General features: G+C 41.4%; 4 protein-coding genes across 4 annotated transcripts; 3 read left to right on the forward strand and 1 right to left on the reverse strand.

Moving 5' to 3' along the window:
- Window positions 1-4835: 4835 nt before the first annotated feature.
- LOC139474270 (uncharacterized) lies at window positions 4836-9086 on the forward strand. Its single transcript, XM_071257209.1, has 3 exons — window positions 4836-4977; window positions 5212-5253; window positions 7594-9086. Exons 1-3 carry the CDS (start codon window positions 4836-4838, stop codon window positions 8070-8072), a joined length of 663 nt encoding a protein of 220 aa, XP_071113310.1. The 3' UTR covers window positions 8073-9086.
- A 20707-nt stretch (window positions 9087-29793) lies between these two features.
- LOC139474913 (beta-1,3-galactosyltransferase 5-like) lies at window positions 29794-31400 on the forward strand. The gene has a single exon (XM_071258105.1). It carries the CDS (start codon window positions 29812-29814, stop codon window positions 30883-30885), a length of 1074 nt encoding a protein of 357 aa, XP_071114206.1. The 5' UTR covers window positions 29794-29811; the 3' UTR covers window positions 30886-31400.
- A 6434-nt stretch (window positions 31401-37834) lies between these two features.
- Window positions 37835-52157, reverse strand: LOC139473939 (cleavage stimulation factor subunit 2-like). Its single transcript, XM_071256762.1, has 11 exons — window positions 52047-52157; window positions 50988-51066; window positions 47848-48052; window positions 46741-46848; window positions 45503-45622; window positions 44736-44798; window positions 41731-41770; window positions 40892-40990; window positions 39673-39866; window positions 39204-39365; window positions 37835-38484 (listed from the first exon to the last, which is right to left on the reverse strand). Exons 1-11 carry the CDS (start codon window positions 52114-52116, stop codon window positions 38368-38370), a joined length of 1257 nt encoding a protein of 418 aa, XP_071112863.1. The 5' UTR covers window positions 52117-52157; the 3' UTR covers window positions 37835-38367.
- A 10224-nt stretch (window positions 52158-62381) lies between these two features.
- On the forward strand, window positions 62382-65749 carry LOC139475228 (mitochondrial pyruvate carrier 1-like). Its single transcript, XM_071258474.1, has 3 exons — window positions 62382-62484; window positions 64314-64446; window positions 65641-65749. Exons 1-3 carry the CDS (start codon window positions 62382-62384, stop codon window positions 65747-65749), a joined length of 345 nt encoding a protein of 114 aa, XP_071114575.1.
- The last annotated feature ends 6340 nt before the right edge of the window (window positions 65750-72089 follow it).

Consider the following 72089-nt stretch of genomic DNA (forward strand, 5'->3'; position numbering starts at 1 on the left):
ACCGGTGTGTCTGAATCCAGTCAGTGCAACTGAACGGCCGGCGTGTCTGATTCCAGTCAGTGTAATAGAACGACCGGTGTGTCTGATTCCAGTCAGAGTTATAGAACAGCCGGTGTGTCTGATTCCAGTCAGTGTAATAGAACGGCCGGCGTGTCTGATTCCAGTCAGAGTAATAGAACGGCCGGCGTGTCTGATTCCAGTCAGTGTAATAGAACGACCGGTGTGTCTGATTCCAGTCAGTGTAATAGAACGGCCGGTGTGTATGATTCCAGTCAGTGTAATAGAACGGCTGGTGTGTCTGATTCCAGTCAGTGTAATAGAACGACCGGTGTGTCTGATTCCAGTCAGTGTAATAGAACGACCGGTGTGTCTGATTCCAGTCAGGGTAATAGAACGACCGGTGTGTCTGATTCCAGTCAGTGTAATAGAACGACCGGTGTGTCTGATTCCAGTCAGTGTAATAGAAGGGCCGGTGTGTCTGAATCCAGTCAGTGTAATAGAACGGCCGGTGTGACTGATTCCAGTCAGTGTAATTGAACGGCCGGCATGTCTGATTCCAGTCAGTGCAATTGAACGGCCGGCGTGTCTGATTCCAGTCAGTGTAATAGAACGGCCGGTGTGTCTGATTCCAGTCAGTGTAATAGAGCGACCGGTGTGTCTGATTCCAGTCAGTGTAATTGAACGGCCGGTGTGTCTGATTCCAGTCAGTGTAATAGAACGACCGCGTGTCTGATTCCAGTCAGTGTAATAGAACAGCCGGTGTGTCTGATTCCAGTCAGTGTAATAGAACGACCGGTGTGTCTGATTCCAGTCAGAGTTATAGAACGGCCGGTGTGTCTGATTCCAGTCAGTGTAATAGAACGGCCGGCGTGTCTGATTCCAGTCAGTGCAATTGAACGGCCGGCGTGTCTTATTCCAGTCAGTGTAATAGAACGACCGGCGTGTCTGATTCCAGTCAGTGTAATAGAACGACCGGTGTGTCTGATTCCAGTCAGTGTAATAGAACGGCCGGTGTGTCTGATTCCAGTCAGTGTAATAGAACGGCTGGTGTGTCTGATTCCAGTCAGTGTAATTGAACGGCCGGTGTGTCTGATTCCAGTCAGTGTAATAGAACGACCGGTGTGTCTGAATCCAGTCAGGGTAATAGAACGACCGGTGTGTCTGATTCCAGTCAGTGTAATAGAACGACCGGTGTGTCTGATTCCAGTCAGTGTAATAGAAGGACCGGTGTGTCTGAATCCAGTCAGTGTAATAGAAGGACCGGTGTGACTGATTCCAGTCAGTGTAATAGAAGGACCGGTGTGTCTGAATCCAGTCAGTGTAATAGAACGGCCGGCGTGTCTTATTCCAGTCAGTGTAATAGAACGGCCGGCGTGTCTGAATCCAGTCAGTGTAATTGAACGACATGCGTGTCTGAATCCAGTCAGTGTAATAGAACGGCCGGCATGTCTGATTCCAGTCAGTGTAATAGAACGGCCGGCGTGTCTGATTCCAGTCAGTGTAATAGAACGGCCGGCGTGTCTGATTCCAGTCAGTGTAATAGAACGGCCGGCGTGGTCTGATTCCAGTCAGTGTAATAGAACGGCCGGTGTGTCTGATTCCAGTCAGTGTAATAGAACAGCCGGCGTGTCTGATTCCAGTCAGTGCAATTGAACGGCCGGCGTGTCTTATTCCAGTCAGTGTAATAGAACGGCCGGCGTGTCTGATTCCAGTCAGTGTAATAGAACGACCGGTGTGTCTGATTCCAGTCAGTGTAATAGAACGGCCGGTGTGTCTGATTCCAGTCAGTGTAAGAGAACGGCTGGTGTGTCTGATTCCAGTCAGTGTAATAGAACGACCGGTGTGTCTGATTCCAGTCAGTGTAATAGAACGACCGGTGTGTCTGAATCCAGTCAGGGTAATAGAACGACCGGTGTGTCTGATTCCAGTCAGTGTAATAGAACGACCGGTGTGTCTGATTCCAGTCAGTGTAATAGAAGGACCGGTGTGTCTGAATCCAGTCAGTGTAATAGAACGGCCGGTGTAACTGATTCCAGTCAGTGTAATAGAACGGCCGGCGTGTCTTATTCCAGTCAGTGTAATAGAACGGCCGGCGTGTTTGAATCCAGTCAGTGTAATTGAACGACATGCGTGTCTGAATCCAGTCAGTGTAATAGAACGGCCGGCATGTCTGATTCCAGTCAGTGTAATAGAACGGCCGGCGTGTCTGATTCCAGTCAGTGTAATAGAACGGCCGGCGTGTCTGATTCCAGTCAGTGTAATAGAACGGCCGGCGTGTCTGATTCCAGTCAGTGCAATTGAACGGCCGGCGTGTCTGATTCCAGTCAGTGTAATAGAACGGCCGGTGTGTCTGATTCCAGTCAGTGTAATAGAACGGCCGGCGTTCAATATTATTGCACTTATATAGCGACGTACATGGATATGCGTGTGTGCTTGCGTGGATGACTGCTTGTACTAGTCCGACTAATGCCGATTTTATAGTGCTGGCCCACTGAGATACCATGTCGAAGGTTAACTTTAAAACCCAATTCAGGCACAGTGTACTGACTCCGAGCACTATATGTGAGTTCAAGCTGCCACACTCCTACTCACGCACTGGACTACGTACATCTTGCTTTCTTATCAATAAATCATAATCATAATTGCATCACATATTATGTGCCATATTTTTATTCTAGTACATGTTATTTAAGCAGCTCTCACACTTTGCCGAGCTCTCCCGAGCCTGACCTGGTTAGGACTCGGGGAAAGCTGAGTATCATACGAGTACGCTACGAGTGTGTTACGAGCCCCATAGGAATCAAACAGGAGTCTAATTTCAGTCTATGAAGAGTTGCATACGAGCACAACGATCTCGATACGAGCTGGTATAACTTGTTACTCATAATATTAAATAAGACTATTAAAGTGAATTGATTTATTCGTATTAGTTTTTATTATTTCTGAAATATTATTACGAAAAATAACGGTATCTTAATGTCGATAATAAATAGTCTACATATCTGGTATAAACCGCCAAAACTTAGCACACAGATCAAGGAAGGCGACACCTCAGGCAGCAGTGACTTTGCTTGACCTGAGGATGAACCTTTGCCGACACAATATGTTTTCATCATGATTCAGCTGTCCCTTTTTATTCGTCATGGAACTCCGAGTAGCCCCACCAGTAGCTGTAACAATAAAATACATAGAAAGTCATCGCATGTATAGATGGCAATGTTTTCGACATGTTCTCTCCTTTCACTAGTATGCTTGACTTACCTCTAAGTCCATTAATGCCATATGTATGTCCCAGTATCTGTGTTACAGCCGGGGGGCACGGATGGCCCTGTCGTCTAAGGCGCCGCGATTCGCTGTGCAGAGTTGTGTCCCTTGGGCACGCCAGAAACCTATGATTGTGGGTTCGAATCCCGGTTCGCTCCAATTATGTTTCGAGGTTTGTCAGCACCATACCCGTGCTCGTGGGTTTCACCGAAGCGGTAAACGTCTGAGATCTGCATCACTTCGGGCTTTCCTCCCACATTAAGCTGACTAGCCGCGATATAACTGGAATACTGTTAAAAGCAGCGTTAAACCCAACTCACTCACTCACTGTGTTACAGCCATAGTCGTAACAACAGTATGAGTCTAACAATACTGATGACTAATAATTTACACAATTTGCAGGGGCAGGGTGGGTCTGGTCGTCTCAGACGCCGCAATTGGGCAAGACTATGATTGCTGGTTCGAATCCCGGTTCGCCCCGATTATTGTTCTATGTTTGTCAGCACCATGCCAGTGCTCGTGGGTTTCACCAAAGGGATAAACGTCAGACCCGCATCATTTCGGGCTTTCCTCCCACATTAAGCTGACACGCCGTGATATAACTGGAATATTGTATATTATATTAAACTATCATTCATTTTCTCATCACTTTCAAACAGTGATGACACCAGGCGTTAGCGAAAAGGTGAGCGTATCCTGCCCAACCGCTGGCAACCGTCACAAACACATGCAAAAGCAAGTCACCTAGCTGAAGCAACAAGGGAACATATGGTAAGTCAACATAGGGAATCATTTTTGTTTCCGATGCGTCAAATTTGGAAATGTCTTCCACATACCTACTATAAAACGTTTTGAAAGCTTCATCGAGACCTAGACTGTAGAGTTAATATATAAATATTATGAAATCTGTCAAATGTGCAACACTTTCTGCTAGTCCTTTAAATGTAAATTCATTTCACCTCATGGACGAATAAAATTACTAAACTTAATATACAGTAGAGTACTGTTATAACGAGTATTCGTTATAACCGTAGTTTACTGTATTATCTTATTTGCATGCAGTGCTTGCCTTAGAACAACTGTGTTCCATATGGACTCATATACAGTACACTACGGTTATAACGAACACGCTTATAACGAACTAACGGATATAACGAACTTACTTTTTAGTCCCCTCTATTTGCTGTAGTTATACTGTATATATGCTTATAACGAATTACGGTTATAACGAACTAAAATTAGTAGTCCCTTTGAGTTCGTTATAACCGTAGTTTACTATATGTGCATATCATGGTCCATGTAAGATACAAGTATATATATACTATACATATGTATGTCTTTGTTCATAATTAATTATAAGTTATTATATTCATTATTAGTCAAATCGCTACACTATGATTCAGTGCGGCGTAAAACAGGAAACAGAATGAACTATACATAACCTGTCATACAGTCTTCTAAGTATACGTCTTTTCACTCCTAATCTACCTCCAACCCGTCCAACTTCTTCCCACTCCGCTCGCCAACCAAACAAGCGAGACCCCGTCATGACACACTTAAAGGGTGGAGCGATGTTTACTGAACACAAAAATTCAATACAATCTAAATATAGACTTGTATCAGCGTTTGTTCATGTACATCAGTGTAGGGGACGCAACCGTGCCCTGTCAGATGTGTGCTGCTCGCTGTTGCGAAGAGTTGACATTTCAGCAGGTAAGTTGTAGAAAAAAAGCACCCAATTGACACGAAATAAATCCATTGATGTGACAGATATGTTTGATACCGTGACATTCTCTGACATAACGTAACTTATAGTGTACAGGCTGGGTCACGTACCGTATATAGATATATGCTTAAGGTTAATATAAGTATCACTTGCAAAAACACAAGACTTGTAATAGTATACCAATACCTAGTATCTCTCTCTATATATATATACCGTTTCAGAAACCAAGATGAAGGCGTTCGTGCCCACCCAGGACACAAGCGGTATGGTGTGCTTTGATGCATTGCGTATGATTCATATATTGCATTTATATATGTATAGGGGCCCGTAAGTGATGTTTGAGGTTAGTGTTACCTATTGCTGTGTCGTCCATATGGTTCCTATGTTGCATGTCTTGCTGACATTTAAGACTGTCTGTAGGTACAGAGTAGTTATACGTGGAGATTCGCCGAATGCTGAAGCTGATCTGACCCTGACTCTTTGTTTAAACTGATGGTGGTATTTACAGGGAAACATTACCGTGTCACCACATGTCACGGTATATTCATCCAATCAAAACGTTCCGCGAGGGAAATTTTCATTTTGATTGGAGGATATATTGGTGAAATAGAGATTATTGTTATTGTCATGAAAGTCAATATCGCTGTGAATGTGGTATTGAATACAAGGACCGTTTGCTTAACCCTCCAAGTGCTAGTGTTTTGAAAGCTAAATATTGGATCACTTAAATACGTGCTGCTGACGAAGTGAGTGAGTGAGTTGGGGTTAACGCCGCTTGTAACAGTATTCCAGACATATCACGGCGTGTCAGCTTAATGTGGGAGGAAAGCCCCAAGTGATGCAAGTCACACACGTTTACCACTTCGGTGAAACCGACGAGCATGGGTATGGTGCTGACAAGCTTAGAAACATAATCGGGGCAAACCGGGATTTGGACCCAAAATCATAGGTTTCTGGCGTACCAAGGGACGCAACTCTGCACAGCGAAATGCGGCGCCTAAAACGACTGGGCAACCCGTGCCCCAATCACCCTGTAATTGAAGTCACATCGTATCTGAGAAAACCCTTTTTTAAAAGTTTTTTTTTTTTTTTTTTTAAATATTCTGTTTTCAATTCTGTATATGATGTTACATATTATCACATAAAGTAACATGACACTTAATATAATTCTTATTAGGTGAAGGTTACATAACTATACAGAAGGCAGCAAGATTTAGTTGGTTAGACAGGATACAGGTATACAATATAATTTTAACAAGTGTGAAAATAGCAGGCAGTTTGCCATACTTCAGAGAGAGAAATCAGTTGCACACAAAAACGGGACAGTTTGACATAAAATGGACAAATGTGGCTTATGCACTGTCCAGTAAATATGTTTCTCTGTTGAGGATTTAGCTTCACACTTAGTTGATGATATAGGTCTTCATAAAGTTTTCAAGTGACAATTTATTTTTCTTAATACTTACAACATATTAGGGGTGTCACGATAAATCGAAATATCGATATATTGCTATTGGTAACAAGTTAAAGTCAATAAATCTATTGTTAAATCACCATATTAATAAAATACATGCAATGCTGGTCAAATTTGTTTTTCTTTTGATCATGAGTGGTAATAATTTACACATGGTGATGTGGAAGTTTCTTTTTCTTAAATTATTAGGGTAAAGACAAAACAAATCAGTCAAACTTTACTGTTTATTTGTTGTTATGATTATCACATTCAAAGGAAACTTCAGTTCCAAGGTTTAATTCAACCGTAAAATCCATCTAAAATGAGACACTGAAAACAATCGATATTAAGCGCAATAGTTGCTTGCAATATCGATAGTTATCGCAATAGTGATTTCCAGATCAATAGTCACCCCTAAAACATATATATACATACATACATACACACACACACACACACACACACACGCACGCACGCACGCACGCACGCACGCACGCACGCACGCACACACACACACACACACATATACATATATATATATATATATATATATATATATATATATATATATATACAAAAATGAGGTAAATGTTCACTCGGTGTACATGTAATATATAATAAAATAATAAAGTCCACGTTAGTCCATCATCTTCTTTATATCAGTTTCATATACATAGTACTTTCGCTGTCTCATGACAGCTCTTCAGTGTAACTGACATTGACATAATATTATAATATTATAACATAATAATATAATATTCAGTTACACTGAAGAGCTGTCATGAGACAGCGAAAGTACTATGTATATGAAACTGATATAAAGAAGATGATGGACTAACGTGGACTTTATTATTTTATTATATATATATATATATATATATATATATATATATATATATATATTTTGCATGCCTGTATGATGTGATTTGGCAGAGTTTTACCCCAGTAATAAAGAGCATTTTGTAAATGTAAATTGTTTTTTAAATTTTGCATTCAGAAAGCATTCTACTTTGGCCTAAAACTCTTTAACATGCTTGCAATCCCCATGTACATGAAGTATTCACAAGTGTTGTTCAACTGCATGTCAAAATTTAAAGTATGTCTGTTTATTTTCTGAATGTGTCAGTACATCCTGTACTTGTCTACCTAGATGCCAAGTGTTCTCCCTTGACCAGCATCCCGGCGGCTACAGCCGAGGACATGAAGGAAATAGCGGCCTATGCATCATGGCATGCTGCGAACCACATGAAGCGGTACAGGAGCGACGCCCAGCGAGACGAGGACACTGTCCGGCGCCACTACAGCAGTCTCTGCAACTCCGGCATCTTCAGCCACGACTTCTGCTTCTTTTACGAGCAGATGGCCTGGGCTGCAGCCTGGAGCACAGCCAACGAGAGGATGGGCAAGAAGAGAGATGCTATGTTGTATAAACAGAAATGGTTGGATTATCACATGGAGCTGGCCAAGAGCAGAGAGGTGACCAGTCAGCTTGCGAATGACCTCCGCAGCCTGTGCTGGTCATCGGCCTGGTTCACGGCCAACACGAGGAAGGGGTTCTTCTACAAGAAAGATGCTGCTGAGGATGCCAGGAAGATGCAGGTGTATTATGACAGGATCCGGGCAAACTGAGATCCCGCTGCACAGAGTAACAGACTCGGAAGAATCGTATGGCTTGATAGAAGAAGTGATTTATTTAAAGGCAATATAAATATGTGTTACCAACACGTGTATTTAGTTTACTCATCGTAATCTTGGATACCATGAAGCCATACTGAACCAATCCAAGAAAATTAAAAACAATATCATGTAATACATGAACAATGGACCCTTGCATCATACCAACCAAATATGTTTGCTCATGTTTTGTTTTTATTATGGCATACTCATGCGCAGCAGAACCAGAATGAACCCAACTCTAGTAATTGGGATTAATTGCAAGCTATCGCTTCTTCTCGAAAAACTCTAGATCCGGTATGGACAGAACGTAAGAGTTTATCAGATTGTTGACATGGATGTGATAAGATGGATCCCTTTCAAATTTGAAATGTTTGAATGTTTTAGTAATATTAAAGAATCGGTTATCCTAAACTTTGTTAGTAGGATATATGGCTTCATGGTATCCGCATGTTCCATTTGGCGTAAAAGACCAACGGCGGTGAAAATTATATGAAGTTACTAATGCAGAGAATATACTGCACGCACGCGCGCCCACACACACACACATACCTACCTAAAGATGGTAATTGATATAACCACACGCACGCACCCACGCACTCATGCACGCACACACACGCACAAAGGTCCGTAATTGCAGCCCCGGCAGCGACATACCAAAAGATGGTAAAAGATGGTAAATACACACACACACACACACACACACACACACACACACACACACACACACACACACACACACACACACACACACACACACACACCTGCACGCACGCACGCACGCACGCACGCACACACACAAATCAGGGTAACTGGGTAACGCAATACGTAGTGACAGGCTTTTGTTTGTTATGTCAAGGAGCCAGGGATGCTTTGAGAAAACAAATGTTTCAGATACATATATTGACATATATTTTGCTTCAGGTTCGCTTGGTGTCCTCAAAACAATCGTGAAAAAATAAAACTGCTTGGCTCCTTCAATCAGATAAAAAAGATGTATGTGTTGTTTGTTTAATGCCGCACTCTATCAACTACTGCATGTCTTCAAGCATGAGGTCGGAAATATTTTCTATCCCATTCTGCACAGTATACCCGTCTTACCATGTATTTCATGTCATAGGAACATACAGATGTATACTGAACAAAAGGGTTAGGGAACACTATCTTGTTTTGTTCAGCATATGTGCTACATGCGCTGCACGATACATACAGGTACGTCTCATATTTACTCAAACCATCGGGACCAGATACAATGTATAAGACACAGCGTCGCCTTACTTCGTGGTTTGGAGACTACGCCATAGTTCACCACAGGAGGACATTTCAGTGTAACAGAAGTAAACGTGGGTCCCGATTTCTGGTTTCCCCCGCCCTGATATTGCTGCAATATTGCTGAAAGCGGCGTAAAACTATACTCACTCACTCACATTGTAGGTTCAAAATTTCCATATCCTTGATTATGTAGTATTTTGCATCCCATTCTCTAACGATAAATACCATGAACCCATTCGCTACCATAGCTTATTTTGGGAGGTTTTCAGATGCCACCACAATTGTCAGAACATTATTGCTAGAAGGTGCTATTAGTATAATATTACGGCGAACGGACGGCGCACCTACGATATAAGCTCATTTCAACTTTTAGTTCACATGAGGTCAAATAGACCATATGACGGTGCCAATAAGGAGTGAGTGAGTATGGTTTTACGCCTCTTTTAGCAATATTCCAGCAATATCACGGCGGGGGACACCAGACGTGGGCTTCACACATTGTACCCATGTCGGGATTCGAACCCGGGTCTTCGGCGTGACGAGCGAAGGCTTTAAATACTAGGCTACCCGACATCGCCGTGTCAATATGGATACAATAGGGCTATGTTTAGAATAGAGCCCTAGACAGGTAGGCACATTTTAAATGGATCTAACCTACAAAGTGTCAGCATCATAGGCCGCCTCATGCACAGTGACGTCCTTTTTCTGTCCGACTGGCCAAGTGGACAGTGTGCCCGGAGAGCTGGAGGTCGGGGGTTAGATCCCCAGCGGTGGTTCCAAATGACTTTAGGGGACACGGGTGGCCCAGTCGTCCAAGGCGCCGCGATTCGCCGTGCAGAGTTACGTCCCATGGGCAAGCCAGAAACCTATGATTGTGGGTTCGAATCCCGGTTCGTCCCGATTATGATTCTAGGTTTGTCAGCACTATACCGTTCTCGTGGGTTTCGCCGAAGTGTTAAACGTCTGAGACCTGCATCACTTCGAGCTTTCCTCCCACATGAAGCTGACACGACGCACCTTACTCACTCACTCACACCCCAAACGACTTTAAATGGTGGTACTTTTTGTTGCACTGCCTGGAGCTCGGAATTAAGGGAACAAAACAAGGACTGGTCGTATCGGAGTCTGTATGCTGTGTCTTAGTGGGGTATCAACTGCGGCATGGTATCTCAGTGAGCTAGCACTATATAGAAAACCGGTATTAGTCCGGATTAGCACAAGCAGACACACACGGGCAAGCACGTCGCTATAAATGCTAAAATCTCGAACGCGGCGTTAAGTACCAATTCACCTCAGTGTCCGATTCTGTTTTTGCACCTACCTTCAAAGCCGCCGTCAAAGTACTTACTGACGAATACCATGGTATCTTATATACTCTCTTGTTCTAAGGCCTATAATTACATCAAAGTATTTCGTTTAACTGGACAATATAACCGAACTCTGCAAAGTAAGCGAAAGACAACACAATGAACACTTTAACGATTTAAAAATGTTTTGAAACATTAAGTAGAGAGTCGTAGCTTGATCAACATGGATAAATAACTGGACAACAGTCACTGTTACACAAAACGTGATATTTAATGTAAACCTAATAGCGTAATATGTATAGCAATATATATCAACCTAAGAAAGAAAGAAATTATGTGCTGGACACAAGAACCGCCATTGAAAGAGACTGAAATTGATGTAGTACCACTCTTACACAGACGTTTCATCAGTGGACTAAAGCTAAAGGGGGACAACTCTTGTCTTCTTGTCTTGTTAGATGGCGACCAGCTTCGGCTGTAACTAAGGTTAGACGCGTGTCCAGTTGCCAGATATTGTCACAACTCTGTATCGTTCGAATTAAATAGATTGATAATATCAAAAACGTAAATTTAGATTACGGTCAGCTAACACAATATTGGCTTTATTCTGCCATATTTTTCTTTGCTTTGTGACGTGAGGTTGCACGGAATTCCCGCCCCACGTGGCGAGTCTCTGTTTACGCTAGTTGTTTTATTGACGGGCATTGGGATGATGTTTTTGTTTTATGTTTGTTGTTTAACGTTGCACTCAGCAATATTCCAGCTATATGACGGCTGTCGAGTCTGGACCAAAAAATCCATTGATTGACATCATGCGCATTGGCAATTGGGATACAATGCCATGCATCACCCAAGTCAGCGAGCCTGACCACCCGATCCCGTTAGTCGCCTCTTACCACAAGCATAGTCGCCTTTTATGACTCGCATGGGTTGCTGAAGACCTGTTCTAGCCCGGATCTTCACGGGTATCCTAAACACATTTGAGCAAACATCTACCAATGCAGAATGTGTCCAGAAGTACATAACTATGGTCTCCAAAAGGCTCAAACACCATGGCGTGTGTCAGAATGATTTGAACGCTGTTTCTGATGTGTCAGTGAAACCTATTGTTATATTTTCATCAGACTTGGGCCAACTTGCATCAGCTCGTTACATTCAGAAATGTATTGGTGATGTTGAATTCGTGACAAAACTAGAAAAAGTCTTCTTGTTGATTCACTGGGAATCTGTGGAACAGTTAAAGGAGGTTTTGTCCAAGACAACAATCTGAGACATCCGTGTGATGGGTAGTATTCCGAGGAGTCTTGAGTCTTGAGGGTGTAGTTGACAGAGTTGACTATGATGTAAACATAGGGTGTTTAGTTGATCAACTTAAAGGTCAAAGGGTCATTGATGCTGAGCGTTCACTGCGTGGGAGGGGAAAATAGATTACCACTTCTGTATTGTCGACATTTGCAACCCTCACCTTCCCGAACGGGTCAAAATGTACCTTCAATCATTCCGGGTGCGTCGTATTCTTCCACCAGCTATAGCCCATTTCTGATATTGCTGAAATATTGCTAACAGTGGCGTATAAACCATACTCACCCACCCCACCAGCTATAAGGTGCTACAGTTGTCGACAGTGTGATCACGTTTCATCTCTATGGAAAAAGTAAGACTCCTGTATGTGCAAGGTATAGTGGGGCGCTTGATGAATGTGATGCTGAGGGTGTTTCAAAATGTCAAAACGGTGGAGGTGATCACAGTGCTGCTTGGGGCAGTGGTGTAGCTCTGTGGTTTAAGCGTTTGCTTGTCTCGCCGAAGACCCGGGTTCGATTCCCCACATGGATACAATGTGTGAAGTCCATTTCTGGTGTCCTCAACCGTGATATTGCTGTAATATTACTAAAAGCGGCGTAAAACTCTCTCACTCTTAGTGCTGCTTGTAAAGGCTGTCCAAACTATAAGGAAGCAGCATCTGTCCAATGAATCAGAGTAGAAAAGAACGTGTTCCATGCCGAAGCTGCTCAATTGTCAAGGTCACTTCACCCTGTAATGAATCCGCTGTGACAAAACCTATCTCTCCACCAAGACACAAGTACATGTTCACAGAAGAAGCTCGGAACCATCCTCTGTACCAAATGATGTCACTTGTTCTTGCAACTGCTCTGTTCAAATTTGGATGAGTGAGTGAGTGAGTGAGTTGGGTTTAACGCCGCTTTTAACAGTATTCCGGTTACATCACGGCGTGTCAGCTTAATGTGTCAGGAAAGCAAACACATGTGACGTTTGTGCTTCCAGTTGTTCCAACAGAGATTTTACATTAGGACGATGGCATCGTGTTCGGACAACGCGTCTGTGGTGGCAGACAAGATACGTGTCTACCTTAGGACTGAACCGCCCTTGTAGGAATGGCACAATCCGTAAGTGAGTTAGTTGGGTTTAACGCCGCTTTTAACAGGATTCCATGGCGTGTCAGCTTAAGGCGGGAGGAAAGCCCGAAGTGATGCAGGTCTCAGACGTTTACCACTTCGGTGAAACCCATGAGCACGGTATAGTGCTGACAAACCTAGAATCATAATCGGGGCGGAACGGGATTCGAACCCACAATCATAGGTTTCTGGCCTTCCCAAGGGACGCAACTCTACACGGCGAATCGCGGCGCCTTAGACGACTGGGCCACCCGTGTCCCCTCAAATGTAGATGAATCATGGTCAACTACATCAGCAACTACTGATACTACTCCTTTGTCTCCAACTCACATTGTAGGTAGATCCCTTGAAACTTCCATGACCTTAATGGTCGAGGTCTGTTGTTTGTTGAAGATGTGATGACATTCTAGGTCTGTTTCAAAGACTTGGAGATATGCCATATTTATACCTGTACCAAAACTATGGCGAAACCCTGCACAACTAGCATCGTGTAGAGCCGATACCTTTTCTTATAATTTATGTAAAGTATAGAAAGACTAGTTACGAAACGTATGACTTATTATGTGACGAAAAATTAGCTCTACATCCAGAATTTTATCGGGTTTCGAAAGGTGGTCCATGCACGGATCAGCATGTGAGTGAGTGAGTGAGTTGTGTTTAATGCAGCTTTTCACAGTATTTCAGTTGTATCGTGGCGTGTCAGCTTCATGTGGGAGGAAAGCCCGAAGTGAAGTCTCAGACGTTTACCACTTCGGTGAAACCCACGAGCACGGGTATGGTGCTGACAAACCTAGAAACATAATCGGGGCGAACCGGGATTCGAACCCACCATCATAGGTTTCTGGCGTGGCGCAACTCTGCACAGCAAATCGCGGCGCCTTAGACGACTAGGCCACTAGTGCCCCCAATCAGCATGTGAAACGACAGAAGCTCAGAAGGCAACTTGCAACCAGGGACACATAGTGTATGTACTTATATGTATTGAAACCGCCTCCGTGGTCCAGTGGTAGAGCATCCGCCCGGAGAGCGGAAGGTCCAGGGTTCGATCCCCGGTTGGGTGTCATACCAAAAGACGTTAAAAGATGGTCTTTGTTGTTACCCTGTCTGGCGCTCGGCATTAAGGGGCAGAAACAAGGACTGGTCGTCTTGGAGTCAGTATACTGCTTCCGAGTGGGAACTGCGGCATGGTATCTCAGTGAGCTAGCACTATAAATCGGCATCAGTCCAGACTAGTACAAGCAGCCACACACACACACGTGCATGCACGTCGCTATATAAGTGCAATAATCTTGGACGCGACGTTCAACCCAATATCACCTCACCTCACCTCACCTATATATTGAAATGGCAAACAATATGATATGCGATAGGGGTTGTATTTTCAAATTGAAAAAGCGTTGTATGAAAGGTAACATGTTTAGATTGAAACAGACAAATCTGTCTGAAAGGGTCATTCAGGTGCATATTGGGACAGAACCTTCTGACGTCACATCACAGATAATGGCACTCCACCAGGAGGTGTAGCCCGGTTCTGTATAATGCATTGATCAACGACTTCATCGCTGATATTCCTTTCCGTGTTAACCCTGCACAGCGTGCTGATGATGATTCCTTCTGGGGACGATTTGGTAACCTTCAGTTGGTTACAAAATGATGAGATGGCCTGGTTTTCAGGAAGGGTTTCAAAATATCTCACTCAAAATCAGTAGCAATGATGATCACTCTAAAATTACTTCATAAGTTGGGACCATAGCCAAAATATTCTACCAGAGTTTAAATTCCTGGGGGTATATTTTGTTTAAAGATTTACTTGCCGTTGTAACAGTTTTTTAATCTCTTGAAGTGATATTCAAAAGGAAGCTGATTAAGCTCTTTAAAGCTCCTATCCTGTCGACCGCCTCCATGGTCTAGTGGTAGAGCATCCGCCCGGAGACTTTAAAAGATGGTACTTGTTGTTACCCTGTCTGGCGCTCGGCATTAAAACAAGGACTGGTCGGCTCGGAGTCAGTTTACTGTATCTGAGTGGGGTATTCATGTTAAACTGCGTCATGGTATCTCAGTGAGCTAGCACTATAAATCGGCATCAGTCCGGACTATTACAAGCAGCCACACAAACACACACACGTACATGCAGGTCGCTATATAAGTGCAATAATCTTAGACGTGACGTTGAACCCAATTTCGACCCACATCTTATCCTGTCAAGACTTGACTGTGGCTGCCAAGTCTTCATGTCTACTGCTAAAAGCCACCTCATCAAGCTTGATCGGAAGCAGTCAAGAGCTCTGAGAAACTTCACTGGCGCATTTGTATCAACTCCAGGCTCAGCTCTTCAGGCTGGGTGTTCCGACATGTCCTTGTTCCCCTGCGTCAAAACATACATGTATCACTTAAATACGTGCTGCAGACGAAGTGAGTGAGTTGGGTTTAACGCCTGTTTTAACAGTATTCCAGTTTTGTTCGCGGCGTGTCAGCTTAATGTGGGAGGAAAGCCCGAAGTGATGCAAGTCTCAAAGGTTAACTACTTCGGTGAAACCCACGAGTACTGTATAGTGCTGACAAACCTAGAATCATAATCGGGGCGAACCGGGATTCAAACCCACAATCATAGGTTTCTGGCCTTCCCAAGGGACGCAGCTCTGCACAACGAATCGCGGCGCCTTAGACGATTGTGCCAACCGTGTCCCCTCAAATGTAGCTGAATCATGGTCAACTACATCAGCACCTACTGATACTATTCCTTTGTCTCCAACTCATATTGTAGGTAGATCCCTTCAAATTTCCATGACCTTCATGTTCGAGGTCATAGCTAGTTGTTTGTTGAAGATGTGATGACATTCTAGGCCTATTTCAAAGGCTTGGAGATATGCCATAATTATACCTGTACAAAAACCAGGTGAAACCCTGCACAACTAGTATCGTGTAGAGCCGATACCTTTTTATTTCCCCTGCGTCAAAACATACATGTATCACTTAAATACGTGCTGCAGACGAAGTGAGTGAGTTGGGTTTAAAGCCGCTTTTAACAGTATTCCAGTTCTTTCGCGGCGTGTCAGCTTAATGTGGGAGGAAAGCCCGAAGTGATGCAAGTCTCAGACGTTAACCATTTCGGTGAAACCCACGAGCACGGTATAGTGCTGACAAACCTAGAATCATAATCGGGGCGAACCGGGATTCGAACCCACAATCATATGTTTCTAGCGTGACCAAGGACGCAACTCTGCACAGCAAATTGCGGCGCTTTAGACAACTGGGACACCCGTGGCCCCCTGCAGACGAAGGCTATGGACAGATATCATTCAGTTACTTTTATAAATAATGACTGTGGCGAGCATTTCCTGCGTGACTGGTTTCGTGGCAAGATTCAGTTTGTCTTGAACATTCAGACAATGGCAGCACGACATGGAGTGGATCACTTGAAATCCAGTGGGTTCATCCACACTTTCTAAAACTGATCCTTGGCTTCTTCTCCAGCCAGGATTGTGTTATGAAGTCAATGTAATTGTTGAGAAGAATTAGTCCAAATATAGTGAGGGCAGTTGCTGAAGATTTTATACAAGAATGCTATATGTACATGTAGCTGCCATAATACTTCAGTGTCCCGTGGTGGGAGTCGAACCACGGACATTCTGATCCGAGGTCGGACGCCTTGTCCAAATGACCAAAGAGGTTAACCCGTCAGCAAGCTGATAAGGTAAGGGTGTCATCTGTGGGATGACTTAACGTCCTGCTACATACTCCCCCGTCAACCGAAGGCACGTCCTTGGCCGCGTAGTAGGGTACTGAGACTTATTTTGTTATAAATGTAATATGAACGTGCTTAGCCAATGTAGCGGCCATACAATTTCAAACCACGGACATTCTGATCCGAAGTCGGACGCCTTGTCCACATGCCCAAAGAGGTTAACCCCGTCAGCAAGCTGATAAGGTAAGGGTATCATCTGTGGGATGACTCAAAACCCTGACACACACTTTACACACACTTGTTCCGACACCACCAAAGATCCGTCCATGTTTCGTACTGTTCGGGCTTTTGGATCACTGATTTTACTATCTCCGATGTGGTCATGCTTCATGGTTACATATCGTATTTGCAGCAGAACTTCTGCAATTCTACAACCATTAGCATGGGTGGATAACTTTGACCATGAATCAATTCGATTCGTTGGCAGCCATTAAGTCTATTGGGTCTGGAGCTAAGGGTCCCGATATGGTGTTGCTTTCGAAAGTACGAAACTGGACACGTTTTTTAACCTTCATCGGATAGTGAGGATTGCTGATTTAGTTGATGCATGCCATCTTATACCAGTTGGGTAGATTAATGCTTAGGGTGTCAATCACTGGCATATCTGTTCCACACTCGATTATTTACTGACCGGCGTCGTATAGCGGGAATATTGCTGAGTGCGGTGGTTAACAACAAACAACCATAACACATTTTTTAACACAAATAGGTTTCATTACACTGCCTTAGTATATCACGGTAAGAAGACGCAACCTTACTGCATCAGGTTGAGAAGACACAACCATCCTGCATCACGGTGAAAAGACACAAGCTTACTGCATCACGGTGAGAAGACACAACCTTACTGCATCACGATGAGAAGACACAACCTTACTACATCACGGTGAGAAGACACAACCTTACTGCATCACGGTAAGAAGACACAAGCTTACTTCATCACGATGAGAAGACACAACCTTACTGCATCACGGTGAGAAGACACAAGCTTACTTCATCACAGTGAGAACACACAAGCTTACTTCATCACGGTGAGAAGACACAACCTTACTTCATCACGGTGAGAAGACACAAGCTTACTGCATTACGGTGAGAAGACACAAACTTACTTCATCACGGTGAGAAGACACAACATCACTGCATCACGGTGAGAAGACACAAGCTTACTGCATCACGGTGAGAAGACACAACCTTACTGCATCACGGTGAGAAGACACAACATTACTGCATCACGGTGAGAAGACACAACATTACTGCATCACGGTGAGAAGACACAAGATTACTTCATCACGATGAGAAGACACAAGCTTACTGCATTACGGTGAGAAGACACAACCTTACTTCATCACGGTGAGAAGACACAAGCTTACTTCATCACGGTGAGAAGACACAAGCTTACTGCATCACGGTGAAAAGAAACAACCTTACTGCATCACGGTGAGAAGACACAACCTTACTGCATCACGGTGAGAAGACGCAAGCTTACTGCATCACGGTGAGAAGACACAACCTTACTGCATCACGGTGAGAAGACGCAACCTTACTGCATCAGGTTGAGAAGACACGACATTACTGCATCACGATGAGAAGACACATATATGTATCCCGCTTGGGGAGGGGGGAATAAATTTCTGAGCGGGAGAATAAACCCCTTATACCCCGTCACGAGGAACACAGGCTGCACGTGGATTTGTGAGCGGGACAATAAATCCATTATATCCCGCTTCGAAGCGAAAGCCGCGCGCTTTTTCCGAGTCAATGAAAGTAACGTGACATAACACATGTTAACCTCAGCTCATTCGAACAGCTGTTTTCTATCAATTTTGAATTTGTTTTAATTCTTTGATAATGGCAGATAAGGACTTACGGTAAGATAAATTCGTTGTAGCAGTACCACACGGTGTGCATTATACGTTGCAGTAGGATCACTCGGAGTACATGGGGTGTTTTATACAGCTAGTTGGAGGCTACTGGTATAAAACCTAACGAGGAACGCATAAAACCCCATGTACTCCGAGTGATCCTGCTTCAACGAATTTATCTTTCCGAATTGGGATCGATGACATGTATCAACCAAGTCAGCGAGCCTGACCACCCGATCCCGTTAGTCGCCTTTTACGACAAGCATAGTCGCTTTTTACGGCAAGTATGGGTTGCTGAAGACCTATTCTAACCCAGAATCTTCACGAGTCTAATGTGACATTTTAAAACAATTAACACGAATTAAAAATTGATAGAAAACAGCTCTCATATTGAGTTGAGATTTATTTGTGCTGTGTCACGTGACTTCCACTGACTGGAAATAAGCGTGCGGCTTTTTGCTTTGAAGCGGAGTATAAGGGATTTATTCTGCTCCTTTATTCTGCCCCTCCACGTGCAGCCTTACTTGCTCCAGGCGGGATATAGGAGATTTAATGGACCAATCAGATCTCATCATTCTGACATGGAGGTATGATAAAGTATTTTATCAAGATCACGTGGACCAATCAGATCTCGTCATTCTGACATGGAGGCTCGTGGTACAAAAGCTTACACGGGACGCATAAGACCACCCGTATCCCTTGTGATACTGCTACAACTTATAATATGGGGGACGGGAGAGCGGGTGGGGTGCACACCATCTCTTAACGTCTTTGGTAATGCTGCGGCCGCGGACCGAACCACCGACCTCCCGCACTCCTCCCGTATCTCGACGTCTCCTACTTGCGATCGCCGTGTACAGCACGATGTCGAGGATCGTTGACTACAGATACAGACGATAAGTTCAGACATAGTTCAGCTTATCCCCCGTTAACGTTGCTATTCAGTTAACGTAGGACAGTAATGTAGATAGATACACGGACATGTCGGAGATACAAACCTAATCAGCAGAGCAAGGGATATATACTCACCGCCAAAAGAAACTCGAAACATAGAAACATATAGAGAAGTAGGTTGAGAATAGATATTTCCAATGTGTACCACTTAATGACAAAACTCACACTCAGTCAAGTGTTACCACAGAGTGCCTTTTTTCTTATAACTATATGCTGCACGTGATTTCCAAACTTTACACGCTAATCCTGCACGAGACAAATGGTGCATCCCGCGTCATGGATCTATGACGTCACATGTGATGCGTTCATGAGCTTCGGTTCACACAACATTATGTCCGTGTGTGCATCGAACCAATCTAATATCTCTTTAATATGAAAAATACTTTAAATATTAACCAATATGTATAGCATTAGCTTTTCTTTCGTCGTTGAGTATACATGAACATATTTTCAGTAGTTCTCTCTGACCAATTTAATTTTTGTTTCATGCTCATTGTCTGGTTCATGCCAATTGTTTACATGCTTATCGAATTGTCCTATATCGACGTGACGTCATATCAACTCATTATCTCAAAATATTGACGATGGCATCATCCATTATTCATGAGGTAACAATTCATTTTTGTGACGACGTTCAAACGATAGGATTTACATATAACTTATGTCTCTACAGAACTTTTCAGGCTAACAGTGAGTGAGTGAGTGAGTGAGTATGGTTTTACACCGCCTCTAGCAATACTCCAGCAATATCACGGCGGGGGACACCAGAAATGGGCTTCACACACTGTACCCATGTCGTGATTCGAACCCGGGTCTTCCGCGTGACGAGTAAACGCTTTAACCACCAGGGTACCCGACCGCCCCTCCAGGCTAACAAACCTGATCTTGTACTTTTTGATAAATACAATGAAATCAATTACATCATTGAATTTTCTGTCCCTGTTGACACTAATGTGATTGACAAGATTCAGGAAAAACATGGCAAACTCCCAATTGTTCTCTGTGCCTTAGGTTTGGTATCTCCCAAACAGTTGACTGACACTGGGAGAGTACCCAGGTTTGCAACCTGGAAATACAACCCTTCTGACAATCTGGGTAATGTAGAAGGCTGCACTGTTGGTGAGTCTTCACATTCTCCGAAAGGTTCTTGGTGGGTTCGACAAGGCAGCGCTTCCAGGGAGAAGTCCCATTCGCTGTCTGCGCTGCGAGGGGCAACGGCTCTGAGCTGATGAGTCTAACCAGCCTGACTGTTCCAGGATAACCCAAACCCTCTTTTCTATATTTATTTATTTATTTTAATCTGTGTAAGAAAAATCATTTTTATTTTGTTTTAATAATCATAACCATTATGGCGTTTTCTTATGGATTTGTGTTGTCGGTTGTGGCGACATTTAATTTCAATTTCTAGGTTTGTCAGCACCATACCCGTGCTCGTGGGTTTCACCGAGACCTGCATCACTTCGGACTTTCCTCCCACATTAAGCTGACACGCCGCGATATAACTGTAATACTGTTAAAAGCGGCGTTAAACCCAACTCACTCACTCATTTATCTAATATGCCGAGCTTTCTCGCTACAGGTTCTACTACACCAAATCAGAACCAGTTTGGACAGTGCGGATCGAGAGATATCTGCAGGCTGTGATTGGAGGATATTCTGTAAGATTTTTATGTCTTTCATCCATCCAGTTATTAAAACTGACCATGTTTTTCTATATCTAGTACTGCCTTTTTCAACATGATGACTTATGCCGAATGTGACCACAGCTATTTTCAAGTAGGTGACATTTGGTGCGAAACTGGGGGTGGTGTGTTTAGCTTCCTGTACTCGGAAAAGGAGCTGGCTAAGCTGGTCATTTTTTTATTTTTTTTATTGCTGCTCTAAGGCCAAACTGTGCACACACGTACAGGTAATGGCTGTTGAATGCTTAGTTATTTTTAAAAAAAATATAACGTTACTATAGAAGTCTACGGGAAAACATTTGGTTGTGTGTAACCTAGAAGCGTGGATGGACAGTGGCTGTTGACCCACAAGCGAGCTGATAATGAACAGTACGTTTGTGACCTGTCGTGCTCAAGTCTGTGAGAGCTGACATGAAGTACGCCATATCTTTTAACTGACAATCCAAAAACAAAAAACAACCTGATTTATGTTACCTTATATTTATAGCCACACCCTAAACACTGATCGTAAAGTTTCGAACGCACAATTGCTGACCGTTTAGGGAGTCCGCTTGACCTTAATAAACACAGTCGTAAAGACGAGCGTTATCAGCGACGGTTTAAACTGCAGATTGTACTATGATGTCAGTCGAATCTACTTGAGTGTGTATCGCTGTGCTGGGCGGCCACGATACCCTGTGACGATGATGGCTACATGAGCAGGACATTAGACACAGATGTATACCAGGGTATGTGGATTATGAAATATTATACGGTTATGCCTGGTGTCGAAGTCCAACGCACATGTTGGGTATAAGAAACGTTATGCACACGTTGTTGATGTGGATGTCTTCCTTCGATGTCGTGGGAGCCGGAGGAGACGAGGTAACATATGAACAGTTCATTGCATCGTATTAATATCTTATAGAAACAAACACAAAGCCTACTGATGTATCAATGCCTTGTGTTGTGTAGCATTATAGGGACTAGGACAGGTGCTTGGGTCGGGTGGGTCCTGAGTAGGACCCCGGTTCACACAGAAATACCAGGATTCGCGGTAAGTCACGTGATAATGTTAGTGACCTCATATATTGTTAATTACGTAATATGTTGTTAGTTACGTAATACGCAATAAAAATAACAATAAAATGCCATGGTTACACCACAAGTCACCAATGTTCACATTACTTTCTGACTATGCACGCATTCCTAGTTCTGACTTTTAACGTTTCAGTAACTTCAATGTAAGCATAATCAGATCGATTTGCACGTGTATCTAAATAGTTTTTTGCCAGGGTCCCGGTAAAACAAATCCCAATCGGACATTTAGTACACAACTCTTGATATCTACAGCGGATACCAATCCCTTCCCTATGGCATTTATACGAAATAATTTGTTTTAATATGTATGTCAAAAATGATCTTAATTGATATTTTTATGAAGATTATGCGGAATGGTGTTTGTGATAGATGTTCCAATGTAGCTTAATATGTGAAGATCACACAATGCGCTGATTTGCATGTGTTCGACTCTTATATATTAAAACAATATGAAATTGCATAAAAGGGTATTTATGACAAAATAAAATTTATGCATTTCATTTTTATAAAACACACATAATTATTCACTGACGTATTCATATGATTTCTAAAGTTTCTAAAGTGTATTATATGATATTATGTAACGTACTTCTTGCACTGACCCTTAATAACCACACATCTTTAAGCATCTATCACGCCATCAGTTGGTTCCATTATAATAGGCAATTATTAAACTCTATTCCTTTCAACTGCCAGAGATATGATTTAATAAGGAATTTGACCTGCTGAGTCAGACCGTATTAATGTATCCATGACCTGTTAAGTATTAAGGCCACGTGTGCACCCTGTTGAGAATCAATGGTAACTTTTTGCTCTTACAAATGTCAACCTCCTTTATGACTATTGGCTTCAACAGAAATACCGCAGTACATACATGTATGTGTCGTTAGACAGTGGTGAAGAGGGTTGTGAGATATGCCCTGAACATTTATGTAATACATCTAGTGACATATTTCAGTTATCTTAATTGTCACTATGGACAAGACATTGCTGAGTGCGGCGTAAGACAACATAAAGTATGGACAAGATTAAAATTCTGTAAGATGAAAAAGCCCGAAGCGAGGGTTGAAAATAAAAGGGGCGGGGAACACAAATATATAGTTTATTTCTGCCTTAGGTTTCGTTCTGAGTGTAAGCAGTTGACAGTGCCGTAATTCATAATTAATGTTCTTGTGGTCGTGACCTAAAATACGAGAAGAGTGAAATATGCTCATCGTTCAAATAAACTCCAACTGAAGTACGTCAGGTTGTAGGATTTGAATTTCAGATTGATAAAACTGTGCTTTCAGCCTCGTACCGCCTTCTCACACATCAAATTATTTGTAAGGTTTAACATTCAGCTTACACGCCATGACTCACTCCCTGTCCAGGGTACATCCTGATGTTATAACACAGGGCGCCTGCATCTGACAACACAAAGATCCCGTTAACTTCGCTGGTTTGACCCAGATCCACAGTACTCTGCAATCAGGTCTGATAGCAAACGGTTATCTCGATCTTCCCTATCTTTTCTGGCAGGTGACTAAAACAACGAAACGAAGATAAACTAATTTTCAACATTTGAGTCACGATCACGTCACTGGTAACAGTTTTGCCGTGCCATGTTTAAAACTGAGGATTTCGACTGAGCCCAGGGATCCTGCTTGTCGACTAAGTAGGGTATCGGGTGATTACGACGCGTGATCCTTCTGACCGAGATGCTCGTTCCCCAAGGTTCAGCGGGCCGCCTTGGAATAGCCTGTGAATGTTGCTTTACGCCGCAGTCATCAATATAAAAGCTACATGCATATCATGGAGGCCTGAGTCTGAGCCAGGCAAACCAGTCATAGCTTCATCAGCGTCCGAGGCCTTTAGGATACCATAAGCCTGCTCTTACAAGCATGGGACACAGAGTACATATTCTGGTACGGGTACAGCGGTTAAAACTAACATTACCTAACATGAAAGGTAAACCTTTTTTTCAAAGTGTAAATACCTCTGATTATAATTATTCGAGAGTGTAGGATTCCCTACAACTCTGTTGGTTTCTTTGTGCCATTACATAAAAAGGGAGATTACTCTTTGCAAATAGCTGTAGAGGTATTATAATATTAAGTATGTTTTAATAAGCTTTATGTATCAGTTTTGAATACAAGAATAAACCTTTGGAGTTTCAGAATCACAGGCCATTGTTATGCTACCAGTCATCCACTCTGTTATTAATATTCTTTTGAGGAAGGAAAAGGGTCGAATTTATGCCTTTTTTTGTTGACTTTTCTTTGGCATTCGATACGGTCAATGGGTCTAAATTATGGTTCGTCTAGGAGCAGAAAGGAGTTTCCAAAAAACTGCTGGTTGTCTTAAGGCTGATTATGAATCAGTTAAATTAAAAAAGCGACGAAACCCTTTCCAAATCCATTTTAAATCTCTGCACAAAAAAAAGTCGATTGTATAATTCCGACTATATCATGTGCATGTGTTTATGAATCACTATCAACAGTAATGATACTAGGTGTTCGCGAAAAGGTGAGTGTATCCTGCTCCACCGGTGGCACACGTCGCAAACACAAGCAAAGGCACGTCAATTATTCACCTGAAAAACACGGGAAGATATGGTACAAGTCAAACTAGGGAGTTGACATTTTTGTCAGTAATGCGTCAAATTTGGAAGTGTTCTCCACATGTCTACCATAAAACGTTTTGAAAGCTTTACTTACACCCTGAATGTCGTTACCTAGATCAAACAACTTCTGAGCAACAATAGTATGACGCTCTTTGAAATCTTGGTAGAAATGTTCGATTGTATCTCAAATGTTGTGAAATGTAAACACCAAATGCTGGACCTGCTTAAATAATGCTCGACTTGATGGGAAAGTTGAAGTCATCACTCTTGTCATCAGTCTTGTGTAGAGTATTTTGCCACTCTGAATCTTTGGGCATTGATCTAAATATGAAACAGATGACGTGGTCTCACTGGTCTCCTTTATTTCTAGTTAGGTTGGTAAATCAGTGGAAGGGAATTGGCTAATTGATTGTTACTGAACGATACCAGCTCATCGATATACAACGCTTAAGTTAAACTTCTTGGCCAAATTACCCTGTTTTGAGTTTGCCAATCCGAAAAGAAATTCTGATTCATATGCATAGAGAAACGGATTCACAAGAAGGGGAGTGCTATTTGTGCCCACTGGGATGCCTACTTCTTGCCAAAATGTCTTGCCTTCTTGTTTAAATCATGTGTAAAAATTGATATTCGGGTATGTTAGAAAACAACGTCGGCGTCTGACAGGGCTGTGTATTGAGTCCGTATTGTTTTCCTTATTTAAAAAGGATTTGACCAACAAAAGAGAAAATTCGTGTTATCCGGGTATTCTGTTGCATCCTGATTTAAATCCTGTTTTTTTGTTATGTGCAGATGATGTGGTTCTAATTTCTGATAATGTAACAGGTCTTCAAAGACACATTGATACATTACAGGAGTAGAATATTGAAAACAATGTTAGTGTTTATCCAGATAAAAGTAAGATTGTTGTTTTAAACAATGGAGTCATTCCTAAATAGAAATGGTTATTTTATGGGAAAATTCCTATTAAATGTGTTACCTCTTATAAATATTTAGGCATAACCTTTTCACGAAATAAGCTTTGGAATAGGCACTTTGATAGTGCTATTTTGCAGTCCAAAAGGGCATTATTTGGTATTTTAAGCAGTTTATCGAGACTTAACCATATGATGTTTTCTTCCCGTTTTGTATAGCAAAGAACTGCCAATTGTATTGTATGTTGCTGAGGTATGGGTTCCTGGATATTGCTTGTGACTTGAATTCAGGGAAATTTAACATGTTTACTAGCCAGTCTTTTCTTGGTATTAAGAAGTCTACATTGAATCATGTTGTTCGAATGCCAAAGATATTCAGATCACAGTTATTTTTATACCTAATATTTAATACTGGTATATAAGTTTATGTTTAACAGATTTCGTTGATCAGAAAATCTTATGATAAAATTATGATGTTGTTCGACATGTTTCATCATAAAATTAATTAAGTTTCAAAATCAAAAAGGTGTTGTATAGATAAAGTCTGTTGCGAAATTTGGGTAAGCCAGTTGATACAGCATAATTATATTGATAGTTTTCTGACATAATTTAACTTACGACATAATGTACATATAAACAAGACTGGCTTGCCTCACTAACAGGTGGTTTTAAGACATTGTCCTATTCGATGTTGAAGATTTCTTTCCAAGTGGAGCCTTTCAAGTTGATCACAATTAATAAGTCTCGTCGAGCGTTAGGTCAGTTTCGATGTGGTTCCCATTAATAAAACATAGAAACGGGTCCATAGAGTAAAAACAGCAAGAGAAGAAAAGGACTTGTAAAGTACGTAATTACAGTAAACTACGGTTGTAACGAACTGTATATATGCTTATAACGAATTACGGTTATAACGAACTAAAATTAGTAGTCCATTTGACTTCGTTATAACCGTAGTTTACTGTATGGATATGTAGAAAATCTTTTTTTGCTTGTTTGGGAGGCTTATGCAGATCTGTGTCAAATTTATCTCCACAAGAAATCCTATACCCGACTCTACAGAAAAATATACTAATGTCTGTTGATAATACTGAAATATTGGCAATGTTTGTTTTTCAATGCAATTAAGGAACAATAGTGTTAACGTGTAATTTAAAGACAGTTTGTTGGCTGCATTGTAACTGAAGCTAAATGGGCCGATGACCTACATCCATGCTGAATAAAGATGATGATGATGATGATGATGATGATGATGATGATGATGATGGCCCAGAATCTCCGAGACATACGTAATGCAAGCTGTGTGAAATAGAAGTACATTAGTTAGTTCCCACAAGTGTACATTTCATTGATGGATATAAATCGACTTGGGTACACTGAGGACAAGTCGACACAAAATAATGACGGGAACTGTATGATATGAACTTATCATAGTTAAACGTATCAGTATGGTCAGGTATCAGTACTATCATACTGTGTACCAGACTAAAATCACAAAAACTGCAGAGGTCGGGTGTCCTTTGAATCCCGTTAAATGAATCCCTGGGTGCATGCTATCGTTGGTTAAACTGCTCAATGGGGAATGAAGGTCACCTAATAAAACTGCCTGTTGTCTTCTACTTGGAGCAGATAGTATTCATACTTTGCCTTAAGTTCAAGGACGTGGTGTCAATACCTGTGTCATGTCTCAAAGATAGAGCCGTATCAATCAGATACAGATCTGTTAACATGCAGTCAGTGTGTGTGTTCAAGCTATTGATGTAAACCATCCATCAGAGGACAATATGCACAGGTTATTATTTAATAGTGTGTATATGTACGTGCGTGCGTGTGTGCATGCGTGCGTGCGTGCGTGCGTGCGTGCGTGCGTGCGTGCGTGCGAGCGTGCGTGCGTGCGTGCGTGCGTGCGTGCGTGCGTGCGTGTGTGTCACTCTCTGTATGCAATCCTCAAAGGTTCTAAGGTTATATTCCGGTCCACACATGGTCCAGTATTCAACTTTAAAAACATTTCCGAATGTCCGTGGACATCATGGCCTCCTTCAATGACCTTACCGAGTTAGTGAGTGACTTGGGTTTAACGCCGCTTTTAACAGTATTCCAATGATATCACGGCATGTCAGTGATGCAGGTCTCAGACGTTTACCACTTTGGTGAAACCCGGGAGCACGGGCATCGTGCTGACAAATCTAGAAACATAATCGGGGCGAACCGGGATTCGAATCCACAATCATAGGTTTCTGGCATGTCCAACGGACGCAACTCTGCACAGCGAATCTCGGCGCCTTAGACGACTGGGCCACCCGTGCCCCCGACCTTACAGGGGCTCATTTTAACACAACATATTGATACGTGATGATAGGCAAGAGGTAATCCTGAAACGTTGTGTATGCATAATACAGAAATTGTTATCCATAACACTCCTAGTTAAGATTACTTCCAACTTCTCAATACTTATAAAAACTTAAAATATTGATGATACATGAGTGTCGATACAGTATGTCAAAAGCACAGATTTACATGATACCTATGTACACATCTCCAGATGCAGATTACCGTATTCGACGCATTAAGCGCCCACGGCGACATTTGCTAGTATATTGGCTAGTGAACAATCCCAATTAGCAACCCTTCCGATTGATCAATGTACACTTATTTATTCAGGTATAATACGCACTCGTGTGTTATATGCACCCTTGGTTATGGGCAATTAAATGCATAAACATGTCAGGATGTCAGCATAAACCACGAAATTTATCTTTCAAATCAACTCTTTCAATTTTTCGTCACCAAAATAATATTCTAATAAGAGCCCCGTACTGCTAATTTTGAGAGCGCCCTGAGCGCTTATTACGTCGAATACGGTATATGAAATTAGTCTAGTAGCCCCATGTACTGTATAAGCACATGCATTGGTTGATTGTTAACATATCAACTTTCGGGTATGGATGTCGTTGGCTAGACAACGTTGTCCGGGAAGGGCTGAACGTATAAATGATGTTTACTGCGAAACTTCCTTCTACCCGTGACCGCCTCCGTGGTCTAGTATACTGTGTCTAGTATACTGTGTCTGAGTGGGGTATTCATGTTAAACTGCGGCATGGTATCTCAGTGGGATAGCACTAAAAATCGGCATCAGTCCGGACTAGTACACACACACACACACACACACACACACACACACACACACACACGTACATGCACATCGCTACATAAGTGCAATAATCTTGGACGCGACGTTAAACCAAATTTCACCTCACCTCACCTTCTAACATGATCAAGAACAATTCACTGTATACGAATTTATGCATCCACCTTTCCTAGTGTTTAATATTGTTCGTAAAAAAACAAGGTAATTGCTATAAATTTGGTGGGGTTTTACTTTCTGTTAAAGAACATGAGGTAACATCTTTCAGTGGCATTTAGAAGTTGGTGTGATGAAGAAAGATGAACAACTTCTTTATTACAATTAGTGCGACGTTTCGGTGTAGATCCTAACACATTTATCAAGCAAGGGATGGATAGTGCTGAACAACATAGGTATATATACTTATTGACAGCAATGTTTATACAATAAATTCACTGGACAGAGAGAGCTGATTGAGATGACTGGAAGCCAGTGAATGACTAATGGGACGGAAGCTGATTGGGATGATTGGAAGCCAGTGAATTAGAAGGCAGTGAATTGTCTTATGGACACAGAGTCAGCAAGCAGACTGAAACGTTGCACTAACTGTAATAAACAAGTCGTTCATCCATAGAACTTGTCTCTCTTCAATATGGGGGTAACATTGCCTAACAATCTGAACGTGAAGGGTGTAAGCATAATGTTCTGGTTTTTCGTTTCAGGGAAACTCAAAGGACAGTAAAGATGACACGGGATGCATACATCCTGTTGGTTTTAAGGCCATACAGACAGTGCTTTAATAAAAAACATACGCCGACCATGATCCCAATCATTAGACGTGTGGGACGAGTATTGAAACATTACCTTATCTTTCTCACCAGACGCTGGATCCAGTTACTTGTAGTCATAGCAATGACGATGTATCTGTTGTCGTGGGTGTACCCAGGGAGGTCATTTTACTACCCCCAGGATCGGCAGGTGAACCACCTGGGTTACAAGTACATCACATCCCCTCAGAACGTGTGTGGTGGGGCCAACAATCCTTCCGTGCTCATCTTCGTCTTGTCGACTGCCCAAGCATATGCAAAAAGACAGGCCATCAGGGACACTTGGGGGAGCGTCTCCAGAAGCGGCAGGTGGCCATCCAGACGCATACCCGCCACTGTGAAGGTAGTATATCTTTTCGGACATTCGCGTGAATTCACGTTAATCCACAGGCTCCAAAGAGAAGCATCTGTGTATGACGATATCCTTCAGATCGGGATTGAGGAGTCCTACGGACTTCACGTCACGAAGAAAATATTAATGGGGTTCAAATGGGCGAGGGAGCATTGCCCCGGGACACAGCACGTGATGAAGGTGGATGATGATGTGTTTGTAGATCTACCGCAGGTCCTTCATAAACTTCAGTCCCCAGAGTGGTCCTCATATCTATGTGGGCACGTTGTGCTTTTGTCCGTGACTCGGAGGTCAGGGAAGTATCAGTTAAGTTTCCAGGAATACCCTTACATTCTGATACCTCCTTACATCCTTGGATACTTCTATGTTATGCCTATGGACGTCTCGTCCAAGCTTGTGGATGTTTCAGAATACGTGCCGTATCTGAGAATGGAGGATGTTTACATCACGGCCATTTTGTCCAGAATGATCAAAGTGCAGATCAAAGGATTTCAAACGTTTTTCTCGGATAGGAATTATAACGTTGATACGTGTGATTTTGTGTCTAAAAGGCGGGACGCAAGTGTAGATGTCAGTCCCGACAAAATGTATTTGGTGTGGAAGACATACAGCGATGACAATATATGTAAATACGTTTGAAATAAAGACTTCAGGGCGATGTTTCAAACGTGCCACCACAATGCATACACCATCATTTTTCATACTTTTCAAAGCAACAACGTGTTCCCAATCCTGCTTATATTGCCGGAAATACCTTGGATCAATTTCACCCTTGTCAACAGAACGATAAGCTCTCTCTCTCTTACAAGTAGGAATTAACATGCCAGCTAAGCCTACCTCAATGGTATACCTAGATAGCCCTGCAGCACACTGAACTATCTCTGACCGATGAAAGGAATCATATTGACTTAAGGTTGATCTTCGAACAATTGAAGAGGCAAAGGCTACTTGCATTGTCTGTATCCCATTGATGTTTTTATGGCACAGCGAGATATATACACCTGGAAAACAAAAACTCAACATTAATTGCATATTTTCAAAAAAACATAAGCAGTATTGGAAGTCGAATCCTGTCTATATTTTGTGACGTTACAGCGTCTATCAAAAGTGACATACAGTTAACTACGGTTATAACGAACACGCTTATAACGAACTTACGGATATAACGAAGTTACTGTTTTGGTCCCGACTATTTGCTGTAGTTATGCTGTATATATGCATATCACGAACTACGGTTATAACGAACTAAAATTAGTAGTCCCTTTGAGTTCGTTATAACCGTACTTTACTGTACTGAAACTGAAATGAATATGTGAAGACATATTTTGTAACTGTTCCATGGCAAGAGTTGATTATTATTTCAATTTCTTTCACCTTACATCATATGTTATTACCCCAGTCCTTTTTTTAGGGACCGGTAATTTATTACATGGGGGAAGGAAAGGGGGGGGGGGGGGGGGGTCCTTAAGGCTTGTCACATTTTGGATGACCCTCCCCGTGTCCATGTACATTTCTTTCCTGACCCTTCCATAATTTATAAACAAATATGTTGCTGTTTGTTTGTTGTTTAAAGCCACACTCAGCAATATTCCAGCTATATGACGGCGGTCTGTAAATAATCGAGTCTAGACCAGACAATCCAGTGATTAATATCATGAGCATCGATCCACGCAATTGGGATCGATGACATGCATTAACCAAGTCAGCGAGCCTGACCACCCGATCCCGTTAGTCGCCTTTTGCGACAAGCATAGTCACCTTTTACGGCAAGCATGGGTTGCTGAAGACCTATTCTTCCCCGGAATCTTCACGGGTCTGGCGGGGTAAAGGGAATTTATTCTCCCGCTGAGAAATTTATTTCCATACCGAGTATTTTATCGAAATCACGTGAATCAATCAGATGTCATCACTCTGACATATAGGTATGATATATCTGGTTATTTGTTTATAGACCCGTGAAGATTCCGGGGTAGAATAGGTCTTCAGCAACCCATGCATGCCGTAAAAGGTGACTATGCTTGTCGTAAAAGGCGACTAACGTAATCGGGTGGTCAGGATCGCTTACTTGGTTAATGCATGTCATCGATCCCAATTGCGTGGATCGATGCTCATGATGTTAATCACTGGATTGTCTGGTCCAGACTCGATTATTTACAGACCGCCGTCATATAGCTGGAATCCTGCTGAGTGCGGCGTTAAACAACAAACCAAACCAAAACCAAACTTTATGTGTTTATGTTTTTAATAAATGAAAACATACACTTTTAGTAACGCCGAGGTTTGGTTGTAGCTTGTCGTCGAATTTAGACTGTTCAAACTTGATTGTCTGGGAATTGATATGTATAGTTACACTTGACACACTGTTGTCAAACAGTCACACACATTTAGACACGGGAGCCGAGATGAAAAGTAAACATGGTAAGGTACGTGAAAGGAACACCAAATGGAGTTTCGGGTGAGACGGTCCTCAGCAACCTGCTGCTGGCCGTACGAGGCGACCAAATGGACAGGCTGGTCAGATTCGGTAACTTGATTGCGTGTCATGGTACCCCGAAGGCTGGGATCGTTGCTCCTAATATCAGTCACTAGATTGTCTGGTCCAGAGTCGACTACTTACAGACACCCGTCATATTTAGTTGGAATATTGCTGATTTCGGCGTTAAACGACAGAAAAACAGACGTGAACAAAGAATAATGCTGACTGCAGCGTTACACAACAACAAAAACAGACGTGAACAAAGAATAATGCTGACTGCAGCGTTACACAACAACAAAAACAGACGTGAACAAAGAATAATGCTGACTGCAGCGTTACACAACAACAAAAACAGACGTGAACAAAGAATAATGCTGACTGCAGCGTTACACAACAACAAAAACAGACGAGAACAAAGAATAATGCTGACTGCAGCGTTACACAACAACAAAAACAGACGAGAACAAAGAATAATGCAGACTGCAGCGTTACACAACAACAAAAACAGACGTGAACAAAGAATAATGCAGACTGCAGCGTTACACAACAACAGAAAAACATACGTGAACAAGGAATAATGCTGACTGCAGCGTTACACAACAACAAAAACAGACGTGAACAAAGAAAAATGCTGACTGCAGCGTTACACAACAACAAAAACAGACGAGAACAAAGAATAATGCAGACTGCAGCGTTACACAACAACAAAAACAGACGTGAACAAAGAATAATGCTGCGTGCAGCGTTACTCATCAACAAAAAACAGACGTGAACAAAGAATAATGCTGACTGCAGCGTTACTCATCAACAAAAAACAGACGTGAACCAAGAATAATGCTGACTGCAGCGTTACACAACAACAGAAAAACAGACGTGAACCAAGAATAATGCTGACTGCAGCGTTACACAACAACAAAAACAGACGTGAACAAAGAATAATGCTGACTGCAGCGTTACACAACGACAAAAAACAGACGTGAACAAAGAATAATGCTGACTGCAGCGTTACACAACAACAACAAAAACAGACGTGAACAAAGAATGATGCTGACTGCAGCGTTACACAACAACAGAAAAACAGACGTGAACCAAGAATAATGCTGACTGCAGCGTTACACAACAACACAAACAGACGTGAACAAAGAATAATGCTGACTGCAGCGTTACACAACGACAAAAAACAGACGTGAACAAAGAATAATGCTGACTGCAGCGTTACACAACAACAACAAAAACAGACGTGAACCAAGAATGATGCTGACTGCAGCGTTACACAACGACAAAAAACAGACGTGAACAAAGAATAATGCTGACTGCAGCGTTACACAACGACAACAAAACAGACGTGAACAAAGAATAATGCTGACTGCAGCGTTACACAACGACAACAAAACAGACGTGAACCAAGAATAATGCTGACTGCAGCGTTACACAACGACAAAAAACAGACGTGAACAAAGAATAATGCTGACTGCAGCGTTACACAACGACAACAAAACAGACGTGAACCAAGAATAATGCTGACTGCAGCGTTACACAACGACAAAAAACAGACGTGAACAAAGAATAATGCTGACTGCAGCGTTACACAACAACAACAAAACAGACGTGAACAAAGAATAATGCTGACTGCAGCGTTACACAACAACAAAAACAGACGTGAACAAAGAATAATGCTGACTGCAGCGTTACACAACGACAAAAAACAGACTTGGTGAGGAGGTTTCAGCATTGTGTTTGTGACCTTGACCCACTTCGTGACATGTTCTCAGCGGTGCAACCGTCACCATACTCTCACCAATCGTGGGTGTTACGGGTTAGAATAGTAGGTCCCCAGCAATCATTGAAGGTTACACGAGTCCACTGACTGGGTGTTTAGACTCGTTGACATGACTGACTGACTCTCCCACAGGACCCGTATCAGTGGGTTCCACCAGAGAGAAGACCTAAACCAGAGACCTACATCACTTCGGGTTTTTCTCCAGCAGCAGGATGACATGCCAATATACCAGAAATAATGTTCAAAGCGGCAAAAACTCACTCACTTGCTCTCTCTGATTGTTCAAACCAAACTTAGTACTGGAAAACGAACTGCAAAAGTTCCCATACAAGTAAAGGTATAATTTCAGTGAAATATCTTGAAGTTCGTTGCCAAACGTCGCAATCAGCTCAGCAATGTTCCATCTATATCACATCAAAGCTGCTTTTAGGATCCATGGATCCTGTGCTGGGGGAAGTGGGTGGACAACTGCAATCTGTGCTCCCTTTGGTTGCCCCTACAGTCGGAGTTGATTCATTCATCAATGATATCCACCCACCTTGCTACAACACAAGGCTTATATTCAATATGAGGAAACAGAAGGTGAGGTGAATTAAGGTTTAACGTCGCGTTCAACATTATTGCACTTATATAGCGACGTGCATGCACGTGTGTGTCTGTGTGTGTGGCTGCTTGTACTAGTCCGGACTGATGCCGATTTTATAGTGCTAGCTCACTGAGATACCATGTCGCAGTTTAACATGAATATACCACTCGGAAGCAGTATACTGATTCCGAGCCGACCAGTCTTTGTTTCTGCCCCTTAATGCCGAGCGCCAGACAGGGTAACAAAAAGTACCATCTTTTAACGTCTTTTAGTATGACGCGGCCGGGGATCAATCCCCGAACCTTTCGTTCTCTGGGCGGAGGCTCTACCACTAGACCACGGAGGCGGTCCTGGAAAACAGAAGTAAACAAAGAAGATCCTTTCACTTTCAGAAGCCAGCGTGCATGGAAGTCAGCTGCTCAACACGAAGTCAGTTTCATAACTGGTACCTCCTTCTTGAACAAGAATTTTGCATATTGTCTGATGGGTGTAATTCGAAAAATTGATTTCCCAAAGGGCCATGGCATGGGTCTTCGTATCAACTGTGCAGGATCGCTTATAGTTCCGGGACAAGTCTTCCTTGTCGGTGGAACCCCTTTCACTGAACCACGAACGTTGTTTTGAACAAGTCAATGCTCTGGTGAAAGATGGAGGTGCAGTTGGATTGCCTGAAACAGCCTAGAGACAACTTCTAGTTGCTCACAGGAATCAAAGGCATTTTCACTATTTTCATGCATATGTTGCAATTAATACTAAATAGATTGCTGTGATAATTTGTATAAATTGACCAGACAATTATCATATTTTAAGTATGGTTTGATATCATAAGAGATTTCAGCCGTGTTGACGACCTTTGGGGATTTTCATACTAAGTCCTACGTAGGAGATACTTAGACGAAAAAATATTTCACCGTGGCCCTACTATGCTTCCGTAGATTTCAGCCATGTTGACATCTATCTTGGATTTTATATCCCCAGGGGGCGCTGCTGGTTTGGCCAAGTTTGGTGCTTTTAACCAAAGTGCACAGTTTTCGCCTTTACCGCACACTACCAGTGCACATGTGAATTATGTTAATTCCGTTATTTCTTACCCTACAGGCGAAAAAGGAAGATTGCAGTATAACCAGTTTATCAGCCCGATGTATGTGTGAGGTGTTGATACATGATATCTCCAGTGAAACCTGACCTGCAATATTATGCTTTCCCAGCCTTGTAAGATATGAAGCGGTACCGAATGAGCAATTGATATTTTACAGGCTCTTTATTAATACAATGAAACTGTGGCACAACTGAATCCCAGGGCCCCAACGTCACTGGTCATGGACCATTGTCCCATGTATTGGTGTTGTCACAGAGCTAATCCCACTGGTCATGGAGCAGTATTCCATGCATTGCTGTTATCACAGGGCTAATGCCATTGGTCATGGAGCACTGTCCCATGTATTGCTGTTATCACAGAGCTAATCCCACTGGTCAGGGAGCAGTATTCCATGCATTGCTGTTATCACAGGGCTAATGCCATTGGTTATGGAGCATTGTCCCATGCATTGCTGTTATCACAGGGCTAATCCCACCAGTCAGAGAGCAGTATTCCACGCACAGCTGCTATTACAGGGCTAATCCTACCAGTCAGGGAGCAGTATTCCATGCATTGCTGTTATCACAGGGCTAACCCCATCAGTCAGAGAGCAGTATTCCATCAGTCAGAGAGCAGTATTCCATGCACTGCTGCTATTACAGGGCTAATCCTACCAGTCAGAGAGCAGTATTCCATGCACTGCTGCTATCACAGGGCTAACCCCATCAGTCAGAGAGCAGTATTCCATGCACTGCTGCTATTACAGGGCTAATCCTACAAGTCAGAGAGCAGTATTCCATGCACTGCTGCTATTACAGGGCTAATCCCACCAGTCAGGGAGCAGTATTCCACGCACTGCTGTTATCACAGGGCTAATCCCACCAGTCAGGGAGCAGTATTCCACGCACTGCTGTTATCACAGGGCTAATCCCACCAGTCAAAGAGCAGTATTCCATGCACTGCTGCTATCACAGGGCTAATCCAACTGGCCAGGGAGCAGTATCGCATGCATTGCTGTTATCACAAATAATAATAACCTTCTCAGGTATCCAGAATTAGCAATACCCATCCTCTCCTTTTCTATTTACACTAAACATTTATGCACTTTCAAGTTTGTATGGCACAAACAACATGACACACAAGAACAACATTCACAAATCATCACTGACAGCAGCATGTGGTGTTTTTGATTCTTTATTCAGAACATGACAATGAAATACAAGGAAACCTCATTCTCCAGATGTTGCTTTTCATATACAACTGTATGTATGAATAGGTTACCTGACAAAGTAAGAAAATGCTGTGGTCATCTGAACAAAAAGAAACAGTCTGGAGTAAGATTTTACAATGGTCTTCAAACCACAAGACGACAAGAAACATATTCAAACATTGTTCCTATTTTGGGAAAGTAATCCGGGTCTTCAGCATGAAAGGCAAGCTACAGCTACCACCACAGGAGCTAAGAACACCACCACTGTTGTTCACTCTAGAGTATAACTCAACACTAAGGAACAAGGTCTGGTAAGAAGTGATCCTGATCCTGGACATACAGGTACAGTGAAGTAAGCTGAACCTGGTGAGCAACTGACCTTCTCCTGGTCCTGTGGGGAGATCTGGTCCCATGACACACAAGGACAACATTCACAAATCATCACTGACAGCAGCATGTGGTGTTTTTGATTCTTTATTCAGAACATGATAATGAAATACAAGGAAACCTCATTCTCCAGATGTTGCTTTTCATATACAACTGTATGTATGAATAGGTTACCTGACAAAGTAAGAAAATGCTGTGGTCATCTGAAGTATTGGTCTCAATGAAAAAAACTATCAGGCCTATATGATAAACCTACTGCTCAACTGTTGACACTTTATTCAACACGAATGGTTTCATCTGTCATTTATTTCAGAGGGGACAATTAGACATTGAAATATGTTCATGATCTGTGGCCGTTATTATCCAAATAGATGAGTGGCTAAAATATGTCATCTATTTTGAAGGAGTGCTAACATGCTGAGATGACAACAGAGATCAGTTTAACTCTCATTCAAGGCGTACAAAGGGAAGTTTTTGGACACTTTCATTGAAGTTTTAACATGTTTGGGGCTGACACTGTTTTAAGCCTAAATGTGATGGATGTTTCTCCATCAAAAAGCCAGTTGTAAGATGGCAGCCACTTTCCCCACTGAGCTGGGCCAGCCTATTGGGCACTCTTGGCAATCTGGTCCTTGAGGATGATGATGCTCTGCCTCTGTTCTGGAGGCAGCATGGAGATCTGCTGGTCTGTCAGCTGCAGCACCTGCATTATCAGGGCAGCCTGCAACACAGAAAGTCAGGGGGTTACACGACCTGGAGAGTCAGAGGGTCATAGAACATGGTGAGGTGAGGTGAGGTGAGGTGAGGTGAGGTGAGGTGAAATTCGGTTTAACGTCGCATCCAAGATTATTGCACTTATATAGCTATGTGCATGCACACGTATGTGTGTGTGTGGCTGCTTGTACTAGTCTGGACTGATGCCGATTTATAGTGCTTGCATACTGAGATACCATGCCGCTGTTTAACATGAATACCCCACTCAGACACAGTATACTGACACCGAGCCGACCAGTCCTTGTTTTAGCCCCTTAATGCCGAGCCAGACAGGGTAACAACAAGTACCATCTTTTAACGTCTTTTGGTCACAGAACATGGAATGTCAAAGGGTCACATAACATTTCTTGCAGCAAAACCTTCACATACTAATGGAAAGAAATCACACTTGAACAAAAAGAAACAGTCTGGAGTAAGATTTTACAATGGTCTTCAAACCACAAGACGACAAGAAACATATTCAAACATTGTTCCTATTTTGGGAAAGTAATCCGGGTCTTCAGCATGAAATGCAAGCTACAGCTACCACCAGAGGAGCTAAGAACACCACCACTGTTGTTCACTCTAGAGTATAACTCAACACTAAGTAACAAGGTCTGGTAAGAAGTGATCCTGATCCTGACATACTGGTACAGTGAAGTAAGCTGAAACTGGTGAGCAACTGACCTTCTCCTGGTCCTGTGGGGAGATCTGAGTCCCTGGTCCTCCCAGTCCACCGCCAAGACCGGACATCACTCCCGCTGACAGTTGGCCAAGGTTGCCTAGGTTACCTAATGCACCTAAGGCACCTAAGGCTGACTGCATCGGTGCCTGCTGCTGAGGAACCATCTGAATAAGAAATGTGTTGTGAGCATCTGCCTGATAAATTTTATTGATGTCAAGCTGTTGAACTGATGGACAAATCCTTCATTAAACAATGTTAACATATGAAGGCGTTAACCTGGGAGTAGGGTTGGCTAAGCAATATCTCTTTTAGCAATCTAACTTAGGGATACATGAACACATGAGATTCACACATCGTAACCATGTTCAGAATCAAACCTTGGTCTATGGTGTGACAAGCCAATGCTTTAATTACCAAGCTCCATCACCACTGCTAATCAACACAGGACACACTTGGCCATGTTTCTCTAACCTGAGGTCTCATGGACACGCCCTGTCCTCCGTGTCCTCCCTGCATGCCAGGTCCCGCTTGGTGCTGCGGCATCCCCCGCAAGTCCCCCATCATCCTCTGGTCCCGGAACTCTGACCGCTGTGGCTGCCCAGGGTAGGGTCCTCCCATGTCACGATGACCTCCTGGCATCGGACCACCCATTGGACCACCCATCCCTGCACAAGGACAATCATTATTGCATATCACACAGATATTCTCCAGGGACAAATAGAAGTTTAAGATGCAACAAACAAAAAGTCATTTTATCGTTTGCTCAACACCACTGACCTCCACTGAAGGTTGGACAAGGGGAAAGGAGATATTTTCAGGAGTGGCGTAAAATCACGAGATGAGAGAAACATGGAATATCTAACTTGTGATATACTTTTTGTTAAGTCTTCTATCGAAATAAAAAAAATTCATTACAAATGTAAAACAATAGAAATTGGCATTTGTCCTATAGTCCTTGCCATACTGCCTAATAGTTAAGGTATCATAAGGACTAGTAGAAATTGGCCCTTTTTCAAGGGTTTTTTCTATATGTATTCATTCTAAGGACTAGGAGACAAAAACAGTTAGTTTCACCACCCATTTTAAATGTGAAGTAAGAAGTAGTTCAGAGTCTACAAATCTCAAAAATTATAAACAAAATTAATTAAAAATATTTGAGGTCACTAAAATTCTTTATCATACATTTGGATATGATTATATACAAAATTAACTTAAAACATATATTTGTGAAAGCTACGAGAGCGCTGATGGAAGAGAAGACATGCTGGCCACGTAACAAAAATCGAGCTTCGCAATTGACGAGTCTAATGAGAAATTTACAGCTTATAACAAAACATTTTCAAGAGAATGACAAACAGACAGACGTGATATTAACTCAATAAATGACCATCTGTCCTTATTGTGCCTTGTCAATGTGGAACTAACGTGAAAAGAAAGTCAACAGTTTGTGTACAGGCTATAAACACGATAAAGGGGAGGTAACTCTTGCATGACAACAGTTCCGTCAAATTCTTAAGTTCACTGCAGTGAAATATCAAGTGTTATGTTCACTACAATGAAAATATCACTTTTCTCATCTTCAGAAACCGAAGTCTTTCAAAATGAAGTATATAATCAAAAGATATATTCTATGGAAAGATCATTTTGTTTTTGCCATTTCAATTCTGACAGCTCAAGTGATTTGTCTCACCTGGCATAGGTCCTCTGGAAGCACCCATCATGTCACCTGATGGACCACTCATACCATGTGATCCCCCGGGGGCCTGTACTGGGGCGGGGCCTCGGCCACCTGGAGAGGAATAGTTATACTGAATGCTCTGAAGCTACTCTGACCAACACTGAGGGAGCAACAACCATGAGTGCAAACACCACGGTTACCAATATACTGAACACAGGGTTGACACAGATTTCGTCTTCTTTATCCTTCTATGTAGAGGACACAATGGGTTTTGATTGAACACTATAGAGCTTGTTTGTTTGTTTGTTGTTTAACGCCACACTCAGCAATATTCCAGCTATATGACGGCAGTCTGTAAATAATCGAGTCTGGACAAGACAACCCAGTGATTGACATCATGGTCATCGAGCCATGCAATTGGGATACGATGACATGCATCAACCAAGTTAGCGAGCATGACGACCCAATCCTGTTAGTCGCCTCTTAAGACAAGAATAGTCGCCTCTTACATTAAGTATGGGTTGCTGAAGACCTAGTCTACCCTGGATGTTCACGGCGTACACTTTAGAAGGCTCAATGGGTTTTGATAGTACACTACACACTACTCCATTTGTTTGTAGATTATAGAGTTAGTGAGTATGGTTTTACGCCACATTCGCAATATTCCAGTATTATCACTGCAGAAATAGGCTCCAAACATTGTATCCAGCTGGAGACTTGAACCTGGTCCTTTCACCATAACCAATAGGCTACCCCACCGCCCCTGCATGCTACAGACAACTCAGTGCTTTGTAAATTATATAGGACCAAACAGGTTTTCATTTGCACACTGTAGAGTGAGCAGAGCATACCTTGTGGCTGGCCCATCTGGTTGGGAGCTGATGATGAAGGCTGAAATCAAAAACAAAAGAAAATTGATATTTGTTGACCAAAAGTCACAAATAATACTGCTTAATATCAATAATGATAACTCTTTATGTAACAAAATCAGATCTTATGAACAATCTGTAATAAAAAAACCATTTCTAATCCTCAGTATAAGTATGTAATGACAATAGTGAGTGAGTGAGTGAGTTTTTTAACAGTATTCCAGTTATATCGCGGCGTGTCAGCTTAATGTGGGAGGAAAGCCCCAAGTGATGCAGGTCTCAGACGTTTACCACTTTGGTGAAACCCACGAGCACGGGTATGGTGCTGACAAACCTAGAAACATAATCGGGGCAAACCGGGATTTGAACCCACAATCATAGGTTTCTGGCATGCAACTCTGCACAGCGAATCATGGCGCATTAGGCGACTGGACCACCCGTGCCCCCCAGTTTAATAACAAACTTCCCTACAAACGTAACTAACCATAACGTAAAACATTACAAACATGTAGCAGGTCACTCTGAGATCACAATATTGATGCATTAATATCTCAGATAAATCTTTTCACTTTTGCGGGGCATGTTCAGGAGTAAATGAATGTTGTTTTTCAGCAGTATGACAGCTGTATCCAGATTGGTTTGTTTGTTTTTTGTTTAACGCCGCACTCAGCAATATTCCAGCTATATGATGGCAGTCTGTAAATAATCTAGTCTGGACCAGACAATCCAGTAATTGACATCATGAGCCTCGATCCCCGCAATTGGGATCGATGAAATGCTTCAACGAAGTCAGCGAGTCTGACCTCCCAATACTGTTAGTCGCCTTTTACAACAAGCTTAGTGGCCTTTTAGGTTAAACATGGGTTGCTGAAGACCTGTATCCAGGTCATCAAAACAGCCTGCAAATGACAACGGTTTGAGTTTGGGAAGCTGCGGGACTGTATGACAGAGATGCAAACCCACATTAGTGTCCTAGTTGGGTTTAACGCTGAACAATAATTTACTCATACAGTGTGTCAGCTTACAGTAGAAGGAAAGCCCAAATGATACATGTCATAGTGAGTGAGTGAGTGAGTTGGGTTTAACGCCGCTTTTAACAGTATTCCAGTTATATCACGGTTTTATGTGGGAGGAAAGCCCGAAGTGATGCGATCCCAGACGTTTACCACTTCTGTAAAACACATGAGCACGGGTATGATGCTGACAAACCTAGAAACATAATTGGGGTGAACCGGGATTCGAACCCACAAGGGACGCAACTGCACAGCGAATCGCAGCGCTTAAGACGACTGGGCCTCCCGTGCACCTGACACATGTCATAGATGACTGCCACATTGGTGAATGCATGATAGAGCAGGTAGTCATTGTCATGTTTTACCTTACCTGACGCCACACCTATAGCACTGTGTAGGGTCAGGTGAGTATAAAATCATTGCATTTAATCAGAAATGCCAATGTTTTACCTTACCTGAAGCTACACCGTGCTCTAGGTTTAGCATCAGGTAAATTCAAAAACACTTCATTCAATCAGAAATGCTCATTTTTCTCAGATAAAATTTTACTGTGTGTCTTGAGCAATAATCATTAAGGTAGCTCTTGCTCTCAGGTAAGTTACCATAAGTGAGTCACATATCAATGTTTGATTCAACACTGTTAGTGTCAGTGTAGCACCGAAATTTTATACTAGACAGTCGGGCAGGTAGGAATATATTTCACCTGTTCCTACAGAAATGTTACCAGCCACAGGATAACAGGCAGGCAGATATTTTCGGACACTGTGCTACAATACAAAAGGCCACAAGACGATACGTATCTCGAAACACAGGTCTTGTTACGATACTTTCTTGATATGCAAGAATTACAACACAGACCTACTCCAGTGTTTCAGATGAGTGAAACAATGATGGACCATTTCTTCATTGTCAACTGTTCCCAGCCCATCACAAAACGTGACAGGGAAGCAAAAATGCTCCCAAAAAGCTCATTTGTGGGACCCAGTCAGATTGGGTAATGCTTCGTTAAGTAGGTAATAACTATGACAGCCTATAATAATGAAGTCTGGGCCAGACGATCCTGTGATAACAGATTGATATTATTATCAACATGCTATCAAGTTACGACAGCAAGTAATAAAAACGTTCCCGAGCCTAACCAACCGATCTATCAAGTTGACTTTAATGACCAGAATAGATCATTGAGAACCTTTTCTAACCAAATATACCCGTTTAGAACCTTGTAAAAGACCAGGGCCCAATTTCATAAAACTATCCTGGCGCTATGGTGATCGTTACTGTCATAGGGCTATGATCGCTCTATGGAACAGCTATTACGCTTACAGCAGGTTCGAAACCCATGACTGGATTGGTGATATACCTTTGTGTGTGGCTGCTTATACTAGTCCAGACTTATGCGGGTTCTATAGTGCTGGCCCATGAAGATAAAATCTCAGTTTGACATGGATACCCCACTAAGACACAGTGAGTGAGTTAGTGAGTGAGTATGGTTTTAAAAAGCCGCTTTTAGCAATATTCCAGCAATATCACGGCGTGGGACACCAGTTCACACATTGTACCTATGTCAGGAATCGAACCCGGGTCTTCCGCATGACGAGCGAACGCTTTAACCACTAGGCTACCCGACCACCCCACTAAGACACAGTGTACTGATTCCCGAGTCAACCAATCCTTGTTTTACGCTAAGTAATAAGTGCTTTTAAGGTGTTAAGGTATGACACAACCAGTGGATGAAACCACCATCCTTCCACTCTCTGGGATGATGCTGTCCACTAGACCACTCAGGTGGTCTTCACCTTATTGGCAAATGCTAGGCATGGATACACCAAGTCGATCTTTCAATGTCTTTTGTTTGACGGTCAGGGGATAGACCTTATGCTCTCCACCCTCTACTACACCCTAGACCATGGGTCCACCTGTATTCAAAGTCAACAGGACAGAGATGCCATTGTCAGACACCTGGTTGTGACTCACCTGTCCATTGTTAGTAGCTCCGGTACTGGGCGGCACCTGGTTGGCATCTCGGTACAACATGGCCTACAAAACAACAGCATGAAAGTCAAGTTCCATCTTCAGAGGGGTTTAAAGATGAAGTGATATTGTTACGATACAGTTTCTGAACCAATTACGACAATGATATATTTGTTTGTTGTTTAATGCCACACTCAGCAATATTCTGGCTATCTGATGGTGGGATGTAAGTAATTGAGTCTGTACCAGACAAATCCAGTGATTGACATCATGAGCCTCAACCAAGTCAGCGAGCCTGACCACCCGATCCCTTACGACAAGCATAGTCACCTTTTACGGACGGCAAGCATGGCTTGCTGAAGACCAATTCTACAAAATTGGGATACAATGACGTGCATCAACCAAATCAGCAAGCCTGAACACCCAATCTCATTGGTCAGCTCTTACATCAAGCATTAGGAGCTGAAGACAAATTCAAACCTGGATCTTCATCACAAAAGGAGCAAATTAATCTGATATTTATATGTTTGTTGTTTAATGTCATTCTCAGCAATAATTCAGCTATATCACACCAGACTGTTAATAATAGAGACCAGAACAGCCAGTCTATGATTATTATCAGCAATAATCAACTATGCTGGATGAAACTCATATGCTACAACCAAGTCATCGAATCAGATCATCCAACCATGGAGCCATCTCTTAGTCTCATGACCAAGATACTCCAACCGTGAATCCTACAGGGTTGAATTTATAAGAATGATACATACCAGTGCTACTTGTGGGTCAACTATCTTCATGACAATCTGAGCCTGTAGCAGAGCATAGGCCAGCTGAGGGTTCTGTAGAAGCATGTTCCGGGCCTCATTTGGGTTGTTCTGGATACACAGCTGGAACAGAGCATGACATGGTCACAACGCTGCAGAGCTACACAACATGCATCAGACATTCCCAGAGGTTAGCATGACAACTGCACAGCATTTAAGTCCTATACAAATCACCTGACATTCTCCTTTGAGCAAATGTTACTGTGGTCGTAAAGCTAGATCAGTTCATTTTCTTGTTTTGAAGACGAGCCTAAATGTTTGAGAGGGCAAAAACAGAAATGCCTTATGTCTCTAAATATTCATTTCTAAAACTTTCTGTTGTTTGCATATTCAGGGAATTATCTAGACCCGGTCAGAGGCCATTATTTGGTGTGAGTGAGTTGGGTTTAACGCCGCTTTTAACAGTATTCAGGTTGTATCGCAGCGTGTCAGCTTAATGTGGGAGGAAAGCCCGAAGTGATGTAGGTCTCAGACGTTTACCACTTTGGTGAAACCCATGAGCACGGGTATGGCGCTGACAAACCTAGAAACATACTTGGGGCGAACCGGGATTCGAACCCACAATCATAGGTTTCTGGCGTGCCTAAGGGACGCAACTCTGCACAGCGAATCGCGGCGCCTTAGACGACTGGGCCACCCGTGCCCCCTTCCCGTTATTTTGCCCCAAGTGTGAAGCAGATGTAAGTAAATCATCCCAAATTGGAAATAACAAAGTAATTCTACAACAGGAATAACGAACGTGGTGGCTCTGCAGAGATGACTTGTATTATGCTGGTAATGGCACCCATAAATTAGAATCGGCTTGATTGTTTACTTTTACATTTTCGCACTGAATAAAATATATAACTACATCTGATTAAATATTATCCTTTTTCCCAAATTGTCCGCCAAGGGCATTGAGTTAAGAATGATAGACAAATCCATCATATAGGGACGAGGACCATGAGGACCATGAGGACCATGTGGACCATGTGGACCATGAGACCATGTGGACCATGAGGACCATGAGGACCATGTGGACCATGAGGACTATGTGGACCATGAGGACCATGTGGACCATGTGGACCAGGACTTGAGTGTCATGGTCATGTGAGTGTGAATATACTATTTCAAAATTACCATCAGGAGTTGAACTGACTCCATTTCAAGTCAAGTTACTATCAGTATTATTCGCATCTTACCTTCATCTGTTTCATGAGTTCAAACATCTGTTCTGGTGGAAGACTGGCCACAGCCTTGGATATAGCTTCTGGAGCTTTCTCTGGCTCCACCGGCTCCCCATAGGGACTCTGCAAACAGTTGATAACATAGTCAGTGCTCAGCAGTCAGTTTGGGTTGCAGTGACTTAAGTCAGGTACCTAACGTGTGTTTGGCTCAACTTGGTTAGAGGTCCCCACCAGTGGGGGATACATCTAGGTACCTCTAATCAGTGTGAATCTTGTCTCTAGGGTGTGTTTGGCTCAACCTGAACAAAGGTCCCCATCAGTGGGGGATACATCTAGGTACCTCTTATCAGTGTGAATCTTGTCTCTAGGGTGTGTTTGGCTCAACTTGATCAGAGGTCCCCACCAGCGGGGGATGCATCTAGGTACCTCTAATCAGTGTGAATCTTGTCTCTAGGGTGTGTTTGGCTCAACCCGAACAAAGGTCCCCATCAGTGGGGGATGCATCTAGGTACCTCTAATCAGTGTGAATCTTGTCTCTAGGGTGTGTTTGGCTCAACTTGATCCGAGGTCCCCACCAGCGGGGGATACATCTAGGTACCTCTAATCAGTGTGAATCTTGTCTCTAGGGTGTGTTTGGCTCAACCTGAACAAAGGTCCCCACCAGTGGGGGATGCATCTACCTCTAATCAGTGTGAATCTTGTCTCTAGGGTGTGTTTGGCTCAACTTGATCCGAGGTCCCCACCAGCGGGGGATGCATCTAGGTACCTCTAATCAGTGTGAATCTTGTCTCTAGGGTGTGTTTGGCTCAACCTGAACAAAGGTCCCCATCAGTGGGGGATGCATCTAGGTACCTCTAATCAGTGTGAATCTTGTCTCTAGGGTGTGTTTGGCTCAACCTGAACAGAGGCCCCCACCAGTGGGGGATGCATCTACCTCTAATCAGAATGAATGTTGTCCCTAGGGTGCATTTGGCCTTCATCAGACATCCCTACAGAAAAACTTAAACTTGCCTCTATCGAAGGTCCCTCCAGAAAGAGTTGCACTCACCTCTATCGGAGGACCCTCTAGAGACAGTTGCACTCACCTCTATCGGAGGTCCCTCTAGAGAGAGTAGAACTTACCTCTATCGGAGGTCCACCAAGGGCCTGCTGCATTCCTTTCATCTCCTCCTTGTTCTGTTCGCCTGCTGCGACACCAACACGCAGAGGTCGGCCATTGAAGTCATAATTGTTGAGGTTTCTCATGGCACTCTGAGCTGTCTCCACATCCTGGTACTCACAGAAGCCATAACCCTTCGGCTTCCCTGTCTCCCTGTCATACACCAATCTGGAGGACAAGACAGTGTGTGCTGTATGCAACGGTCCTGCATCAATTCTGTTCAGGTCATGATTTATTTGCACATTTTACCCACATACGCAGCCGTACTAGAGCTCTGAGACTTAGTAATAGTGCTGTCATGAAATGCCTACAATTGATAGATATCACTATATTTGAGTCATGATACGATACATATTGCAATACTTTATGCCCTTAATACATATTGTGATATTTAAATTACCCCTGGTTTATGATATAAACAAGTGGGAGTAGTTTATCATGCAGTAAAACACTGCAGGGAGAATAAACCACGAGGGCCACATCCCCAGGTGGTTTATTCTCCCTGCAGTGTTTTATTGTACGATAAACAACCACCAGGAGTTCTTCGTAATATGAGATATCAAAATTATGTACGACCTCTTTAAAGATGATGATAAAATGTACAAACTTTACAAATATTTAGCACCATTTTAATAATGATGACTCCCTCAATACAATCCGACCTCGGCAATGCCGGACAAGTCGATTTTATGCACAGGTGGGTATTTTCCTCATATTTTCACAATCCTTAGATGATTAAATGTACATTTTCTCCCAATACTGATTGTCATTTTGGAAGCGATCGTTCTGCCATTGCGTTTAACTACGTTGTAAATCTACTTCTATGGGGAACAACTCACTAGACACTTCCCACTAAGAAATAACGTTATCCAATATGCGTCATCAAGTTGTGAGCGCATGTTCTTATCTGCAGAAATGACATCATGATAGAACAATGTTTTATCGTGAAATAAACCATGCTTCATTGTTCTTTGTGATTTATAACATAGCTATCTTATATTTTGGCATAAAGCTCTCCATGATACGTGGGTTATCGATAGCAAGGGTTTGTTGCTCAACCTCATTAAAATCAGGTCTTAGCGCTCGCTACCACAACACGAAGATCTGAGGACATCCCATTACAGGTCAAGACACAACACTCTTTTGCGAACTTCGACCACCCAATGAAATAACTGAAAGGAAGTCAACACTAGCCAGTTAGAAAGCAGCTTTCTCGGATTTTCATCACTAGTTTCAAGTTGTCGACTTCTATACCAGACCACACTTTGATAAATATGTTTATAAATTCTGGAATGTCTGACAGATGGCTGAAATTATATGGCAGTAGTTTCCACAGGCTATGGAAAGTCTCTTCCATTTCAAATGTTTGTGCTGTTGAAGCGAGAGATAGACTATGACCTTTTCTAAGTCGGGATCATGTAAGCAATGCTCTGATAGGTTGGATGAAAGGTCATTTAGATTTGACCTGATTTGGGATTTCTTCAGATCTTAGAACAGGGAAGGTGTATTGTGAATTGTATCGTCAAGTGTACATTTGATATTGTTTGAGCCTGCCGGTAGGCCTGTGGCAGGTTGATTTTGTGACGAGCCTGTAGTTTTAAATTTGGGGGGGGGTCACTAATGGACTAGTTTATGTGTTGAATTATTTGTCACAATAAGCTGCAGTTTTTACAAATGAGGGCCTGAAGAGTTTAGTCACGGCCTGCAGCTTCGAAAGTCTGCAGGTCCTGATGGCAGTCTGGTATTTGTTTATAATTCAAACAATACTTTGGGGTGTAAAAGAGTGAGTTGGGTTTAATGCCGCTTTTAACAGTATTCCATTTATATCACGGCGTGTCAGCTTAATGTGGGAGGAAAGCCCGAAAGCCCGATGCAGGACTCAGACGTTCACTACTCCAGTGAAACCCACAAGCAAGAGTATGGTGCTGACAAACCTAGAAACATAATCGGGGAGAACCGGGATTCAAACCCACAATCATAGGTTTCTGGCGTGCCCAAGGGACCCAACTCTGCACAGCAAATCGAGGAGCCTTAGACGACTGGGCCACCCGTTACCCCGGGTGTAAAAGATGTATCTTAAGGTCTATCTGGAATGTAAACCTGCAACCAAAACCACAATCATGCAGTTGGCAGTAGTGGTTACTGTTACACTCTCAGATGAAGTGATCAGTCCCATGTTAAAGGCCTAGGTTATACAATTGCAATACACAGGTACACATAGATATGGAGGATTGGAACATTCATAATATGTGACATCAACACACTTGAAGAGATTTCAGTTCATTTAAAACTCAGTCAAGACTTGACTGCCTTATTTAGTCCTTGTCATACCTTTCGCAAGATCTACCAATGACTTGGGTAGGAATAGAGAATTATGTACATTTACATTATACAATCATGTGTTGCATTAAGTTATGTTTCCTGTCCTGTGTTACAGATTTCCATCATTCGTGATTTCGAATAAAGATATCTCAAAACAGTATACCGTATTCGACGTAATAAGCGCCCAGGGCGCTCTCAAAATTAGAAATAGGGGGATCTTATTAGAATATTATTTTGGCGGGAAAAAACAGAGTTGAAAGATAAATTTCGTGGTTTATGCTGACGGTCTGAACTGTTTATATACGATAGATATATTTTTCCAGAATTTAATTGCCCATAATTAAGGATGCACATAACACACGAGTGCGTATTATACACAAATAAATAAATCTTGTGTACATTGATCAATCGGAAGGGATGCTAATTGGGATTGTTCACTTGCCAATATATTAGCAAATATCCCTGTGGGCGCTTATTAGAGCGGGGCGCTAATTACGTCGAATACTGTAACACCTACTCATTTAATAATGATCAGCATTTGATTGGCATTCTGGAGATTGGTGATTAAGTAAGAAAACATATGACTTAATGGATAACAACGGTTTGAGAATTGCATATAGTGATGTTTCCATGGCGGTTCTTACACTGTTATCAAGCTGCAGCTTGTCACTCCAGCTTGATAATGGTGTAATAATTTACATCGAAATGTCGCCGTATGCAATAAACCAGAAGTTGTTTCCATAACATTCTCTTACATGATCAGCATGATACAACTTCCTACCTGAAACTGACGACGGGTCCTGCCTGGGCAAAGATCTCCTTCAATTGCTCTTCAGTTGTTTCATATGGAATGTTGCCAACTGAAAGAGAAATGTGGTGCAATTTCAAAAAGAAAAAAGATTCCACAGTTTGGTGCCAATTTGACTTCAGTGAAGCTTGATGGAAATTTAATTCAGATTGCAAAGAAATATGACAAACTATGCTGCCAGTGCCACAAATTCCAATCCGAGGAACTCTGAGTACATTGTATATATGCGTCCATTGTGTTTGTGTAGTGGGCCAAGTGCAAGCACCTTCTTGTCACCGTGAGGTACATTTGAAAGTTTATACCCCTGTGTTGGTAGTATGTGTGCACTCTTAACTCTGGTGTGCTTGTCACGATTAAAAAGAATGAATTAATAGGACATCTGAGACATGTAGATATGTGCATAATATTATAATAAGCGATTGGCCAATCGTTTCATTAATACAACAAAATACAGGGGAAAAAAACAATAAAAGTCACGTTAAAAGGTAAGATAACCCTTAGGTTCTATTTTTATTCATTCATTGTTTCTTATATGACCGAAACCCAATTACTTGAAGATACAAGATACACCACCTCCTGTACTACAATCTCATCTGGTGGACAAGTCATTAATCTATTCAACCCTTTCGTTACCTTGTCAAGTTTGAGAAGTAATTTCATGAATGCAATATTCATGTTAGGTAGAAGATTATAAAATATATATAAACATGATTTAACCTAGTGACAAGTGTTCTTACAGTTCAAAGTGTCCACTTGTTATAATAAAAGCTGAAGAATATCGCCTGTTAGTGTTATGGCAACAAAATATGTATCATGATTTCTTAAGCATCTTGTATCTTCATAGATGAATAGCTTATGGTCGGCTTATGAATAAAATTGACTGACTCTTGACTCAAATGGAAAATCATCAACAATAAATGACGAGTTATGTCCCTTTGCACATCGGAAAACGTTGTGGTTGCACGTTCGTACATCATAAGAAGTTTGAAATTACATAGTGTGTGAACTTAAAACTAGTGTGCATAGCCATACCAAAAACTGATCGCTGAGCTCTCTCGGCTGCCGTCATCGGCGGATTCGTCTGGTTCATAATATTCGCCATTTTCGTTTTGTCCGCACAACCCCTCGCGTGCTTGATGTATGAGCTCCAGGCAGCGATGCGGGCGAAGTCGCTTACAATAAAACGTATTTGAAGCTCCACACATCGTTAAGGTGCGGAACCGGAAGTACTGGGGCTTATTTGTTTGCACTTAAGTCTTTATTAATGTACAGCGATACATTCAGTTGTAAGTAAACAAAACTCAGATTTATCTTTAGTTGTACCTCCTATTTAATATCTTACATACGTAATATAAATTGTCGTCAATGCCAGAAACTATTTCGTTCTTAACAGCACTCTAATTTGATAAAAAATGTGTCGGACTAAATGTGGCATATCTACAGAGTAAACATGTGTGGCTGAACCAACGTGTATCTTCATTTTCAGGGTACTGGAAACATGGCCGGGTTGTTAGTGAAGAAAGCTGTCACTTACGTTAGAAGCAAAGAGTTTCGAGAATACCTATGCAGGTTGAACTTTTATTTCTTACCCACTAGACACATTGAGAGAGTCAAATGCAAAACACTTGTTAAATAATTGCTATATTGTTTCATTATAGTTGATTGCTAAAAACATTTTTTCCATGACCTTAAATATTGCGATACGGTCGACTTGTTTCTTGAAGACTTATCCGCGCTTTAGACGCTAGTTAATGAGATCTCTGTTATGGCCTGTCATAGATTTATGTTGTGATATACTGTATCCTATCATATGATGTGACCTTGTAAAAGCATGCCGTCTTAGATTGGGAGATGAATGACTTGAGAATATGCATGATCCAGTAAGATAACTTACAAATATGCCAGGGTCAAGCACTCGCAAAGGGAATGATTCATTATGAAGGTGAACAGTTAGCCTTGGAAAGACTTGTATTGGTTCAGTCTTACTAAAATTAGATCTTTTACTTCACTGAAGCCTGCATGCCTCTTCCCAAGGCAAGGGAGTTAACTAACAATAAAAGTCCAGTTTCCAGTCCTTGCCAAACTAGGCTGGAATTATGGAGTTATATTTTGGCTGGACTAAGAATTCTGTGCATAGTTCAATCAAAATCACGTATAGAAGTCAACATCCGGTTTCTTAACAGCTGTGCAGATTTCGATCGATGCTTAAAATTTATTTATTTAAACGGTAAATCATTATGTCTATTGATATTTTATATTGAATTCCATATTTTATTGACAAGTTTGTTATACCTGTTAATCACCTGAATTCACTTGGATACGATGTTTTTTTAAAGCCCATAACTCTCAATATATTTTTTGACGCTATGAATCATAAACATCTACTATCCTTATCTTTCTTTTAAACTCTGAAACGTGCATCGTACATCATGAGAGGTTGACAGTGCGTGTACTGTTCTGTTGGTCATCCACCCCCTTCGTCTCCATGTCGGTTAGACTGCTGATAGTCTATAACGCTGATCAATTATTTGGACCCCCAAGGTAGTGTTGTAGTGAGGGATCACTGTATATTGATTAAAAATAAATGAATTATTTTGTATGTGTATAGATAAATATTACCAATGTAGATCTGCAATTAATCAATTCAATGTTGGATATGAACTAGGCTAATCCATGAAATTCTTAAAATTAAATTTTTTACCTTGTCCATCTTATCTATGGAAATATTAGTAAATGTAAACGTTTCTGTGGCAGCGAGTTATTAAATTTTGTATAAATATGCTTAAGTTTGTATCAATACACAGCTTTAGAAATTGGCACTAGTCCTGTAGTCCTTGCCAAACTAGCTAATAGTTAAGGTATCTTAAGGACTAGTACAAATTTGCTAATTTTTAGGGGTTTTGATATATGAATTCATTATAAGGACTAGTAGACCCAAAATGTTAGTTTCTGTCGCTGTATACATCAACATTAAGACTTTGCGATGACATACATCCCTTGCGGCAGAGCTCCAAACAAGCTACCATTTGGGGAAAATAATTTTAAATTGTCAGGCCCCAAAGTTGCGACTAAAACGGTAGCCAATGCGATGTAGCCAAATGACTACCCAGAAAAATATCTTGTAGCAACTAAATTCTATTGCTACACATCTGTAGATACAAAAATAAATAACAGCTGATATTGGAAAACACACCTGCTAATAATTGTACTTGCTACTCATTCGTTCTAAAGTCGACAATGGACCAATTAAAAAATAAGTAATTAGTACTATATTTTAGTTGGCAATGCTCATTGGATAAGTGAGGATAATATACCTATATAATCTAGTAACATAAATTACATCATTGTTCAAGTCAAAAATAAAAATATTCGAGCACAGTTTCCATTAAGATACAATTTCAAGACTAGTCCTGTAACTTGTATATATTGAGTACTGATCACACTGATGTTACATACATATCTGAACTCTACTGTCATGACTACTGGTTGTGCACAGATGTGTAGCTTTGACACATGTCCCTGTCATGACATTATGCGATGTGTGACTCATTTGGGGCATCACTTTAATATATGCTAGCAGTGATAGCAGTTTTAGTCAACTCGTCATTTATGATGATAACATATAGCCAAACCCTTAAAAAGGGCCAATTTCTACTAGTCCTTATGTGACCTTAACTATTGGGCAGATTGGCAAGGACTATGGAACTATTGCCAATTTCTAATGCTGGCTAGGTACTTGAAACAGAATAGAAGTAGAATATGTCCAGAAAGAATCTACTCACTGGTTGATGAAGACCAGGAGACTGGACTTCTTGCTGAATACTGTAAATCTTGAAATTAACGCGAGCATGAATTAATTGCGAAAAATGCCATTAGTCTTTGCTTGCATTAGTAAATATCACATTTATATCAACAATAAGACATTTTGGGTAGCAGAAAAAACAACTTAGACATACGTTGAAAACAAATTACAGTTTACAGTTACAAATGTCAGTCAATCACTAATTACATCATGTGAATTGTCACTGCTGGGGTCAAGACAAGAGTTCTACTCACTTATGTCATCACTGATCACACCTGCAAGTCCAGACAGACCCCACCCACGCAACAGGGTGTCTTTGTTTTTTTTGCGACTGTGTCAAAGGCCGACAGGAGCCAGCGCGCATGTATTGTTTCAGCAGAAGCACTCTACTCAGCGCTAATTAGCAGTGCTATTTGGTGTGTGATAAGATAAGGATTGGATTAAGGAGAGGATTATCCTGTAAACCTGACAGAGGACATTTTTGTTAGATATAAATCCACTGATGCTTGAGAGGAGGGGCCCCAAACCTCTCTTGGCATTTATTCCAAATCTCAAAATTTCGAAACTGCAATATAAGCAAACCCTAAACCCCCCTCCTGGGTTGCAAACATCACTTTCGCCCTTTTCAGAAACACATTAAATGGCCTGGCCGGGCCCGTGTGCGAAATACGCTTACAGTCAGAAAGCGCACGTAAAATCTCCATTATAAGTAAGTAAGTAAGTGAGAGGAGGGGCCCGTGTGCGACATACGCTGCAGTCGGAAAGCGCACGTTAAATCTCCAATGTTAGTAAGAGGAGTGGGGTGTCGCGTTCATATTGAGTTGCATTTTTGGCTAGGGGCCAGTGGTCGCATTCTTTTGGAGACGCATTTATTTCACGATTTTCAGTACTCAAAGAAATGTATGTAATACCCAAAATGAATGACAGTGTGAGTACATGCTCCGTGGCTCCAAAAACATCTGGAGCCTGCTTCAAGTATGCATCATTGAAGTCAGGCCTCGTGAAGCAGCAATCTTTTAGTCCATTGGAATACTGGGATTTATCGAGACATGCTCCCGGTTAAGAACTACAAATTTCCCAATTCACGTTACTATGTATTATAATTAATATATACAACTAATAACTATTTTATGGCTTTTTAAAAGTAACCAGTATTCACTTAAACAAGACCAATAAATAGGAACATGGTTTTATATTATTGCAATTAATGCAGTCTCAAAAGAAATCTAATTTAATAAAAAATATGTGTAACACAAGAGAACCTTATCTTTTCATCTGTCATGGAGGAAATATAGACATGATTATTATGATGATTTCCACCAATAAACAATTCCTGGATGTAAATATCATTATCCACTAAAAGCAGTCTGTGATATATCAGTTTGTTAATGTTGTATCGGGTTACAAATAAACCTATTTTATGTGTAAATATTATATGTGAATATCTGTTTATGGGCAGAGCTCGAGATAACTTTTTGAGCAATTGAGTTTTTACTCAAAGGTGTCTATTTTAATTGGGTTATTACATTTTTCATTGGGTAAACAATAATTTTTCACTCATCTATTCATCACTCTATTGGGTTTTTCCCAAAATGAGTAAACATTTTGAGATTTGATGCATGCGTTTCTGTACGCAAGTATTGTGTTTTAAACATTTTGAGGGGGGATTTTACGCAAATAAGCAGCTCATCTGTAGTTCTGAATGGGACTCGTCTTGAAAAAATCTTTTACTCTTAAAGAAAAATGAACTTAATTCAAGACAAATAGAAAAAAAACATGATTTAAGAACTATATTGTTTTGTTGAAAGGCACCCACTAATTCATACAGAGATGAAATGATTATCAAAGTACAGCATTGTTTTTCCATGTCTTTGGACATATATATATTGACTTGTGTAGCCCCAGAATTTGTTACAGTTCCGGTATGTGGTATAGATTTAACTTTTAAGTTAACATTGTCATCTGTAGGCTAAGCAGGATAAGGGCAATTTCATTTATTATTAAAAACATGATAGTAAAAATGTCAACTTGATTGGTTGTTGTTTAATGCCACACACAGCAATATTCAATCTATATGTCAATAGCCTTTTAAAAATTCGAGTCAATCTAGTTATTATGTCTCCCCCAACAGAGAGGGGAGTCTTATTGTTTTTGGCTGGGTCCTTTCCCATTTTGAGCCGTTACTTAAAAAACATTTAATGTTTGTCAACGAAGGTTTGCATATATGCATTGCTCATCAGGTAAATTGGTGCCTTTTGCTATTTTGAAATTTTTAACATTATATTTTATAGAATCCATGAAAATTTGAATTTAGTCTCAAACAACTCGAGGCTTCATTTCAAAGCCAGAGCTCTCAAACTAATGAATATTTTTGCATGAAACTATGTGCAATGACCACATGCTCAACTATTGCCTTTTCATATTTTTTTTTGTTTTTCAGTTTCTTGTGTTTCCATGGAAACAATTTGGAAATTTTCTACTAAGCATTAAACTACTGATTTTTAATTATTGGTTTATTTGGTCCAGTAGTTCTTAAAATTGTTGTTCAGTTATATTTTTATTTAAACCTTGAAATGCCCGACATTTCTTAGAAAGTTTACCACAATAATGAGAAGGAGACTTTTCTGTCTGAGAATGGTATGGAGGTGATGGGTAATTGAATAGAAAGTACATGCGTTTGTATCTTTTTAAACAACTGTTTATAACATGTCATATTTGGTCTGCTAGTTCATAGATCTCCCTATGCACTTATTTGTTCAGTTGTGTTGTTATTTAAGTCCTATCTTCCCGAGGCAAGAGAGTTAACTGACTTTAAAAGTCCAGTTTCCACCCTTGCTGAACTAGGCTGGAACTCCTGGCCTCGATCGTAGCACCACCAGTGGCGATTATGAGTTGTGTCCCTTCTGAGCCTCTCCTATGGACCAATCCGATTCCATCACTTGCATTTGTTTCAAACAAAATGGCGACACCCAGTCAAGACAATCTGATCGATAATAAAGATCTATATTGTGATAAAACAGGTCTTACATCACAAAATGCATCAAATCATGCGAGCACCTTGATTAAAAATATGAAAAGGTTTGGAAAATGTCTGTTTACAACAAGTTGGCGATGCACATGTTTTGCAAATCCTGCAATCCACCGAAATCTCCTCGACAGTTTACAAACCGCATTTCGATTTTGTTGCGCGATTTTGATTGGACTATGCATAGACACGTTAGTCCAGCCAAAATGTAACTCCATAATACCAGCCTAGTTCGGCAAGGGTGGAAACTGGACTTTTAAAGCCAGTTAACTCTCTTGCCTCAGGAAGATGTTTAAGTCCTGAAATGTAAGACAAAGTTTCTTTGAAATTTGACGACAATAATGAGAGGGTGACAGTGCCTACCTGTCGACACATCACAACCAGAATGTGGCTTGACCTTGCTGAATAGACTTACTACCACTGCAACTACTGTTGCTATTTTCTGAGATCTCACATTCATTTACTCTTATGTTTAAACTTTTGTTACCTTTGTTCGTTAGTCTAGAAAATTCTGAACTGGCAACATTTTATCTGGTCTGTTAACTTTGCAATGTTGCCAGTCCGGTTGTCCGACTGAAATATTGGGGAATCTTTTAAGTGCTACTACTAGTACCTCTACCACAACCTTCACTACTACTACTACTACTACTACTACTACTACTACTAGCTACTACTAGCTACTACTACTACTACTACTACCACCACTACTATTGACCCACCCGTGAAGATCCGTGGTAGAATAGGTCTTCAGCAACCCATGCTTGGCGTAAGAGGCGACTAATGGTATCGGGTGGTCAGGCTCACTGACTTGGATGATGCATGTCATCGATCCCAATTGCATTGATGTCAATCACTGGATTGTCTGGTCCAGATTCGATTATTTACAGACCGCCGTCATACAGCTGTAATTTTGCTGAATGCAGCGTTAAACAACAAACTACTCCTACTACTACTACTACTACTACTACTACTACTACTACATGTACTACTACTACTACTACTACTACTACTACTACTACTACTACTACTACTACTGCAGCTATGTATTTGCTAGTCATGCCAAGGGTTTCAGTTTTTTACATATACCAGACTATTTTAGGATCACGCTCTGAGAGCTTTCTATTATTTTGAAAGCTGATGATAATGTTTTGTTGTCTTGCTTTGTTTCATGCTGCTGTGTCCTGCCTCTACCAACATGTCTCCACATCAGTACAGTAAGTTCCAACAATACGCAGCATTCATGTACAATCAGAACATGACTTGTGAAGATCTTGACGGACAAGTTGTTTTATTGTTAGATAAGTCTGTATGTTATATCAAACTATTGAACAATCACAATTATTTGCCCTACAACAGTACTTGTTATATAAAATTATTAACAGTATCATTGATAGTATGCATATTTTGACATTCGCATAGAATATGTATTATTTATAACTAATTGCAACTTTTGAACGATCACAATTGTTTGCCAAAATTATCAATGCCAACAGTATCGTTTATAGTATGCAACCAAACTATCAATTGTTAAGAACAAGTTTCATTGGTTGAATTTAGTTATAAAATAATGTATGTCTCTGTGTTTCGTTAGCAAAGATTACAACAACTTCAGATTAGAGTTACTTCCCTTTGGTTTTAGTCGCGACAGGGAGGAAAATAGCCATCTTTGAGATTGTTGTCTGATATATTTTTATCATGTCTTTACATTTTATTCATTACTATTACCGTATTCGACATAATCAGCGCCGCGCTCTACTAACCGCCCATGGCGATATTTGCTAATATATTGGCTAGTGAACAATTCCAATTAGCACCCCTTTCGATTGGTCAATGTACACTTATTTATTCGTGTATAATACGCACTTATGTGTTATATGCACCCTTAATTATGGGCAATTCATCTCTGGAAAATTTATCTGGAAATATAACTTTTCTTTTGTATCATTTCAGGCTGTCAGCATAAAACACGAAATTTATGATCTTTCAACTCTGTTTTTTTTCTCTCCAAAATTATATTCTAATAAGAGACCCGTATTTCTAATTTTGGGAGGGCCCTGGGCGCTTATTACGTCGAATACGTACATTGATTGACGTAACTATCAAGCTTTAAAGTTGTTTTGCTACTATTGCAATACTTTTGCAATTTTTGACAACTATCAGAATTCTAGTTAGTTTTTTCACATAAACCACTAGTCTGAAATGAGCTGGTGTATATAGAATCTCACCCAAGTGGCTTTTGATATCAAACATGAGTTGGAAAATCTCTGAGGCTTGCCAAGGAGTTTTAAAACTTTTATCGACGAGTGTTGATATATTTGATATCAAAAGACACAAGGGTGAGATTCTATTTATCATCCAACATCATTCTTTCAACTTTTTCCATTTGTAGACAGTAATTAGCAGTGTTTTCAGTATAAAAAGTACTGCAAACAGCTTTAGCGGCAGAGCCTTTAGTGATGTCATTTGATTGTGACGTCATGGTAACCAATGACGTCACAATGGTCTACAAAGCATTGTGATGCAATTATATTGCAGCGATATCTACAGTGTAGATATCGCTTGATCTCATTCAAGCCATATCTCCTGTAGGAGCCAGTTTTGGATGATAAACAGTACATAACATGTGACATCTCACTACCTGCCATCTTGTTTCAGCACTTCTGGGGGCCTGGTGAGTACACTGCAGCATTGTCAATGGTACAAACTCATTGTAATCAGATCTTACTGCTCACCATCGCTACACATTACAGATCATGTCAGAACAAACCTTTCATGAACTTCGACAGACCAATAAAATAACAGCAAGGCAAAACTAACCAATCAAAAAGCAGGTAGGTGAGGTGAAATTGGGTTTAATGACGCGTCCAAGATTATTGCACTTATATATAGCGACGTGCATGCACGTGTGTGTGTGTGTGTGTGTGGCTGCTTGTACTAGTCCAGACTGATGCCGATTTATAGTGCTAGCTCACTGAGATACCATGCCACAGTTTAACATGAATACCCCACTCAGACACAGTATACTGACTCCAAGCTGACCAGTCCTTGTTTTAGCCCCTTCATGCCGAGCGCCAGACAGGGTAACAACACGTACCATCTTTTAACGTCTTTTGGTATGACGCGGCCGGGGATCGAACCCCGAACCTTCCGCTCTCCGGGCGGACGCTCTACCACTAGACCACGGAGGCAGTCAATCAAAAAGCAGCTTTTTTGAGCTTTAGGGCACTTGTTTTCCTTTGGTGTCTTCTGTTCCAGACTGAGCTTTGAAAAATTGTTTGACATTGTTTTTGATTAAAAATTTGAAAATTTAACAAAAGAAAACAAGAAAGTTCTGGAATGTCCATTAGGTGGCCCAGATTGTATGGCAGTACTCCCCTTGTGCCATTGATAGTCTCTTTCATTTCAAATGTCTATCCCACTGAAGCAGGAGACAGACAATGATTTTGAAGAAATCACTCGTACTGCCCATACCTGTCGTTCAGATCACCCTATGTTAATCTTTTTGAGGTTGCACGATTAAAAAACATGTGGGATCTCGTAAGCGATGCCGAGTTCTGGCGGATAAAGGTTGTTCTGTTGTGACCTGTAATGGGACGTCCTTAGATTTTTTTGTAGTGGTAGTAAGAAATAAGATCTTTTTTGTATGAGATTGACCATGTTAACAATGTTAACATCTAATACTGCTAATTAACACTGTTTCTTAAGTTTGAGAAAAAAGAATCAAGGGATTTATATGGGATTCCAAACAAATTGTCTTGGTAGGCAAATTTGGAAAAAGTCATTATAATTGTTCAAAATTGGTCTTTTAAAAGTTCTCATTGTGTTAAATTCAGATATGTAAATACGAGACGTGATTGCCCCATGGGTATTAAGGGTTAGTATAGGTCTCTAGCTTTCCATCTGGATGCTAGAGGCGACCAGATGGATCGGGTGGTCAGACATGGTGACTACGTTGATAATGTGTCATACTTCCCTGACCATGTGCAAGAATCCTGAAAGTTAATTATTGGCGGTAGGGCTGGGACGGGTAACTCGGGTACTCGGGTCAGGTGGGTTCTGAGTAGGACCCGGGTACCCACAGTACAACCCGGACCCGGGGTTAGTCACGTGATTATATTGTTTAATCACTTTAATGGCAAAAAATATTCAGAACTCTATGGTTACACTATAAGTCACAAATTTCTTTCTGACCATAAACCTATTCCTTCTGACTTTATATGCTTGCATAATTATATAACTTCAGTCAACTTCAGTGTATGCATGACAAGATCGGATTATACGTGTATCTAAATTTATTTCGACAGGGGTATGGTCAAACGATTCCCAATCAATGTTGTACCTCTCTCTTGAGGCCTACAGCGGGTACTGATTAGGGTCGGGTAATAGGGGGTTGGGTACCGGGTAGTAAATTTAGACTCATCCCAGCCCTAACTGGAGATTCCCCGGACCGCCATGTTTGTAAGTCCAGGTAAAATCTTGTCATAGGAAAGATATTATTCCAGTATCCAACTCAGTAGTCTCCTTGCCTCTGTGTTAACACATGATCATGTTCCTCACTACAGTGGCCAACTGGGGACTTCCGCTGGCTGCCCTGGGGGACTTGAAGAAGGACCCGGAGATTATCAGTGGGAAGATGACCCTAGGTGAATTGACCATAGGTTTCACAGCTTGACATGTTGACCACTACCAGGGACCTGTTAAATTTCTGTATGCTTGTAGACATTGTAACTGACAGCCTCTCTTTTGAGTCTATGATGAATGAGACGAGATATGATCAGAGCTCCAGATAAGCTTTTTATTTGTGTAAAATATGCAAACTAAATCACCATCAGTTAATGTTTTGAGTTGATTTCATACATGTAACACATGTTATATTTGGGATAACACTTTCTGAGTAAAGTACAGATTCTCATACTTTTTGGGGGGTTGAGTCCCATACAGAATTTGAACCCAAACTCCCAGAGTGAGGCAACGAATCGCCAGCTCCAAGTCACTCACTGACTCAGCCACCAAGGCTTCCACAATAGTGAAAGTCTGACAACTGGTAGTCTAGGTCAAGAACTTTGTGTATCCCTCTGACAAGTGTAAATTGGCACGGCAGGCTGACAGGGTTTGATCGCTGACTTTGTGTGCTGCCTCACTCCTGCAGTGTGGGTTCGAATCCTGGACTGGACTCAACCCTAAAAAAAGTATGAGAATCCGGACTTTACTCAGAATGTGTCGTCCCAAATATAACATCTGTTACATCTGACCACTTTCTAAATGGCATTCTGTGTTCATTGCTTTCATACAATTACAAATTCCGTATTCAACATAATAAGCACCCAGAGCACTCTCAAAATTAGAAATAGGGGGCTCTTATCAGAATGTAATTTTGATGAGAGAAAAAAGATTGAAAATTTAAAGATTGTAAATTTCATAGTTTATGCTGACAGCCTGAAATGATACAAAAGAAAAAGTATGTGCGTATCATACACGACATATATTTTCCAGAATTTAATTAATTGAAGGTGCATAAAACACACGAGTGTGTATATTACACGAATAAATTAGTCTTGTGTACATCGATCAATCAGAAGGGGTGCTAACTGAGATTGTTCACTAGACAATATATTAGCAAATATTGCCATGGGTGCTTATTAGAGCATGGGCTTTTTACGTCATATACGGTAATCAGGTTGGTAACCCAGTAGGAGAAAACAACACTGTGTGTTATAAGCCACTGTAGCTGTTTCAGCTTGCATGCACTGTGTCTGTACATGGTTTAATGAACTCTACTGCAGTGCAACATCTGGCTTAATGTAACTTCGACCTGTATCACTGTCACCTGGAGCCCTGGATGATTGTAGTTGGTTGGAAATTATGAAATCTTTTAGAAGGACTTTGTATTCTGACCAATGACATCGGCGTCAGCATTTCCATCTTATTCCAAGCCATAATTTGAAAAACATTCTGTTTTTCAACAAAACTTGGCATATGCATTGATCAACACCTTAGCTGGTTCCTTTTGCTATTTTGGAAATTTTCTAAATTTCAATATTTATGTGTCCATTGAAACAATTTCGACTTTGTCTCAAACAAGGGTAGGGTTCATTTCCGGACCCTGACTTGAAAACCGTTCAACATGTTTTGATGAAACTTTGCATATGCATTGCTCATCAGCTTAACAGGTGCCTTTTGCTATTTTTAAATTTTTCTAAATTGTATTTTCTAATGTTTCCATGGAAATGATTTCAACTCAGTCTCAAACAATTAGCGTTTTGTTTCCTGCCAAAAGTCTACAGGTAATGAATATTTCTTCATGAAACCAATATCTTCCCCGACTATAATATGTTATAATTATTTTTAGGACTTGCTTACACATTATGGTAGCAACTTTAACTAATGTATCAAACAAAGGTTAGGGGAGATATGGGGTTTTTTTAGTAGAAACATGTTCTAGCATTTGTCATGCTGCCATATTTTGTTGCAGCTCTGGCTATCTACTCCATGCTGTTCATGAGGTTCGCTATCAAGGTCCAGCCACGCAACATGCTGCTCTTCTCCTGTCACATCACTAACGAGGCTGCTCAGCTAACTCAGTTGGCAAGGTTTATGAACTTCCAGTAAGTTTGTTTGTTTGTTTGTTTGTTTGTTTGTTTGTTTGTTTGTTTGTTTAATGGAGCACTCAGCAATATTCCATCTATATGATTTTGTTCTGTAAATAATTGAGTCTGGACCAGACAATCAGACCAGATTGACATCATGAGCATTGATCCACACAAATTGGACTACGATTGACATGCATCAACCAAATAAGCGGGCCTGACCCCCCGATCTCGTCTGAAACAGGGGGCACGGGTGGCCCAGTCATCTAAGGCGCCGCGATTCGCTGTGCAGAGTTGCGTCCCTTGGGCACACCAGAAACCTATGATTGTGGGTTCGAATCCCGGTTCGCCCCAATTATGTTTCTAGGTTTGTCAGCACCATACCCGTGCTCGTGGGTTTCACCGAAGTGGTAAACGTCTGAGACCTGCATCACTTGGGGCTTTCTTCCCACATTAAGCTGACATGCCGTGATATAACTGGAATACTGTTAAAAGTGTCGTTAAACCCAACTCACTCACTCACTCGTCTGAAACATCTGCTTCTGTCTGCTGTATCCCCCAATGAACACCCAGGATGGACATGGCCTTCAGCAATGTTGTAAGAGACAACAAATGGGATCAGGTGGTCCGGCTCCAGACTTGGTTGATGCTTGTCATCGCATCCCAATTGCATAGGTTAATGCTCTTGATGTCAATGATGGGATTGTCAGGTCCAAGCCTACTTCATGTAGCTATGAACAAATGTTTTTATGAATCAGAGCATCTCCTGTACAATTGGAAAAGATGTGTCTGCTTGTGGGTTCCGATACGAAGTTCAAACTGGATGTGAGTTACAGTGGATATTGTCACAGATGGCATTGTTTTAAGCAGGGTATTGACTTACAAACAGTCCATTTAGTTAGTTTATCGGTGTCATCAGCCAAGTTGGAAGATTCCTTGATAGATGTTAATGTAGATTAGACCAGTGAAGATCTGGGGTAGAATAGGTCTTCAGCAACCAATACTTGTAAAAAGCCACTATGCTTGTCGTAAGAGGCGACTAACAGGATCGGGTGGTCAGGCTCTCTGACTTGGTTGATGCATGTCATCGTATTCCAATTGCGTGGATTGATGCTCATGATGTGAATTAATCAATCATCAGTTTTATTGTGGTTTTATCTTCATGATTTTCCTGTTTATTTTTTGTTTCAACATCATTGTTATTCTCTTCAGCTATTTTTCTGATGCGTCAAAGAGAGAGAAGCAGCAGATTGAGGCCAAGCCCGATTCAGCTAATACGAAGATGGAGTCCAAGCCACACATATCTCCCTCCTCTCCGTAATGTTGACTTGATGAGAGGCACTCGGTTGTTACATCTTCCTGCAGGGAGCCCTCCTACTGGTACACTCACAGACATGTCAGCACTTTTACCTTGGTGTGTAGCTCGACACCTCGTCACAGGGTGTACTTTTGCTCTTCAGGGTGTACTGTTGCACAGCAGGGTGTACTGTTGCACAGCAGGGTGTACTGTTGCAGATCAGGGTGTACTGTTGCACAGCAGGGTGTACTGTTGCACAGCAGGGTGTACTGTTGCACAGCAGGGTGTACTGTTGCACATCGAAGACCTCAGTGTAATTTTATACTCATACAGGGTATTGCTACACTATCAGTGTGTAATTTTACACTCTTATGGGGGGACAGCTACACTATTAGTGTGTAATTTTACACTCTTATGGGGGGACAGCTACACTGTCAGTGTGTAATTTTATACTCATACAGGGTATTGCTACACTATTAGTGTGTAATTTTACACTCTTATGGGAGGACAGCTACACTATTAGTGTGTAATTTTACACTCTTATGGGGGGACAGCTACACTATTAGTGTGTAATTTTACACTCTTATGGGGGGACAGCTACACTGTCAGTGTGTAATTTTATACTCATACAGGGTATTGCTACACTATTAGTGTGTAATTTTACACTCTTATGGGAGGACAGCTACACTATCAGTGTGTAATTTTACACTCTTATGGGAGGACAGCTACACTATCAGTGTGTAATTTTACACTCTTATGGGGGGACAGCTACATCGTCAGTGTGTAATTCTACACTCTTATGGGCACATTATTACACTTTCTGTGTAATTTTACACTCTTACAGGTGTGTTGCTACACATCAGTGTATACTGTTAAACTGTTACATAGGTATTTATAGATATCTGTCAGCCTCTTACTATAGTGTTACATATTTGTGCATCTACAACGAAACTGATTACTCATATCACTGACTAAGTTACAAATTAGCGTCCCTTACACAGATCTGCACACTGGGCCTGAAGTGAGTGTATCGTGAATGTTTGCGACGCGGACAGCAAGATGTAACTGCCGATGAACCACAATGGTGCCGTGTGATCGAGGGATGGCTGGGCCGAGTCACCTACAGACAATATAAGATATCATGTCCATCCTCTTTTAACATTAGTTATTTACAGTGAAATTTTCTTATCCATAGGTTATACTTTTTGAGTGAGAGATTGTACTGTTGTTGGTTTTGTTATTTTATAGACATGTATAATTATTTTCAGATGTTGATTATTCATAAATAACACACAAAGGGCATCATACTCAACCTGTGCTTGCTGTATTAAGAAAAGATACTGTTAGGGATCATGAATGAGTGAGTGAGTGAGTTTGGTTTTACACGGCTTTTAGCAATATTCCAGCAATATCACGGCGGGGGACACCAGAAATGGGCTTCACACTTTGTACCCATGTCGGGAATCGAACCCGGGTCTTCGACGTGACGAGCTAACGCTTTAGCCACTTGGCTACCTGACCCCCCCTAGGGATCATAGAGGTTTTTAGAGATATGTTTATGAAAGTGTTAGAGCTCAGTTTTGACTATTTGTGATCCCTAACTCTCTTTTTTGGTATATGGTTTTGGAAACGGTGGATATACATGTTGAGTATGTTTGCAACCCTGTCCGAAGACTTGGTACTGATGAGGTCCGGTGATATTATTTAAGGCAGTATTTAGAGTTTCAAGTCAATGCTCAAGAAGTTGTTGATATTTACACACATCAGCTGTATCGTTGGTCAATCTCAGTAAAATCAGATCTTAGTTCTCGCTACCACTAAACAAAGATCTGAGGACATCCCACTACGGGTCACATCAGAACGACGTTTCATCCGACCAATCAGAGCATCGCTTACCAGATCATGAAAGTGACAGTCGGAATGTGTTTTCTTATCATGCAACCACGATATATTTAACACGGGGTATTCCGAAAGACAGTTACAGGTTTTTTTATTATATCCATAAAATCTAGGCCATCTATAAGCCATAGCCATTCCAGAATGTTCTTCTTATCAGTTTTAAAATTCTTAATCGAGAATACGTCAAAATATGTGGGCAGTACCTGAGAACCAAGACTTTTTTTTTAAGCCTTATGAATGTAGGTTTTTGAAAGAGCATGTTTTTCCTGAGCACTATGCTGATGAAGTTGCAGGTCTATCAACCTCCAATAAGGTCATTTTCCCGGGGCAAGAGAGTTAACTGACTTTAAAAGTCCAGTTTCCACCCAACTAGGCTGGATTTCCTGGGCTCCATCGTAGCGCCACCAGTGGCTATTACGAGTTATGTCCTGTCTATGCCTCTCCTATTGACCAATCAGATTCAACCTCTCGTATCACTTGCATTTGTTTCAAACAAAACGGTGGCACCCAGTCAAGACGATCTGATCGATAATCTAGATCTATATTGTGATAAAACGAGTCTTACATTGCGAATATCATTAAATCATGTGAGCACCTTGATTAATAACATGAAAAGATTTAGAAAATATCTGTTGACAACGAGTTGGCGGTGCACATGCTTTGCAAATCCTGCAGTCGACCGAAATCTGCATGACACTTTACAAACCAGATTTCGATCTCGGTGCGCGATTTTTTTTGGACTATGCATAGACTCGTTAGTCCAGCCAAAATGTAACTCAATAATACCAGCCTAGTTCGGCAAGGGTGGAAACTGGACTCTTATAGTCAGTTAACTCACTTGCCTCGGGAAGATGCATTAAGGCTGGCACAGTTATTTGTGTCGTGTTGAAAAACGCCTGGAGCAAAAAGAATTGTGAAAAACCAAAGAGGATTGACAATATATAATCTTACAGTTATTGATGAATAGTCAGATCTTGCATGTTAGCCCCGTTTCGCCATCGTCAAGAATTTACAAACTTGCCAAAGTAAATGCATTTAGTATTATTATTTGTTCAATAGTTTTTAATTTTGTTTTTTTAACTAACACTTATCATATTTTAGGCAAAGCTACTATCATAGGCATGATGGTTCTGTATTAATATATATCTTGAATATTGCACATAAATGTACAGAAATGATGGAACGGAGCCCTGTATACAGAGCAGCCAACCATCTGTCCGTGTGTGTGATGCATAGCGTGTGTATTACAATGCTGTCTGATTGTTTAATGCGCACAAAATGGCAGACAGTGATGACAGCTTTACTCAGGATATAAAATCCAGGTGATGAAGAAATCAAAATGAGATTGTGTTGTTTCAGCAGCACAATTTTATAGAATATTATAATTTGCTTATTGTCCAACTGAGGTTCTCACTGATTTGAAGCTGTCTAGTTGCTTCTTCTGTTTGTATATGATGCAGGAAGCACAGTTTATTAATCTGGGCAGATCGGGATGCATTCGGCCATATCCCCTTTCTTAGATAACTCTTGTGAAAAAGACAACTGTTTTGTTTTCTTGAAGCTTTCTTCTTGTGGAAACAGGTCAACATTCAATATCTCTGTTTGCATGGCTTTTTATTTTTACCATTAAGCATAGAAGACTTTCAATGTTTTAATTGGTAAATAGTTCAGAGGTTTTTTTCAGCTGCATCTGATGAAGGCAGCCCCGTGATGCAGGATAAGCCTGTTATACCTTCCATGCTGTGTTAGATAATCAGACAATTATTCCTCCTTGATCTGGATGGGGGTGTAAAGTTTCGAATGAGCTTTTTGTTAATCAGATCAGGAAGAATTCAAGTGAATTTGATGCTTGGTAAAATGTACAAATTATCCTGTCTGGATGTTGCATCAGGACAGTCATTGACCAATGAAATGAGAGGGATGGAGAGTGTATCAGGATATTATTATCAAGATCATTGCCTTCTTGCGGGAACATTATCAATGCCACTGTGTCCTGTGTTAAAGGGGGACTAAACTCGGGCAGATTTGCAGTCTCAGCACATTTTAGGTCCCTCAAACACAAATACTTGTGTCTGCTGGTTCAAATATTATGACATATGAATCATAACACGGAGACAATGTCTTGTTTTCACCCAGGTATTAATTACAATATCTAGAGATGGTCCGACACCAGAGCGACGAGTATGATCCCCCTTTAAAAGTTGTTCGCCTGCTGATCTGCGGAGATATCTTATTCAGTCCTATTTATCACTCAGTCGTAATTATTGGGTAGGAATGAGCTACATATACATAGCTGATGATGGCACAGTTTTCTGTAATGTTTTAGGTTTGTTGGTTCGATACACCAATCTCATTAAGAAAGAAGCTTTGACTCCGATGCAATACATTTCTGCATGATGTTCTGAGGGCATCTCCATGGGAGGTCGCTTCAGGCGGACACTGAGTGAACTTTGGCTGCCCTTTGTAATTGAAGAGCATGGGTTCTTGAGCCAATCAGATGTCGGCTTTCTGAACGAGTTCCAGTCACCTCTTTACCACCTCTTTTAAGAAATGTCTATCTCAGCAAAATAATCTGCAACAGGGTGTACTCACACTTTTGAGTGCAGATGCCATGACATTCGGGTACAGGATGTATTATGTCAAAGATTCACAGCAAAATGATAGAGTGGCTTTATTTTTTTGCATTCTGAACTCCACAATAATATTCGTTTTCAAAGAAACAGAAATCAGATGTGCTTGTCCAAAGCTTCACTCATATGTACCAAGAATTTAGAAGCCTTGACTGATTAAAATGTACACCTGACACGACTTCTTGTCTTCAGACTCGAGTATTGTATTGGAGTAAAAATGATTTCAATGAGATTGGTGGTAAGAGTAATAGACTCGGGTAGAAGTGAGTCATTATTGTGGCTGTTCTTCCTTTCATCATAGTCCGTTGCAGACTGATGAATGGCTTTCTACAACATGAGTCACATGTTTGTTTGGTAATTGGTCCAATGTTGATTTGATTAGAGTGAACTTTCCCCCATATTGGTTGGTTGGTTTGTTGTTTTACGCCACACTCAGCAATATTCCAGCTATATGACTGCGGCCTGTAAGTAATCGAGTCTGGACCAGACAATCCAGTGATTGATATCATGAGCATGGATCCACACAATTGGGATAGAGGACATGCTTCAAACACGTCAGCGAGCCTGACCACCCGATCCCATTAGTCGCCTCTTACGACACGCATAGTCGCCATTACGGCAAGCATGGGTTGCTGAAGACCTATTCTACCCCGGAACCTCACGGGTCCCCACAGTATTGAGTACAGTCACAGACATAACTACCTCGTCAGTTGTGACTCAGCTAACCACAGCCATAATCTGTTTCTCTCAGCAGTCCAAGGTCAAAGAAGTTTAAAAGTTTAAGGGGGATTATGAAAAAAGTCAGATTCTAAAGTGAGACCAACTGTCACTGGTAGATTTCTGTGGGACATTTGTTTACTTATACTTTGTATGCATTAGATGTTGAACGATGATTGTTGTGTTTGTTTGCTACAACGATGCATCATTATTCATGTTACATACCCTGTCATGTAGACAGTTAAGATCATCAATTGACAGTTAGGATTTAAGGGTGAACTTACAGATATTTAATAAATGGCTTGATCAAAGGCTGTTCAGTTGTAGGAAATGACAATATTAAAATGCTCAATCATACTTTTGCATTTATTAATCTTCAGTCGAGTTGTGAATTTTGGTTACAGGAGCAAATTATGAGCTCCATTTCAAAGTGGAAATGCTGAATGTGTGTTGCAGCATTTTCTGCCCTCTGTTTTTATTTCACTACATATGTACCCTATTTCCTCAATTAAGACCTGAATTTTAAGGTTACTTTCAGACCTGGATCATATTTAATTGAGGCCAGCACATTGTTTATGGCCCTGACTTTATTTGGACAAGCTTACTGGAGCCACAGCACAAAATAGAGAATAATGTGTATAAGCTGATGATGATTTGTGCAAGGCACATCTATCTCATCATGCTGAAAACAATACACAATTGTTTTTAAATATTAATTTGATTGTGTTGAAATATAGAGTATGTAATGTCTTTCAAAAAATTATACCAGACACACACATTCACTCTGTCATCCCTGGTGCCTTCTTAATAGGAAGGGGCACAGGTGGCCCAGTAATCTAAGGTGCCGCAATTTGCTGTGAAGAGTTGCAACCCTTGGGCACGCCAGAAACCTATGATTGTGGGTTCGAATCCTGGTTCGCCCCGATTATGTTTCTAGGTTTGTCAGCACCATACCCGTGCACGTGGGTTTCACTGAAGTGGTAAACGTCTGAGACCTGAATCACTTGGGGCTTTCCTCCCACATTAAGCTGACACGCCGTGATATAACTGGAATACTGTTGAAAGCAGCTTTAAGCCCAACTCACTCACTCTTAGAAGGACATGATACGATAAGGGCC

Source organism: Haliotis cracherodii, unplaced genomic scaffold (assembly GCF_022045235.1).
Source record: "Haliotis cracherodii isolate W230 unplaced genomic scaffold, xgHalCrac1.p SCAF_3, whole genome shotgun sequence".
In the NCBI taxonomy this organism is placed as follows: domain Eukaryota; kingdom Metazoa; phylum Mollusca; class Gastropoda; order Lepetellida; family Haliotidae; genus Haliotis; species Haliotis cracherodii.

Bases quoted from the DNA above. Each gene is read 5' to 3' on its own strand.
- LOC139474270 (XM_071257209.1), top strand. From the start codon at position 4,836: ATGTTTACTGAACACAAAAATTCAATACAATCTAAATATAGACTTGTA. The intron at 4,978-5,211 runs GTAAGTTGTAGA...ATACCGTTTCAG, and splicing joins AAGAGTTGACATTTCAGCAG to AAACCAAGATGAAGGCGTTC. The intron at 5,254-7,593 runs GTATGGTGTGCT...TTGTCTACCTAG, and splicing joins GCCCACCCAGGACACAAGCG to ATGCCAAGTGTTCTCCCTTG.
- LOC139473939 (XM_071256762.1), bottom strand. From the start codon at position 52,116: ATGGCGAATATTATGAACCAGACGAATCCGCCGATGACGGCAGCCGAG. The intron at 45,623-46,740 runs GTAAGATGCGAA...GCTCTGTTCCAG, and splicing joins AACTCATGAAACAGATGAAG to CTGTGTATCCAGAACAACCC. The intron at 39,867-40,891 runs GTGAGACAAATC...GTCCTTGTGCAG, and splicing joins TTCCAGAGGACCTATGCCAG to GGATGGGTGGTCCAATGGGT.
- LOC139474913 (XM_071258105.1), top strand. From the start codon at position 29,812: ATGACACGGGATGCATACATCCTGTTGGTTTTAAGGCCATACAGACAG.
- LOC139475228 (XM_071258474.1), top strand. From the start codon at position 62,382: ATGATCATGTTCCTCACTACAGTGGCCAACTGGGGACTTCCGCTGGCT. The intron at 62,485-64,313 runs GTGAATTGACCA...ATTTTGTTGCAG, and splicing joins CAGTGGGAAGATGACCCTAG to CTCTGGCTATCTACTCCATG. The intron at 64,447-65,640 runs GTAAGTTTGTTT...TATTCTCTTCAG, and splicing joins GCAAGGTTTATGAACTTCCA to CTATTTTTCTGATGCGTCAA.